Raw genomic sequence first — 72,089 nt, 5'->3', positions numbered from 1 at the left:
GGCAAGGCTATGATGGGGCAAGTAACATGCGTGGAGAATGAAATGGACTCTTAGCATTATTTCTTAAAGGTTCTCCACATGCTTATTATATTCATACTATTTTATCGTTTTAGTTGAGCATCTATTTTTTGTCATTGAAGACAATGTCAAGTTTAGGTGTGGGAGTTTTTGATGTGCTGTGAGAAGTTTGACTTGATTGTGGGATTTTTGATTTTATTTTATTTGATCTTTACTATTCCGATTTAATTTTTCTGCATTTTTTTTTAAAAAAATTTGTTTAAACATTTTAAAAAATTTGTGACGTTGTTAGTTCCAAGCATCTAGTTCATTTGTTATCTCTTTCTTCTGAATCCTGATTGCCTCCGATGCGAATAAAAAAAATGATGTTTTCTTTGCGTGCAAATTGTTTTTGCATTCTCACTTTTGCATTATGAATAAGTTGCTCTTGATGATAGTTAGAGAGGACAAGTGTGTGGGATTTAACACAATTGCTATATTTTTTTCCTTGGTGAGCTTTGAGCCTATGAGCATTCATGATATCTTGCTCCATTTTCTTTGATTGTGTGTTGTCATTGCATTGTTAATTTTTCTAGAACTTGCATTGTTATACATGTCTTTGTCAACATTTTCTGGTGGATTAGGTGCATAGACAAAATGATAAGGGCATTAGGTTTAAACCATTGTCTTTCGCATCATCTGAGCCGTTCTTTGAGCCTACCCTGATTCATAGACCACTAGTGAACCAAATTTGAGCCTCAGCTTTTTCCTTTGAATAAAAATAACCAAATTACAAGCCGTGATAAATCCTTTTTGTTGGTTATCCCCCGTTTTGAACCTTGAATTGGAGAATCATATAAAATTTTCACAAATAGCACCACTCAATCCAAAATAGTGTGAATTGTTGGGATTTAGTCAATCTCGAATCCTTAAAGTCACCATCTACAAAAATAAAAAACAAAACAAAAAAAAAGAAAGAGAAAGAAGAGAAGTAGACGAAGTGAGAAAAAAAAAAAAGAAAAAAAATGCTCTTGATTGTTATAATGAGATATAAGAGTTTTTGGATACACTTTTATTTTTGTGAGAAAAGTTGCATATGGTTTCTCCAATTCCATAGCTCATTGTTTTCTTTTATCCTACCTTAACCCTAGCCACGTTACAACCCATTTGTAGCCCTGTTAGTTTGTGTATTTTAATTCATTCATTTAGTGGAAGGATGTGATATATTTGCAAGCCTATGATAAAAATTTCAATGCATTTGACACGAGAGTTTGTTGATATATATTCTAGACACTAATGAGCGGAATGAGCGAATCTTATGAGGAGTTGTTAAATCCCATGCATTTTAATTTCTACACATTCTGATTCCACTGATTGTTCATGACGTTATTTTGTGGGATGCTCTGAAATTAAAATGTCTTGTTGCATTAAAAATGTTTTGGATAAGTAGCGGGTAAGCGGAAGGAGGACGAAAAATTGAGATAATGAGTTGATCTATTTTATGCTTGAGGACAAGCATCGTTTAGGTGTGGGAGATTTGATAGGCTCGTAATAGTTAATATTTTATTTTCATATTTCCCGTTATTTTAACCTCCGATATGTTTAATTGACACATTTTTGTGTAATTTTATTATAGGAGGAACTTTTACGGTCTTGGAGCAAATTTGAGTAAAAAAAGTGATGTTCATCACATTTGAAGTTTCCAAGATAGAGTTTGAAAGAGAATGGCCAAACCAGAAGAAGTCCTGGAATAAGGCGTGGCCACGCCTTATGACGATACTTCAGCTGCCAAAAAATTGCAAGAAGGGAAAATCTAAATAAAATATTATTTATTATTTTATATTTTATGATTAGGGTTAATTAAGAGGTTAGTGGGCTTTTTAGTAAAAAGAATTTAGACCCAAATGAGCAACTATCCACGTAACAAAGGAAGGAGGCGGCAAGAATGAATTAATTTTCCAATCACAAAAACACAACCATTCCATCCACACGTGAAGGAAGAAAGAAGGCGCAAGACTCCAAATTTTCCTCCAACAAAATCTTTTGCTCCTTTATGCTTTCTTATTTATTTTTCATGAATATTGTAGATCAAACTATGCTAGGCTAATTTTCTTAGACTGATTCAAGGGATAGTCTACTGTTTAATTTTATCACTGTGAGGTTTTTGCACTTTAATTTATTATTCTTGTTTGCCCAAATATTCGTTGATTTATGATTTAATTATATGAATGTTATACGTCAATTAATCTGACAATTTAATTTGATGTATGATTTTATAATGCTAACCATGAATTCAGTGATCCGTAATTTTCATGAATGATTGGTACGTGAGTAGCAATAAGTTAGATGTGTTGTGCTATCATAACATGTGTAGTCTAAATAAATCGACGGAACTAGATCTTCCAATTGCAGCTATCTCAATTGTTAGATTTTAGGATTAACTATTTTCACGAAACTAAAATGCTAACTTTAATTAATATGGAACGCTATCGTGCCCAATTGATTATTGGTAAGTTTTGACTGGATGCTGGGTTCGGTCAATTAATTTAGTAAAACACAAGAATTTTAGCGGCTATCCCTATTATTCTAAAGTTAATTGCTTGGAACAACTTGAATAAATGATTGTTAACCGATGAACAATGAGATAATTAAATAGTAGAATCCCCTTGAATCAGTATTTTCTCATAATAAATTCTTCACTTTATTCTCTTTGATTAATTTTCAATTCTAGATCCAATATTCTTTCTTGCTGGGTAATTTTAATTTAGATTATTTTATTTAGTAATTATCAAAACAAATCCCCCTTTAGTATTTTTATTATCAAAAGAAATAAATCTACTGTTCCCTGTGGATTCGACCCTACTCACCATTACATTCGTTTTTATTTAAAAAGGTAGGAATTAATTTGGTGGTCAACGACAGCACACCACTTTAAAAATAAAAATGACGAATCAGCGTCAACAAGTGATTTAAATGGGTCAAATAACGTATCTCTTTTTATTTCAGAACCAGCGTCAACGAAAAAAACCAAGACTTGAAAATGAGACTCTTAATGAACCACTTCCGAGTATCACTTTGCAATATGTTTATGATCCTGGAATTCGCATCCCAATATTGCAGTATCACATTGAACTACAAGATGATGTAAGAAGAGCATATATTGATAAATGACCGATTAAGCCTATATATGATTATCCTTTTGCTGAATGTGAAGGTCAAAAGCATAGATTCCAATCTTCTTGGTTTCAGAAATATCCATGGCTTGAATTTTCTATTGAGAAGCAAATTGTATTTTGTTTCCTTTGTTATGTCTTTGACACTAATTCAACACAATTTGACACATTCACTTTCAAGGGATTTAAAAATTAGAAAAGAGTTAATTGTAAAAATTGTCCATTCAAGAGACATGAAAGATATGGGAATTCAAGACATAGTTTTGCTATGAGAAAATGGGGAGACTTGAAAAATCTTGATCAACATATTGATAGAAGATTAGAAAAACAATCTTCTAAGAAAATTGAGCGAAATCGTTTTCTCTTAAAGGTGTCCATAAAAAGTGTGATGTTTTTCTGCAATGCAAGGTTGTGGTTTTAGGGGTCATGATGAATCAGTTGACTATAAAAACCGTGGAAATTATATAGAATTGATCAATTTGTTGGGAAGAATGAATCCAAAAATTGGTAGTATTCTAGAAAAAGCAGCTAAAAACGCAAAGTGCACATCAACGGAAATTCAAAGAGAGATTTTGAAAATTATTACTGGTATTGTGAGAGATAAAATTCGTGAAGAAATTGGAGAAACCAAGTTTTGTATCTTAGTTGATGAAGCAATTGATGAGTCAAATAAAGAACAAATGGCCATCAATTTAAGATATGTTGATCGGGATGGGTTCATTAGAGAACGATTTTTTGAAGTTTTCCACATTAAAAATACAAGTGCATTAACTTTGAAAAAAGAGATATGCAATGTATTCAACCAGTACCATTTGTTGATTGAAAATCTAAGGGGGCAAGGCTATGATGGGGCAAGTAACATGCGTGGAGAATGAAATGGACTCTTAGCATTATTTCTTAAAGGTTCTCCACATGCTTATTATATTCATTATTTTGCTCATAGACTACAACTTGCTTTAGTTGCAGTTTCTAAAGAGGTGCATGATGTGTGGCGTTTCTTTTCAACATTAACTTCAGCTATTAATTTTGTTGGTTCATCTACTAAACGTCATTTTCAATTGAAATATATCCAAAAATATGAAATTAATGATTTGATATAATCGGGAGAAATTGACACTGGTACTGAAGCTAATCAAGATTGTTCTTTGATACGAGCTGGAGCTACTCATTGGAGTTCACATTTCAACTCTATTAGGAGATTCATTGGTTTGTTTGGTTAAGTGAGTATACTTCTTCAAGATCTTGTTGACAAAGGTCTCAATAGTAACATTCGAGGAGATGCTAAAGGTTTGTACTTGGATATAAAATCATTTGACTTTGTATTTGTGTTGTTTTTGATGCATGAAGTTTTGGGAATATCAGAAAATTTGTGTCAGACGTTACAGAAGAATGACATAGATATTTTAAATGCTATGAATTTGGTTTCTACGACTAGAATAAATCTTCAACAGATCCGAGATGGTAGATGGGAAGAATTTCTTTGGAGTGTGATTAAGTTTTGTGAAAGTAATGATATTGGGGTACCAGACTTTGATGATTGCTACACGCGAGGTACAAAACGTTCTTGTCAGCTGAAAAATAATATAACAGTCCATGATCACTATCATTTTGAAATATTCCACGCAGTAATAAATTTTCAGTTGATTGAATTGAACGAGAGATTTCCAGAGAGCACAATGGAACTTCTTACTCTTAGTAATGCTGAGTCCCGTTGATGGATTCAGATCATTTTCTCTATGTGACATTTGTTCTCTTGTTGATAAGTACTTTTACTACCATGATTTCAGTCAAGAAGAAAAAGAAGACTTGATGAGAGAATTATATCGTTATAAGTTTGATGTACTGCGTCATGGGCAGTTTCAGAATCTTGATTTTCTGCATCATTTGTGCCAAACATTGGCCAGAACAATGAAGTCGGTTATCTATCCTTTGATTGATAGGTTGGTTCGATTGGTTTTGACTCTTCCAGTTTCTACAGCAACTACAGAAAGAGCTTTTTCAGGGATGAAACTCATTGAGACGCCACTTCGTAATAAAATGGAAAATGACCTTTTGGCCAATACCATGGTTGTTTATATAGAGAGGGATATTGCTCTGGGTATTGATACATAATTTATCATAAAGAAGTTTGATGTATTGAAAAATTGCAAGATTCGGCCTAAATAAGAATTCAGTATGTTCCTTTAACTTCTTTTTTATTTCTATTATATGAAGTTCAAATTAATATTTAAAAATATTCTGCCCACCGAAAAAAATATTTCTGGCTACGCCACTGTATATAGATTATCAAAATTGCAAAGAATCAAAAGTTTAGGACGAAAATGATAGTGTTTATTTTCCAAAATCTAACCTTCACATAATATTTTTTTCACATTTATCACCTTCCTCAAAACAAAAACATTTATGAAAGTCATTTTTTTAAAAAGATTTGGAGCCTATATCCAAAATTTATTTCCCTGACATTTTGAAGTATGTTTACAAGAAAAACACTTTCCTTTTTTATTGAAAATTTATAACAAAAACTTATATTGATACATTTTTTAAACTCATTCCTTTATCTAATGAATCTTAAATAATCTATTCTCAAATGATATTTCCTTTACAAATTAATATTACGTACATTTGAAAATTAAATATTATCTAATTTATTTATTTTCATCTGCCAAATTAATTATGAGTAACAAATAATTAGGAATTAAATAATAACAAACAGTTGCATGTAAATAAATACTTGGTATTTAAGTAATAAGGTGTATTTATGACATTTTAATTTTAATTCTAACTCTAATTAATCAAACAAAAATAGTAAATTATAGGAATACTCAAATAAACATGACAATGTGCCCGATTTATACTCATATTTGACATGGCGTAACGAACAACATGCTCGTCAAATACAAGTTTCACCCCCCTGCCCCGGCGGCCCACGATCCCCAGGAGGGCAGCCTTTTGGTGGCGGGAACGGCTTCGGCGGAAAGGAAGGCGGCCGGGGAGGAAAAGGGAAGGGAAAAGGAGGCAAAGGCTGAGCATAGTTGCATATCCCAAAGAAACAAATCCCTGGAAATGGACACCTATGACTACATCTTCCACAGTGGAAGGGGTTCAAATTTGTGTTAACACATATTCCCCGGCAGCATTGTAGTGAAAACGGACACCTTATCCCACACAACCCACAATTGTTAACGTCGGACGTGACGTCTACGCAACGGTTCCGGCAGCATAGTTGCCTGATTCTAGGGAAATCTTGGTTGCAGATCCACGGACGGAACATGCAGCCGGTGGCCCGCGGATTCGTCATTCTTCTAAGCCAAGGGGAAGCGGTTGTCGAATTCGCAACATTTTGATGAAGTGTGGAGTGTACTAAGACTTTTCCTTGGGTTGTTAACCATTGCAAAGCTATGAGTAACAGAATATTGAATTCAAGGTAAAATTTTTGCATATTTTTCGATGGGTTTGTATTATAATGGTAGAAATTGGAGGGGATATATATTTGGGTCAAGTCGGTTATCTTTTAGAAAGTAATGCGGAGAATTCATGTTTTCCTTACGAGGATGATAACTATTTACGTGATGGAAGAGTATTTTCCATCAATGAAGTATCACACCTTTAAACTAACCTTTTTCTAACCCTTGTGGCTACTTTTGCTTGGATTGCCAATTCTCTTTAGAAAGTAGCTGAAATATATATTACCATGGTGGCTTTATAAGAAATACCATAATCTATACTTATATCTAAAATACCATAATTAATTTCTTCGAAGAAAACTTAAAAAAAAAACATAATTTATGACAAGTGGTGGCAGTTGGCACTATATATAAGAAATAATGTTTTCAGCCCTGTTTTGTTCATGAGACGAAATAATAAGTTATTTATAATATGATAATAACTGAAATATATGGATAATAGTATGATGTATATCTCCAATTATTGTAGAAACTTGAGATATATATTGAATGAATCAAGGATGTATGAACAATCGATGAATTATGTTTCGAAAGAAATGTACGGCGTCTAGTGACATATCCATTAAGAGATCGTTTGAAGTATGTGTGTATACATATAATTGATCTCTTAGAGATCCATTTTGAGCGTCACTGAGCTGAAATCCACGTATTGAATGTAATGAAAACATCAAATATGTTCATGTCACATCAACGGTGCTAACATAAGTTCGGTAATTTTAGACTTGTATTTTAATTAATATGAATTTTTAAACCACCACAAGTTTGACATGAAAATGATTTTGAAAGGTTTTACCACCCATTACCGTTCTAACCATTGTAAATCACTCAAATTATATGTATAAGAAAGTATCTTAATTAGCTTGGTAATCGACAATCAGCGAAAATAATAAGTTATCGAGGTAAGGTTTCTACCGTGAGGTTTACTATCGTTTTTCTTCAATCATGGCCCCTTTTTCATTTAGCCTGAAATCTATAGTAAACTTTCATAAATTATCTATTTGTTCATGTATATTTCATCATGTTGTACATGAAAAATTTTATTGATCATATTATTTTGCATATATGATTTATGATGTTATATGTTCTTGAATAATCACGGATCGACAAATGACTAAACGAATGAATGACTGGAGCTCTAGACAAAGATCTATGTACCGGATTGTCACTCCACTGGACAACACGAATTCGGCCCAAAAAGTAAGTTTAGTGAACGACGAGTTTAAACTTAGCTATATGGTTCATCTGAACAACTTCTTTGGTCCGAGAATGTGATTCACCTTGGCTCGTAAATGATTGATTGTTTGGATCTCGCTTGAGTACGCGGGGAAAAGTGCTACACCAAATGTTGGTGGGAGCCATTTCTTTAGCCCACGATATTCACTGCAGATTCCTGAACAGTCATTGCATTTCACTTGACAAGATATTTTGTGATGATATGTTACTGATATATTTTATCTCATATTTAATCGTTGGACTGATATATTATGATTTTCTTACTATGTCTATATATAAGCCCGGTTATTCCCTCAATAAATTCTCATAAACTTAACTTTTATTTTCCTTCTATTTATTGTAAATATCAGATAAAAGATTATATGACTCCGAATAAGATGAAAATTGAGAAAATGAAATTGGTGGATTAGTATGACAATGACATTATTATTGAATTAGTATTAGTGTTCTCAAATATTCTACATGCTTCCACTACTGTATGTAAAATATAATCATTATATTACAAGTCGAGGATCACATAGTGGTATCAAAGACTCCAGTGTTTATCATGAAACATAAATGGTTATAGAATATATTATAAGAATTTGATGCCTTTGAGTGATAAGATAAATACCAACTTCTTAAGAATTTCATATCTTTGTGTTATAATATAGATAGTACATATATATTAATATCATTCATTTAAGAAATAAAGATTAGTTGGAGTTTAATTCTAAGGGTTAAACGAATATAAGTTATGGAATCAATACGCTTTCAAGCTCGGAATTTTCCTTATTAATATTATCCAATCGATTCCTTATCAAGAAAATCGTGAACACCAGAACCATTAATGGCATCTCTCCAATCTAAGTGGTTTCATTCGAGAATATTGGATCTCCAAGTGCTAATCATGTTCTCAAAATTGAAATTGAACATTTGATAACACTAATACTAATTGAAAAATAATTGAAAAGAAGGTATGACTAATCAAAATTGAAAAGATTTTCTCTGTTCTTCACTACTCGTAGAAAAACGGAATAAAGGAAAAAAATTAGGAAAGAAATATGTCACGCCCCGAAACTCGGAATTTGACACCGGCGTCGTTTAACAATCACACAATTGAAAACAACCAGCCTCGTAGCATAGTATAAACCGAAAACTTGTTTATTAATCATAACTTCTCAAAACTAAGTGTCACGCCCCGAGCCCGAGCCCGGGCCCGCGACTGCGTGACTGCACAATGGGTCCTTATAACAACTACTTTGTATTCGTCCTCGCTTTACGAAAATGATTAACTCAAGTTGCTATAGAATTCCATGGTAAGCCATTATAAACTCATTTTAAATCTTTCATTTTTAAGATGTGGACAAGGGTATCACAATCACCCTTCCTTCAGAACGCGACGTCCTCGTCGCGGCCTGACCCCTCGATCCACCAGCACCGAGAATCTAGAGGTGGCTTCTACAGGTTCAAGATATGGCTCCCGTCATGTAGTACTTTGCCCCGCAGGTTCAAGAGGTGGCTCTCATGCACATAGCACTTTGCCCCGCATAGCACTTATTTCTCGGTGTTCCATGCCCGTGATCGGCTCTGATACCACTTAAATGTCACGCCCCGAAACTCGGGGTTGACACCGGCATCGTTTAACAATCACACAATTGAAAACAACAAGCCTTTGTAGCATAGTTTAAACCGAACCAGTTTATATATATCATAATTCCCACAAAAAAAACATCGTCTTTACCATAAAAAAATCCAACGAAATATTAAATAATGCGGAAGCGTCTTACAATTTATTAAACCATAAATTTCATAATAAAACTTATTACTAATCCGGCAAATCACCAACCCCAAAATTTTTCCGACTCTTCCTCCTCAAGCTGTTCTTCGGACTTATCTGAGAAAGGTTGTAAGGGGGTGAGTATTTTGGAAATACTCAGTAAATGGGGGAACATTGAACACAACATAAAAGTTTTATAACATTTTCGAAACATACATATACATACAGCATGCTTTTCATAATCGTAACGTAAGTTCAATAACATAATAACACTGCGATTTTTCACCTTTAACGGTTTACTGACGTCAGTCCCTAAGTTTTAATCCTCTAAGGGGGCGAGGCCATAAAATAGTTCTATCCCACTGTTAAGGGCCATATGTTGGAATTCCACCCATTTTCAGGGAATTCTCACAGTGTCAAACATAAACGTACCAAAAGTTCGTAACAACGTATAGACGGGAGACAAAGCTCGACCGAATTTTTAAATCAAAAAAACGAAAGTTTTGTATGCATGAAAACCGAAATTATAAGTAATTAAAATAGCTTACTTACAGTATAATTGATGCTAAAAAACATGGAAGCTAGGCTCGGAAATAGGTCGCTCCTCGTTCTTCCCTTCGGCGGCACTTCGGCTCGATTTTTCTTGGACGACTTTGAGCAGATTTCCAGCTTGGGAGAGCTGCTGAATTTCGAATTTATGCAGCAAAGGGAATTCGAATTGCTTGAGTGTGAGAATGAATGGGAGTGGTGGAGTATTTATAGGTGGAGGAAGGGTGTTAAATATGATGCTCAAATCTTGCACAAAATTGGCTTAAATCTCATATTTTTGGCTCAAAAATATCCTTCCATGGCTGCTGATTATCTACCAAATCGGGTTCTCCTCCCTCCTAATCTAATGGTTCGAAATTGAGGTGCAAAGGAGGGGAGGATTTGCTTCCCCTCTTGAGGCTTATTCTAGCATGACATTACATCTTTAGGCAATACAATATTTAGGCAAAATATCTAGTTGATTTTCGAAATTTGCTAACTCCATATATTGATTCCTTTAGCCTTGCATGATATCTCCCCAAATGTTGCAATATATCCTCCCAAATTCGAAAATATGCATGCCTTCATAAGAATATTGTTGACTTGATAAAATATCCAACAAGGAATTTCCAAGGTGCACAACTGATTACATTCCTTATCTCATACACAACATCAATCTTACAAATTTCCTTACAATTACTAATTGTATCTTTTGAAAAACTCGGTTCTCACACTAAGTCTGTACAACCGAAATAAAATAAAATTGTGGAAACGTCTTACATGAAATAAAAGAAATTCGAAAATCTATTTACTAGCAAATCTCGAAATTAATACAATCACCAGCCCCAAAATTGTTCAGATTCCTCTTCGTCCACCTGTTCTTCGGATTTATCTGGGGAAAGATTGTAAGGGGTGAGTGATATGGTCGTCACTCAGCAAGTGGGGGCCATTCGAGTACAATAAAAACAACATGTAATTTTCGAAATATACATCATGCAACATAATTCATACCACGTACGCATCATTAACCCGACAGTGAGATTCATATACTTTCAATGGTTTACTGATATCAGTCCCTAATTTTTGCTCCTCTAAGGGGACGAGGCCGTATAGCGGTTATCTCCCCCACCGCGTCAGGGTACGTATGGTTGGGATTCCCACCCATATCGAGTTGAATTCTCACAGTGTCAAAATATTTACTCATGCCAAAAACATCGTAACCAGAAGGGTGTAGAAGAAGAATTGTACTCGACCGAATTTTTTGGCAAAAAAACCGAAAATACATTCACCGAAATTCAATAATTTAAAACAAACCCACTTACCTTAAATTCTTGATGAAAATAAATGTGAAAGGCTAGGGTTTGCTGCACTGGAATTTTCGAAATTCCTGTTCCGGCGGCTGGATGGCGGCAGCGCTTCGCTGTGCTCGAAAATCCTAAGAACACTAGAGGAGAGTCTCGAAATTTGAGAGAGAATTATTGTGTAATTTTCGAGCTATAGAGCCCTCCTATTTATAGGGGTTGGCTGCTATCTGGATCGAGTGATACCGCGTTGAAATCTGACTCAAATCTTTTATCTCGAATCGTGATCTATCTATCCGTGATTTGGGTGATAACCGATTTCCAAATCTTCCATCCCCTAAATTTCGAATTCACATGGATATATATATATATATATATATATATATATATATATATATATATACACACACACACACACACTAATTAATTCGAATTCTAGTGATTTTATTATCTCATGTTTGATCTTTATCCCGATATCTTAATCTCAACTCAAATCTTAGATCCTTTATCTGCTAATTTTCAAAATTCCTTGATTAATTCGTGGATGGAGATAGATTTATCCCTCCCAAAATTTAAAGTTGCACGGTAAATAATACCATCTAAATTTCGAGCTTCAAAATTTTGCACACGATAAAATTATCTACACGACGATAACCTTGCATCAAATCTTATATTCTAAATGATAATGATAACATTAGTATCCAAGATTACACCATCCTAGTATAATCAAATTATTAATCTGATATGATCACGATTGTACAAAATCCCGGGTTTTACAAAATAGGCCGAAAGAATCGGGATTTCCCACCGCATAGAGAATCTGAAGATCATATTGTTTTTGAAACTTTAAGCTTGACACTTGGCTTTCAAAGCCAAAAACAAGTGTCCAACCATTTTTGCTCAATTTTTCTTATAAATAGGCCCCAATCAGATGTATTTTTCACCAAAAAAGTTATCCATATTAGTGAGGTTAGAGAAAAGAAAAATGGAGAAAAAATTAGAAGAGAAAATAATGAAATATAGAGAAAATAGAAGAAAAATACCAAATCTTTTCCCAAAATCTCCAAACTCTTACGTTTCAAGGTAGAATTTTGGAGTTCCAGTTTTACCATGTTCCAAAAGTTTTCGTGCAAAGGTTTTTCAAAATGTGTTTAGTATACACATATGCATGTCGATATCCAAAACTTTTTCGAAAACACTATTAGACAGCAAAATATAATCAAATCAACATTCAATTTTTTATGAGCGAATCCAGTTTAAAATTTCAAAATGTTTTCTGCACAAAGGTTGTAGATCAATCCAAGATATGTTCATTGTAAAATTTTGGGTGAATTGGTGTTCAGTCCCCTTTTTAAAACAAGTTTTCCCTTTACTCTCGGGAGAGAGAAAACCATTTTCTAACTACCAAAAATACCCTTATCCCCTATTTGAACTTATTGATCATACGCTTTCCAAATGGTATCAGAGCCTAAGGTTAATTTATTTCAAACACAAAATTTATTATTATAAAGAAACGAAATGTGTGAGGAGGAGAATTTCGAAAAAATTATGAATCCGAACTTAGGTACGAGAAAAATAATTTACAAGGATTATTCCAATATTTTGGAATATATCCAAGCACATCTAACTATTGTTAGAAACCAGGAGCAGAAAGGGACGCTTCAGCTCCCTCAGGTAAACTTATAATGATTCACACAAATAAGTTTATGGAGATAGTACAAGATTCCTCTAAGCTCTCTTTAGATCTTAGAGAAATACAGAAGATAGTACAAAATTATGGCAATATGTTATATTTTGTACCGCAACGAGTTGAGAAAATCCTTGAAACCTAGGAAGAAATTCTTGAAATATTAAAGGATATTCAAACAAAAATTCAGAAATTAGAACAACAACCAAGTTCTATTAAAAGAACTTCAGGAGGATGGTTACCACCATCATTTGGTAGCGAAACTTTGTTACATCAACAAGGGAAGGCCAGAGTGGTGTCAAAACCATTGACTGAAGAAGAAAAGATGATCAATCTAATTAAGTATGTCTCAGAAAAGAAATTAATCTGATGACAACTTTAGAAAAGATTGATCCGGAGGATCTATAAGAGCTTGCGGAATCATTCGCAAATCTCAAAGTAGTAGATCTAAAGATGAACACAGCAGTAGGTGAAACATCACCTGCTATAACTTGGTCATCTTCTCAGGAACCACCAAAGGAAAGTATGGATCTCATAATATAAATATGAGAGGATCTCAAACTGATTTCCATACTGGTGGAGGATCACACTCAGCGGGAACCAGGACAAGGAGAAGTCAAATTCCTTTGCACCAAACACCATATAGGAAAACTGTTTTAGAACCTATACATCCTTATGGGGTTATGCTTAACCTTGATGTATTAGATTTCAAAAACGGAGAAGATCTCATAGATGACTGGTCATCTGCTATGAGAATCACAGCAGAAACACTTGATTTCAAAGAAGGATTCATTAAACTTTTAGAAATGAGTCTTATGGGATCAGTGAAAATTGCTTGAGACATGACTTCATTAGATATGAAGGAATCAGTCATAGCTGGTGAATCTCTTAGTGAGATCGCTGGAAAAATTGCTACCCTATTTAAAGCACACTTTATAGGGGTAGACTATTTTAACAGTCAAGATAAAGAGAAAAAGAAGAAATATACTCAAGCTCTGTATAGTCTTGTGATAGGATCAATTAATGTATCAAGAGTGTTTAGAAGGGGGGGTTGAATAAACACTCATACTAAAAACTGATCTTTTCGAATTTTGAGTTCAGTTTGGTGACAAACTGATTCTCGGAATCTTGTTGGTCAATGACAATCAGTTAAACTAAATTAGTTGCGGAAAGTAACTGACTGAAAAATAGAATACAAAAACTGAAATGAAATGCACAAGGATTGTTTCTGGATGTTCGTAGATTTCAATTACTCCTACGTCACCCCTTCTATCTCAATGATAGGATTTCCACTAAAAGACTTTAATCGAATAAAAGGTTTGTACTGACCCACTTCAGTTTGGACTTATCACTGCCAAAAGCTGAAACTATTAGTATTGAAAAATGTTCTCAGTGCGTAACTGATCTTAGCACTATCGAATTTAACGATTATTACAAAGTGCTAGTGAGCTCAAATTGCAGCCTCAACTGCTACGAATAAATCAAGTATTAGTGAGCTAGGATTTTGGCAGAGTAACAGCAAAATTAGAATGGGGTGATCTCTACCCTCTTCAGCTGTTCTTCTGTCATGTTTTATAAACTTCCCTTCCAACGGTAACTTGAGATATATTCGAATATTTGTATCCGTTGATTGCCACTTCATTATTCCTTGGTAATTGTTTGCTTCATTTATTGTAATGCTGTGTCTTAACTACAATGCGTTGTTCTAAGCTGTATTGATTGAAGTGCGGCGTTTCATATTCAGTTCCAGTCTTCTATGTCTCTTTGTCGGTTGAATTTTTGTTTCCCGAGACATGTTTAGTTGAAGGATGCTTAGCTTAAAGACATGCAGCTGAATATATTGTCTGTCAGTTGACGAGGAGAATAACTGAATTGCATTTCAGTTGCGTAGATTAGTTTACTAGATTCAGTTGCTGAGTTCAGTTTACTCGATCAGTTGCTGAGTTCAGTTTACTTGATCAGTTGCTGAGTTCAGTTTACTCGATCAGTTGGTTCGTATTTTCAGTTGGTTTATATTTTGTCAAACGCCGGAATTTAGTTTCCTACATCTTGAATTACATGACATATGTTTGGTGGATGAATATATTATGTTACTAAATATAGATGGAATTCAGGAGTCGAAGAAGATATAGCTATGCAGATTTTCTTCACAAATATGCCAAGCCCTTGGAAAGAAATGCTAATAAGGGAATATGTACCTGAAAATCCAGATACATTGGCAAGAAGAGCCTATTTCCTTAAAGGAAAATTGGCAGAATGGTGCCATTTTGCAGCATTAAAAAAGAACTACAAACTTTTAAGGGGTATCAACAAAAGAACTTTTTGTGTTGTAAGGAAAATGATCTTCCAACAATTATTGAAAGTAAACCACAGAAGCATAAAAGGAAAAGTTTCAGGACTCGTCCTTATGCTCGAAATGGAAGAAGTTTTTGGAAACCAAGAACAGTATGGTCTAGACAGAAAGCCATATCTTACAAATCTGGACAAAGAAGCGGACCATCAAGAAGTAGGATATCATCCCAAGCTTCGAGTTCATCTCGAAGCACAGGAAGAACACCTACGAAGAAAACTTTCAGAAGAGCTCATACTCAGGCTAATGAAAGTTCCAAGATTGTAATTGCTGGACATGTGGAGCAATATGTCATATCTCAACCAACTGTCCAGAAAATGAAAAGAGAGGTATTAAACGCTTCGATCCTACCCCGGATATTGAAGAAGCAGTTTATTACCAAGATCTTATTCAAGTATACCGATTTGAGGACATTGCCTCAGATGAAGTATATATGAAGAAGAAGAAGTCTTAAGTCAGAAAGAATCTGATGGAACAGAATGAGAATCTGACTGAGGACGAGGTGTTTCGACACAAAACACATGAAAATATGTCTGGTTTCTTTAGCCAGACAACAATATCTCATAATATGGTTCAAATAATCATGAGAGAAAATCCAATTCTACAGAGATATCAAGGTTTCTCTGCAGGACAGGTAGAAAAGTTCTTAGGAAGTCTTGGCCTAAGAAACAGAAAGCATCACCTAATCTATAAAGCTTCTAGAAGGGAAATGGCAATCCCGATGGAACTTACAGGAAATAGAATGGAGATGCAGTTAATTCCTTCCGAAGAAATTAAGGAGGAATTACAAAAACTCAAGAGAGAAGTAGCAAGGACTATGTCCCGAACTCATATTGGAGCAATTCAGATTATGATCAAAGCTACTTTCAAGGAAGGGATAGATTCACCAATTGATATTGCTATATGCAACAAAAGAATTGGGAATCTACAAGATTCAGTACTGTGAACAATCTCAGGAAATCTCTGTGCAGGAAAGATTGTAGGAGTAATCTATCCAAGGATAGCCTACAACTTGGCAGATCGAGATTTTAGCCGAGCCTTGACATTGCATCAGAATTTCAAGGAAAAAAGGCTGATGAAAGAAGGTAATAGACCATATTCTATTACCTATCAGATTTCATATGCTCTATCTAATACACATCATTCAGAGTTGTTTATTAGAAATGAGTTTATTGAAGTACCAGAGATATTTGGAAAAGTTTCTCAGGCAATTTATCCAGAAAGAGTTGAGTTTTCTTTAATACAGGAAACAAATATCCAAATACAAGACAAACTAATTCTACAAAAGAATCAAAGTCTTAGATTGGAATCAAGAAGACTATCTTTTCAGAGAGATATAATTACAAGTTACAGGTAGGGAAAAACGTTTGTCATAGAAACCCAACATGAGCTAAAAAGTTTTTCTACAATAGGAAAGCTTAGATGTCCAGAAGAGTGGAAGGAATTATAAATAATATTTGATATTACGAAGCAAAGGAATCAATTTCTTTGTAATACCAATACTATTTGGAACAAGCTACGATAGGAACTTACTAAGGAATTATTAGTATCGGAGAATTGGAAGTCCATATCCAAGGGATTCCAGGGAAAGAATCAGATCGACTGATTCTTAGACTAAAGTTTCTCGAGGAACACAAACCTTGGAAATGTCTAGAGTATGTAATGGAGTTTATGGCAGAAGATAAGATGTGGAAAATCCAATGACCACAAGTCCATTCTCCATATACATTCCAGTAAGAATGTTATATGAACAATATAAGGCAGAATATTTTGCTGCTTATATTGATTCAGGTGCTGGAATCTGTGCAGCAAAACGAGGAGTTTTTCCAAAGAATTTGGAAGAAGAATTACCAAAGATTGCTGGAAGAGATTTTTCCAGAAGAATCTTAATATTATGCAAAGGGATTAAGATGACTGAAATAATGATTGGCGGTGCTGGGCAAACACCTTGGTGCAATGTAAAGACACCACCAATTTATTTTCATGATACAGGAGCTAACATATTGTTGAAATAATTTCCTACAGATGTTCAAGTCATATACTCAAAAAAATGAGACTAGACGATTAGTGTTCACAATACCATGTGATCACAAAATCATAGTCCAGATACTACGAGATGCATTTTACAGAAAATTGCCGATCCAATTTCGCAGCAAGCGTGGTGATGAAGGAAAACTTCTGAACCCAAAAATGAAGGATTCAAGACGGTTTGGAGAAACAATGCTCCAGTTAAGAGCAGATAAAGAACTCTAACTTGAATATATAGAATGCCTTAAAATAACTCTACACAAGAATGAAGTATAGTTTGAATCTAAGATATCACTGGAAGATGTCAAGAAGAGGATCAAAGAAAATTATAATGAATATCCTTGGCATGGTGGGACAGAAATCAACTCAAAGCTTGCCTTAAGATTAAAGAGGGCAAAAGAGTATGAATTTGTCTGTTGTAAGCCTATCAAAATGAATATAATTGATCAAAGGGATATGCAGATTATAATCAAGGAACATTTGGACCTTGGATTAATCAAACAAGTATGTCACCATATAGCAGTCCAGGTTTTATGGTAAGAAATAATGGTGAGATAAAGCGAGGAAAACCCAGATTGGTTATTAATTATCAAGAAATTAATAAGATTATGGAGTTTGATGGGTTTTTTTATACCTAGTAGAGAACACTTGATTAGTTGCATTCGCGATGCCAAGATATTCTCCAAGTTTGACTGTAAGTCCGGATTCTATCAAATTCGGATGCAGGAAGAAAGTAATAAATTCACAACTTTCTCCACACATCAAGGACATTATATCTTGGAAGTATTACCAATGGGATTGACTAATTCACCTCAGATATTTTAAAGAAAGATGGATAATCTTTTTAAAGATTATTTTAAGTTTATGTTTGTTTATCTTGATGATGTTTTAATAGCGTCTAAAAATATGGATGAACATGTTAAGCACTTGGAGATTTTCTCCAATTTCTGTAAAAAAGAAGGTCTGGTTCTATCAGAAAAGAAAACAGCTATTGCTACAAGGAAGATCAAATTTCTAAGAATAGAAATCGATGAATCTGGAATAATTTTGCAAGATCATATAGTAGAAAAAGTGCAAACCTTTCCAAACGAATTAAAAGAAAATAAGCAACTTCAAAGTTTTCTGAGAGTTGTTAATTTTGCTGGGATGTTTATAAAAAATGGACTAAACACTTTCATGTGTTTTGCTGGGATGTTTATAAAAAACCTAGCAAAACATAGGAAAGTGTTTAGTCCATTGTTGAAAAAAGATACAAGATTTATATGGACAAAAAAAACACAGAAGGACTTGTCTATTTGAAAGAGATTTGTAAAAATCTTCCAAAAATGGCTATTCCTCAAAATGAAGATGATTTAATATTGTATACCGATGCCAGTGATCATTGGTGGGCTGCAGTGTTAACAAAGCTCACACCAGATGGAGAACAACCATGCCAGTATTGTAGCGGTTTATTCTCCGATGCAGAAGCAATAGGGGTGGGTACGGTACGGTATACCGTACCGAACTACGATATCGTATACCGTACCGAAAATATCGGTATGAAATTTTTTCATACCGATACCGATACCGAAAATTCGGTATACCGCACATGCGGTATACCGAATTTTCGGTATGAAAAAAACTCATACCGGTATCGTACCGACACCGAAAATTTTGTCGGTATACCGAAAAACCGTCGGTATACCGAAAATATTTTCGGTATACCGACATTTTTTTGGTATACCGAACTTAAATCTAAAAAAAATAATAATAAAAAATTATTTTCGGTATTTCGGTATATACCGAAATACCGAAAAAAAAATTATTTCATACCGATACCGATACCGAAAAGTTCGGTACGGTATGATACCGTACCGAAATTTTCGGTATACCGATTTTTTCGGTAAGTTCGGTATTTTTTTCGGCACGGTTTTTCGGTATTTCGGTATTTCGGTATTTTTTCCCACCCCTAAGAAGCAATAAGATGGCATATCAACGAGAAAGAATTATGTAGTAAAAAGGGCTTTTGAAAAATGGCCATTGTTTTTACTTGCAAAGAAATTCACTTTGAAAGTTGATAACACACAGGAAAGCTTTCTTAAGAAATATAATTGAATCTAAACCTGAGAAGGCTAGATTATTAAGATGGCAAGCACTATGTCAAAATTATATTTTTGATATTGTGATAAAAAAATCTCATGAAAATATTCTTGCAGATTTTTTAACAAGAGATGGACAGCGGTGATATCGATGCCATCATCAAGATGCTGAGGCATTTGAGGGAACACCTTGAAATGCTTCAAAACAAGTTTAACAAGCTGGTCTTAAACAAATAAGTTGCGGAAAGACTACAACAAGCCGATAAGAGAGTTGTCTCTGATCGAATTACAGGACGCTTACAGGCTTATACTTTGTTATGGTCTGTAACACAAAGGCCTATCCTACAAGGCATTGAGAAGCCACTGGTTTCCCAAATGGAGAGTTTTCGAGTACATGACTCTATACTTGGAGCAGGGGATTCAAATAACCCTAGCACAAGTGTTAAGTTGGGATCATCTCCAGATGAGTCGGCTAAAACAAAAATTGAGACTCCTGATCCTTATCTTGAGTCCTCAAGTCAACCCTTCACCTCGGGAATTGAAGAGGGAAAGATCAACCTTAGGTCTCGTACTGACAAGGGCAAAACTAAGGTTGATACTAATGAAGTTACAATTTCTCCATTTCAGGTTTACCAACAGAACTGGGAGAAATTTAAAACAAGAGTTGGCATCAACCCATCAACCAACATGGTTGATGTTTCAGGGAAATATCCTAGGGTATGGATGAAATCTAATTCATATCCCAAGGAGGTCAAAGCCTGGTATGAATTTGGGGCTCTTGCCTCAATTTATACCACATCACCCATGTAGTGACCCGTTCCAGAATCACCTACTAGTTGAGAACTAAGCATGCAATTAACTTAATTAATAAAAAATCAGAGATAACAGCGGAAATATGGTTAACAACAATAGTTTATACAACCCAATCGAAATCCAAAATACTCAACTAACTGAAAGTATCTGCTACAATCATATCAAATCATATGGAAAACACTGAAAACTAAACCAACCAGCTACTCAATGTCCTCCTCCTGCTCCTCCTGAGCCATCCAACCTGAGGCCTGCCCCGTGGGAATGGGGTGTCCAAGAATAAACAAAACCGAGGACGTGAGCGATAAGAACGCCCAGTACAAAAGTATGAGTATACAAACCTATATGAAATGCACATGCTATGATATGATACCAGGGTAGTCAAGAAACAGGAATCACAAAAGATCTCAAAATGCTCAGTCTAGAGGCGCCAAGTGGATAGTGCCGCGCGGTCCTACCTCTGGGTCACTGCATCCACTGCAAGAACAGACGTGGACTTAAAATGTCCCGGACCACCGAAGCCCTCCCGACCCGTCGGCCACTGTGTACTCTCGGTGTCCATGCGTCCACAAGACAAGACAGGGCTGAGCGGCCCCACAAGATATAGCTTATCTCGAAAGAGATACAGCTCAACAGTAAAGGCTATCTCGAAGGAGATACGGCTCAACATGAAATGCAACGTGCAGTAATAAACGTGACATAATAGCATGCATCATATGACATATATCAATGCACCACATAATCATGCAACACATATAAGAATGTATACTCAACCAGGATATCTCGGATAGTACTTTCGTACCTCTATCACAGCAAGCCTAGCCTTACGCAACACCGCTAATCAGGTCTAGCACAAGCCTACGCATCAAAAGCATACTCAATCAATACTACCATGCTCGACTAGCAAAACCAGTACTCCCTAGTACTACCAAAGGTTTAGGGTTTACCTTCGTCCGTCGACAGCCCTTTGATGTCGATTGCCTTGAAACTCAGGCGCCGCTACGCTACTACTCCTGGCAGCTCTTGGCTATCGCTCGACCAACAACTAACCCTAGAAACCTTCCAAATCCTCTCAACTATGAGGCAAAATCATGAATTGGCAAGTCACAAATGAGAAATCCGAGCACTATTTATAGGCCATGTTCGGATCCTCCGAACAACACTTCGGAACGTCCGAACGCTACGTGTCCATTGGCTCTTGACAGCTCATGATCGGATCCTCCGATCATACACTTCGGACCGTCCGAACATGCATGGAAAAATGACGTGTCGATCAACACTTGACACCTATGATCGGATTCACCGAACTACACTTCGGATCGTCCGAACTCTTCGGTGCTTCCGAACCCTCTTCGGTCCGTCCGATCATGACCATAGCCAAAATTACACCTTAAACCTTCTTAATCACCATTACTCCGTTAATTACCCAATTTGGAATTCGGGCTACTACATTCTCCCCCCCTTAAAAGATTTCGTCCTCGAAATCAGGCTTAGAGAATGAACAAAACGAAATAACAACATCATTAATACATCTCAATTGTTGTTGAATACAACTGATACTATGATTACAACTGAAAACACAAACTTATACAAAGCACAACTCAAAAGAGCTCTGGATGCTCCGAACGCATACGACTCTCTAACTCCCAAGTGGCTTCTTCAGTGCCTCGACGCTGCCACTGCACTAAGACAAGAGGAATGATCTTATTCCGCAACACCTTATCTTTGCGATCTAGAATCTGAACTGGTCGCTCCACGTAAGACAAATCCGTATCAAGTTGAACTTCAGATGGATGTAAGATGTGCGACTCATCTGCTACATAACGTCTCAACAAGGATACGTGGAACACATCATGAATACTTGATAGGTACGGCGGCAACGCAAGTCTGTAAGCTAAATCTCCCACACATTCCAGTATCTCGAATGGACCAATAAATCTCGGAGACAGCTTACCCTTGAGACCAAATCTCAAAATCCTGCGAAAAGGCGAAACTCGGAGAAACACCTTCTCACCTGGCTGAAAGTGAAGAGGTCGACGCTTTGTGTTCGCATAACTAGCCTGTCGATCCTGAGCAGTCTTAATCCGCTTCTTGATTACTGCAACCTTATCTATAGCCTGCTGGACTAACTCCGGTCCCTCTACCTGTCGTTCCCCGACTTCATCCCAGAATAATGGAGTACGACAACGTCGCCCGTACAACGCCTCAAATGGTGCCATACCAATACTACGATGATAGCTGTTGTTGTACGCGAACTCAATCAAAGGCAAATGATCCTGCCAAGCGGGTCCGAAATCCATAACACAGGCTCGCAACATATCCTCAAGCGTACGGATAGTCCTCTCTGATTGACCGTCAGTCTCCGGATGATAAGCAGTACTCAGACTCAGTGAAGTGCCCAATGCTGACTGGAAACTACCCCAAAATCGTGAGGTAAAACGAGGATCCCTGTCACTAACAATACTGACTGGCACTCCATGCAAACGTACAATCTCTTGAATGTACAAGCGAGCCATCCGATCGAAAGTGAAGTCACGGTTATAAGGCAGAAAATGAGCAGACTTGGTGAGTCGATCCACCACTACCCAAATAGCATCACTATTCCTCGAAGACAATGGCAAGTGAGTAATGAAATCCATCGTGATATGCTCCCACTTCCATTCAGGAATAGGTAGATTCAACAATAATCCTCCCGGTCGACGGTGCTCTGCCTTAACCTGCTGGCAAACTAGACACTTGGAGACAAACTGATACACGCTGCGCTTCATCCCTTTCCACCAAAACCGCATCCTCAAGTCTCTATACATCTTGTTGCTTCCTGGATGAACACTTAACTTGCTTCGATGAGCCTGAGACAAGATCTCTTCCCTCAAATTATCATCCTCTGGTACTACAACCCGATTAGACAAACATAGAAGACCATTAGACTGATAATGGAAACCGCTATCACCACCCGCTAACCGAGCTAATCTCTGAGTCTTCAGATCAGACATCTGAGCATCTCGAATCCGAGCGAACAAAGCTGGCTCAGATAAAATGGTAGCAACACGAATGCTCTCCATACCTTTCCGATGCTTGAAGTTAAACCCCAACGAGCAACTATCCTGGATGGCACTAGTCATAGCACAAGTCTGAAGTGCAGAGGCTCTCACCTTGCGACTAAGCGCATCAGCTGTGAGATTCGCAGAACCTGGATGGTACTTGATCTCGCAATCATAATCCTTCAGCAAATCCATCCAACGACGTTGCCTCATGTTCAACTCAGCCTGAGTGAACAGATATTTCAGACTCTTATGATCAGTAAAGATTTCAAACTGAACACCGTACAAATAATGACGCCAAATCTTCAGCGCAAACACAATAGCTGCCAATTCCAGATCATGAGTGGGATACTTCTCCTCGTGAGATTTCAGCTGTCTGGAAGCATAAGCAATCACATGACCGTTTTGCGTCAACACACACCCTAAGCCTTGAGTGGAGGCATCGGTGTAAACACTGAAACCATCAGATCCTGACGGTAACGCCAAAACAGGTGCAGAAGTCAGAAGTCGACGAAGCTCTCTGAAACTATCTTCGCACTCGGATGACCACTCAAATGGAACATCCCTCCGAGTAAGTTGCGTCAATGGTCTGGCTATCTGAGAGAAATTCACGATGAAGCGACGATAATACCCTGCCAGACCTAGAAAACTACGGATCTCGGCCACCGTCGTAGGACGTGACCAATTCAGCACTGCTTCAATCTTGCTGGGATCCACAGAAACTCCTTCCTTGGAAATCACATGACCAAGGAATACCACACGATCAATCCAGAACTCGCACTTACTCAGCTTAGCATACAATTGCTTCTCGCGAAGAATCTGCAACACAATCCTCAAGTGTTGGGCATGCTCTTCCACACTGTGGGAATAGATCAAGATATCGTCAATGAAAACCACCACAAACTGATCCAGAAAATCTCGGAAGACTCGGTTCATCAGATCCATGAACACCGCTGGCGCATTCGTCAATCCGAATGGCATAACTAGAAACTCGTAATGCCCATAACGAGTACGAAATGCAGTCTTGGAAATATCATCATCTCTGACTCTCATCTGATGATAACCCGATCGCAAGTCGATCTTGGAGTAAACAGAAGTACCCTGAAGCTGATCGAACAAGTCATCAATACGGGGTAAAGGGTACTTGTTTTTGATCGTCACCCGATTCAGCTGGCGATAATCAATGCACAACCGCATCGATCCATCCTTCTTCTTGACAAACAAGACTGGAGCTCCCCAAGGCGAAACACTCGGGCGAATATAACCTTTATCAAGAAGATCCTGCACTTGCTGCTTCAGTTCCCTCATCTCTGACGGCGCAAGACGATAAGGGGCACGAGAAATCGGTGCAGTCCCTGGCATTAACTCAATGCCAAACTCCACCTCTCTAACCGGAGGAAAACCAGGAATCTCCTCTGGAAAAACATCAGGAAATTCACAAACCACTGGAATATCCTCTATACCAACACTACCTGTGGATGAATCAATCGCATAGATGAGGTAGCCTTCCCCGCCCGACTCTAAAGCACGACAGGCTTTCAGAGCAGATACCACTGGCATCGGAGGTCGCGCTCCCTCACCATAGAAAAACCAACTAGAGCTCTCAGTCGTACGGAACTGAACAAGCTTCTGGTAACAATCCACAGTAGCTCGGTAGGTAGTCAAAATGTCTATACCCAAAATACAATCAAAATCTTCCATCTCTAGGATCATAAGATTCGCAGTCAACTCGTTACCCTCAAAATCTAAGGGACAACCCATCACTAGACGCTTCGCTAACACCGAATGACCCATCGGAGTAGAAACAGAAAGAATGACGTCTAGAGAAACATAGGGTAACCTATGACGCTTAACAAATCGTGCAGAAATGAAGGAATGAGAGGCTCCTGTATCAATAAGAACAAAAGCAGGAATACCGCATAAATGAAAAGTACCTGCTATGACTCTCCCGGTCTCATCTGCAGCCTGATCCTGGTTCAGCGCAAACACCTGACCTTGGGCACGAGGTCGAAGATTCGAACTACCCACTGCCTGACCCTGCCTCCTCTGCTGAACAGTCGTCTGAGATCCAGAACCGGATCCTGCTCCACCTCGCAACTGAGGACAATTCTTCTTAATATGCCCCATCTCTCCGCACTGATAACAAGCTCCTGCGGCTACTCGGCATTGCTCCGATGGATGGTTCTTCCCACAATGCGCACAAGACTCCTTCTTCTTACCAAAGCGGAAAACACCACTAGATCGAGATCCAGATCCAGAAGAAGATGAACCAGATTTCTTGAATGACTGAGATCGAGGCCTCAAAGTACTCGGAGGTCTAGAAGAAGAAAGAATAGCCCTACCACGCTGGAGACTGATCTCTGCCTGGCGACACCGGTTTACTAACCCATCATAAGAAGTAGGATTATCACAGACAGTGACTCGGTCAAAGATCTCCTGGTTAAGGCCCTGGAGAAAATGGTCATACTTGGCCTCAGAACTGCCACTGATATGAGGAGCGAAGGGTAACAACTCGAAGAATTTCTGCTGATACTCATCAACAGACATACTCCCCTGCTTAAGGTTCAGGAGCTCAATCGTCTTGGCCTGGCGAAGGGCTGGAGGAAAGTACAGCTGCATGAACGCTGCACGGAAATCGACCCAAGTCGCTCTACCCTGCGACTGAACTATCGGCGCAGAAGTTGATCGCCACCACCTGCGAGCACGGCCCTCGAGAAGAAAACTAAGGGTCTCCATCTTCTGCTCATCGGTGCACTGGAATGCGCGGAAACAACTCTCCATGCGCTCTAACCAATCCTCAGCATCATCGGGAGTCTCTCCACCGACTAGAGGCTTAGGCCCCATCTGAATAAAACGATGCAAATCAAAACGCCTAGGACCATCCCGACGATGACGATGCTCACGATGACGCCTATGATCATCCTGGTCACCCCATCGACCTACACTCCCCTGACTACTCCCGTCATCAAAGTGGTCAGCCATCGCTACAAGATAGAATAGGGAAAATGGTAAAATGGTCAACGGAAATCCCAAAACAGAATCTATATCCCAAAATCATACGCATGCTCTGATACCATAAATGTAGTGACCCGTTCCAGAATCACCTACTAGTTGAGAACTAAGCATGCAATTAACTTAATTAATAAAAAATCAGAGATAACAGCGGAAATATGGTTAACAACAATAGTTTATACAACCCAATCGAAATCCAAAATACTCAACTAACTGAAAGTATCTGCTACAATCATATCAAATCATATGGAAAACACTGAAAACTAAACCAACCAGCTACTCAATGTCCTCCTCCTGCTCCTCCTGAGCCATCCAACCTGAGGCCTGCCCCGTGGGAATGGGGTGTCCAAGAATAAACAAAACCGAGGACGTGAGCGATAAGAACGCCCAGTACAAAAGTATGAGTATACAAACCTATATGAAATGCACATGCTATGATATGATACCAGGGTAGTCAAGAAACAGGAATCACAAAAGATCTCAAAATGCTCAGTCTAGAGGCGTCAAGTGGATAGTGCCGCGCGGTCCTACCTCTGGGTCACTGCATCCACTGCAAGAACAGACGTGGACTTAAAATGTCCCGGACCACCGAAGCCCTCCCGACCCGTCGGCCACTGTGTACTCTCGGTGTCCATGCGTCCACAAGACAAGACAGGGCTGAGCGGCCCCACAAGATATAGCTTATCTCGAAAGAGATACAGCTCAACAGTAAAGGCTATCTCGAAGGAGATACGGCTCAACATGAAATGCAACGTGCAGTAATAAACGTGACATAATAGCATGCATCATATGACATATATCAATGCACCACATAATCATGCAACACATATAAGAATGTATACTCAACCAGGATATCTCGGATAGTACTTTCGTACCTCTATCACAGCAAGCCTAGCCTTACGCAACACCGCTAATCAGGTCTAGCACAAGCCTACGCATCAAAAGCATACTCAATCAATACTACCATGCTCGACTAGCAAAACCAGTACTCCCTAGTACTACCAAAGGTTTAGGGTTTACCTTCGTCCGTCGACAGCCCTTTGATGTCGATTGCCTTGAAACTCAGGTGCCGCTACGCTACTACTCCTGGCAGCTCTTGGCTATCGCTCGACCAACAACTAACCCTAGAAACCTTCCAAATCCTCTCAACTATGAGGCAAAATCATGAATTGGCAAGTCACAAATGAGAAATCCGAGCACTATTTATAGGCCATGTTCGGATCCTCCGAACAACACTTCGGAACGTCCGAACGCTACGTGTCCATTGGCTCTTGACAGCTCATGATCGGATCCTCCGATCATACACTTCAGACCGTCCGAACATGCATGGAAAAATGACGTGTCGATCAACACTTGACACCTATGATCGGATTCACCGAACTACACTTCGGATCGTCCGAACTCTTCGGTGCTTCCGAACCCTCTTCGGTCCGTCCGATCATGACCATAGCCAAAATTACACCTTAAACCTTCTTAATCACCATTACTCCGTTAATTACCCAATTTGGAATTCGGGCTACTACAACCCATCTTTCCAGAAATTTCAGGACTACCTAAATGGATTCAGGAAGCTGTTCATGAAACCTGGGCGAATAATGATTATTTGACCAGAGGAGATGTTTCGGAGCTATACTTTTTCAATGCAGCACCAGAACCAACAGAGAAAGGCTCACAAGAAGCCTTTCATTTTATCAAATTAAGGAGGCCATATACAAATATCCAAAAATTCATCGAGGATCCTCCGACAGAAGAAACACCTCTTGTTGCTTCAATAACCGAAGACGACATTTTAACCAGAAGAGCATGGGGTTTATGGGTATGTCTCACTGAAATGGACAAAGTCAAGTTTCCATTTAAGTTTTATCAAAATTCGTTAAATGCATCATTCATGTTAAACATCATGACAGGAAAAACAACAAGTTTTGCAGAAGAAATATTCAAAAAGAAAAGAAGTCTTCTGTGGAACAGCAAGCTACTGGCAAGAAAAAAGACTCGTCGAAAGTTCTGCAATATGGTGCATGTAGGAAGATGGTCAGAAAACATCTGTCCTGAATGCCATAATAAAAAAGAACCGGAGTTCGGTAAAGGTTTCAAACCGAGATCTGATCGGAAACATTTTACCGAAACAAGGACAAGTGGGGAAGGACCACAAGAACATTTTCCTCGAGGATACAAAAAGCCAAAGATTACTCGACAAAGCTAAAAGGAACATGTGATCATCCCACTGAGAAAAAGAAGGACCACCATGTGATTGGAATTCAAGGACCACTAATAATGGGTGGTAAATGACACAAGGACCACTAATAATGAGTGGTAAAAGATGAAAGAACGTTGGATACTTTAATTGAAAAAGGAATCCAATAAAGTTAACAAAACAACTGGACCCAAACTTTATACTATAAATAAGGGTAAATGGAACCAGTTAAACACACTAGAACGAAACTTGAGAAAAATGATGTATTTTACAATGCTAAAAGTTTCGAAGAAAAGAATCAAGAAATACAGAGATCAGCTGGAACCTCTAAAATGGCTCGTCCAACATTTTAAAGAAAAAGGAGACGAGATTACAGCAGATCTGCTACAAACTCATTTCTACTGGCATTGCCAGCAGAAGAAAGAAGAAGAACAAGCTATTGCTAGATTTACAATCTAGAAGAAGACAAGATGATGGACCACTCAACCACTATATGGTCCCAAGGCAAGCTGTAAAGGATTATCAAGATTTGGAATCCGAGTTTCAAATCCGAAAAAGCTTTTTATAAATAAAGAAGGAAGGAAGAAATGAAGATCATCGAACATTTTCCTCATTTCTTTCAAAATAAGTTGTAATATTTTCTCTTTCTAGTTTATGTGTTTTCCAAGTTCGGCTACTTAGCTAAACAAGTTTCCCCTCCTCTACAGCAGGTTTCAGTGTAATAATAAATGTTTGTATGTATTATTTTCAAAATTTTATCTTTTATTGTACACCCTAAGGTAGGAAACGAATTATGGTTGTGCCAAGTGCCGCTGAAAGAATCTGCATCGGTAACCATCGGTTGCGATCGTGTGGTTGGACTGTGAGGAGCAGTTCGTAAAATACGGTGGATATAACCCGGGGGCACTCCGGTCAAAGAGGTAAAAGATTTAATTTATATTTCGAAAGCATGATGGGCCATTAAATTTAAAAGAAAAATCAATAATTAAATTATAAGGTTGAGGGGTATTTTGGGTAAATGGGGAGTAGAATGAAAGCTGGAAAGATTCGGGTACTGAATCGAAAGTCTCCCTAAAATTTTCGTCCGTACATGACGTTCGTAGCTCCGCAACGCGCCAATGAAGTGCGTGTGCGGTACATGTGCCGTCAAGTTTCTTGATTCTTTTGATTTCAGAACATTTCTGTAATTTTTAGACATTTTTTTGAAAAGTTGATTGAATTTTTACATGTCTTTTAATTAATATGAATTTTTAAATCAGTAAACAAAATTAACCGACAAGAGATTGACATGAAAATGATTTTAAAAGGTTTTATCGCGCACCACCGATTATAAAAATATAAAATCAATCACATTATATCAGCTTGAATTTTGACAATCAAGGACAAATAGTAAGTTATTGAGGTATTTTTTTACTATGAGATTTACCATCTATTTTCTTCAATTATTGCCCCTTGGTATTTTCTGGAATTTGTGGAAAAATTTCATAAATAAATTAACTAATTTTTCATTTATATTGCATTATATTTTACATGCCACATTTTATTGATCATAATTTTTTGCTTGTCTGATTTCTGAAATGTTATTTGTTCGTGACTGATTATCGATTACTGACTGAACAAATGAACGACCGGATCAACCAACTACCTTCTATGTATCGGATTGCTAGTCTACTGGACAACACAGCTTCATCCTGAAAAATGAGTCATACAAACAACGAGTTTAAACTCAGGTATATGGTTCATCTGAACAACGTGACCTTAGTTCGAAAATTTGATTAACCTTGACTTGAAAATGATCGATTATACGGATACTAATTGAGTACATGAGAAAAAATGCTACACGAAATGTTTGTGGGATTCATCTCTTTAGCCCACGATATTCATTTGAAAGTCTTTAACGATAATTGCATTTGACTTGACAAGATATTCCGCGACAATATGTTACTAATGATACATATCATCTCATATTTAAATAATGCAATAATATTTTACATCTAACTAGGTAAGATTGTTCTTTTACTAAGTCCCCAACGCTATGTTTGGTAGGAGTGATTACATTTATGAAGATAAAATGATAAGTAATTGTTATTCAAAGGACATACATTAAATGAGATAATTTTGCTTCTTGTTTGGTACATTTTTTTCAGACGTGGATAAATAGTGGGTAAGTTTTTATTTTACTAAAATACCCTTCCACCTTCAAATATGGGCTACAAATTTGACCCACAATCTTTTCTTCCTTAACCCAAATCCTAAACCTCACGTCCTCTGTTTGTGGAACAATCTCTTTCCGATTTTTGATTTCATCATCGTGGCTTTGCACAAGTAGATCGACGGACGACGACTGATAAGGTGAATGTCTTGCGCACAAATTTCTAAAATGTTTTGTGCATACCTCAATTTCATGTTTCTTCCACAAATTACAGTTGTCATACTATTTCAAGTGATTTTTTGTTCTAATACAGAATCGTTGTTTTGCATCGTATTGTTTAGGTTTGTTCAACGGTGATTCGAATGTTGTCACCGCATTGACCGGTTTTCATACTGACGTCCGTGAAGATTACCAGCTACTTGTATAACCTAGTTAATTGAAGAGATGATGATGTCTTCTCAGTCTCTATTCTTGGACATTTTTTATTAAATCTTTTTGATTTGCAGATTGCCAGTTGAGACATTTTTTTGTTATATTTTCACTCTTGTTTGTTTATTATCTTTGGTATGTTAATCTGACCATATTCCCAATCTCGGACAGGTCGGATTCCATTCAAATCCATTCGTCATGTTTTTCATGAATGTAAAATGAGCACTAACTTTCTGTCCACTACGTGTGTAATCATGCCCAGCTAACCGATTCTTTTTACGATGCGCCAATATAGACAAGAACATGGCCACTTTCTCTTCGACTCTTACATATCTTGAATCAGCTAACCCTCCTAAGTTTGTTACCAAATAACAGAGTCGTGCAAACGCGCTTCGATTCATCCTTAAGTTAGTCACACATTGGATATCTCCGACTTCAATAATCCTATGCAAATTGCTCAATTGAGCATTTACTCTTTTGATCATGCTGTACGAAGCAACTTTTCTTCGACGGACACGACATGTAATGGAGACCATTCATCTATGCTCTCGTATTAGGAGACATAACATCAAAAAGATAGACACAACATGTGGTTGACCAGCAGAAGGATTGCAATTTTTCTACGTTGCTCCATGTTGTCAATAAACTCAACAGAAAACTGAAAATTTATGTGTGATTACCAAAAACAAGACAGGAACATTGTAAACTAACATATGTGATTTAATGGATACACGATTAATGGAAATGGATGTTAACCAAAACGCACAATGCAAAATTGTATTTCAATTTTAAGTTATCAATAATACCAATAATTTTCTGTTATGAAATATATATTTTGAAATTAAATTGTAATAAGAAAAAATTTAGACTAATGCACTATCACTTACGTAGAGATTGCTAAAGAAAAGAAACAAAATTACTTTCTTTCGCTGTCATAAACAAAATGCAGAAAATGTTGGTTCAAAAATTTTGGGGGAACTTCACAACTAACCCAACCCGACTTTGTTAGCATAGAACACCTTCCATAGGCTCGCAATTAGACAAAAAAATGAAACGACAAATCAGCAGAAAGCGACAAAAAATACACATTTCAAGAACTACAACATTTACCTCCACAAACGGATGCTTCCAACACAGCTACAGACGGCAGAAAAGGACTTTCAACAATATCGACACATGAGAAATACGAGAGCAAGCCATTGAAAAGAGATGATAAGAGGTTGGTATTTTATGTTGGTGGGATAAAGGGTAAATTGGGGAGGAGAAGCATAAATATGTACTACTGTTCAATTCATGATTGGGTATACCACCAAAAATTATGGAATGTTTTTTCTTCTTTTCATGGCCCTACATTGTAAAAATCACCAGCCGAAGGTTATCACTTGTCACCTAAAATACCAGTCAAACAGCAAATAATACATTATTTCTTCGTTAATCCTCAAATAATCAATCCTACCAAACATAGCCCAAAGATATGACCTTTATTTTTCTTATTAACCCATCTCTATTTTGGAGGAAATCTCCAAAATAGAGTATGGGTTGGTGCTCCAACCCAACTCCAAATGCAATCTCCATTTTAGAGACTGCAACAGCGATCCTCTATTTTTGGAGGATCACTATTCATTTGAAGATCAATATAGAGATTCCACCAAATTACTGAAATATCATAATAACAATTGCAATATAGTCCTTTTGAAAAAAAAATTTAAGAAAGTATCACTGTTCTCAATCGACTGGTGACTTGAAGAAGAAAAGATCGACCAACATACAAACTTGGTCGACTCACACACCCACACTTAGGTCGATCAAAGCACCAACCAAAACATGGACTTTGGTCGCTTTGGTCGACCAAAGCACATGTGCTTTGGTCGACGTGCTTTGGTCGACCGACCAAAGCACATCACATGTGTGCTTTGGTCGACCAAAGCATGTCTTCACATGCTTTGGTCGACCAAAGCACACATGTGTTGTGCTTTGGTTGGTCTTCGACCAACCAAAGCACAACTCGACCAAAGCATGTGCTTTGGTCGACCAAAGCAAGATACAAAAGTATTTTGCTTTCGTCGACCAAGATAAAGCTTGGAAGTGGGTCGGTTTTTTTGATCAAACGTTGTTTTAAATTTTTAATGAATTAATTATAATTTATTATTTATAATAGTTATCAAATGGAACTAGTGAACAATTTAATGACAAAGAAATACATAACACAATTTATTACAAACACTTATTATCGACTTAATTTAAATTGATAAACATGTGATATTTTTAGACATAAAAACGTAGACAATACTAAAAGTGACGTATCACCAACAATAAAAAAACACACACACACAACAACAATAAAGATAAAAATATTTTTAGTTCATTGCAATCATGAGAGTAAATTAGTACGGTGGAGGGTCGGACTCGAATGGTGAAGTTCCTCCGAGGAAGTCCCCAAACGGTGTAGAATTCCCGTCAGGGCCATCCGTCGTCTCCATTCTTTTCTGCCAAATTTTTTGTTGTTCTTTTATCAAGTATGCACGGACTGATTCATCAACGCACATAGGGTTCATCCTTAGTATTTTATTTTCTTCTTTAAAAGCCATTATCGCATTCTTTTGTTTCTCAATATAAATGAGCTGTTGTCGATGTACCTCAGCATTCTCCATCACAGCCACCATTTTCTCAGTACATTTGGCCATGGTGGAGATGTCCTTCAAGTGTTCTTCAGTAGCTTTTCTTTTGGCTTTGGCCTTTTTTATGCCAATTGGACGCTGAGAACTCCCTCCTGACAGATTATCTTCATCTAGGTTTATAGCAAACCCAGATGGCCCTGGAGAATCGGGTGTTGGTGATTCGGTGTTGGGAGAATAGTCAGGCTGGGATGAGTCGATACTCCCGTGGTTTGGTATGAAATTAGGTAAAATAGCGTTTGATGACCTAAACTTCTCTTGGTCCTTAAGCAAAGACCATACATGATCCAACCGCCAAGTCGACCCAGCTGATTGCTTAAATAAGACTTTTGCTTGATCCAACTATAATAATGTATGAATTGTATCTTAGTCACATAAAGTAAAAAAATATAGTTTCACAGAAATATGATAAAAAAAATTAATTACTCACAATGTCTTTCTCAGAAGCACCACTTGGACGGCTAAGTTCCACCTGGCTAACACATGAACTAAAGTTTTGGACAATCTTGTGTATGTTGAACCAGCGACATTGGAGGGCCTTAGTACTTCGAGACTCTGTTGAGTTACCAGCGAGTTGTTCGTTGTATGTAGCTGCCACTCGTGACCATAACCTATCACGTGATTGGTTTATACCAATTATTGGATTTTGGGAGACATCAAGATAAGCCATCACAAGTAGTTTGTCATCCTCGATTGAAAAGGCAGCACCACGTTTAGATGAAGTCATATGATTGTAAATAATTATTCAATTTGTAGGAGTGGTCTCAATGCTTCGTATGATGCTTTAATTTATAGCCAAAACATTTTGATAAGAAATCTGGATCAACAGTCTCAATTAAAATTAAATCTGATCTAACGGTAGAAATTTAAATTAATTAGATTGATTTGTTTGGGGATACGAAATTTGATCTAAAGGTGTGTATTGAAAGAACTTTATTTTAAATGTACAATGTATCTCTGACATATTATAGAGTTTCTTTATTAGTGGGTGAAAACTCGTGCCAGATGACTTTTCTTTGCTAACAAATACACAACCCGTGACAACTACAAAAAATATAGACAAGAGTTGACAAATGAGTTGTCTCTGATTGTGACTAGACAACACGTGATTGATGACTGCAACTAGACAACCCATCACATGGCTTTTATTTTAAATGCACAACCCGTGACAGCTAGTACATAAACAAGAGTGGGCTATTGAGTTGTCTCTGATTGTGACTAGACACCACGTGACAGCTGACTGCAACTAGACAACTCCTCAGTTGGCTTTCAGTGGAAATGCATAGCCCGTGACAACATGCATTATATAAATTAGACAACCCCCTTTGTCAGTTGGCTTTATTGAAATACACAACCCGTGACAAAAAAAAATGAGTTGGCTTTTATTCCATATAATATTAAAAATAAATTAAAATATCTAACATAAATAAACTCATAAGTGTCACCACTTATTTAAAGACCAGTGACTTCTTGATAATTTACTCAACTTGCTCAAAAATGAATTTTCATGAAGGAGGTCCTTCAAGTTTTTCTTTCTATGCGTCCTCGTCGTCATTTGACGACGAAGATCAACCTATAGTGCCAACATACAGAATGAGTTGAATCGCATTGACGAACAACAAACGGTTTTAAGCCAGCTCATAAACAGTGCTACCGTTGTCTCCAATTACTTCCAAGAAAGTGATAATTTGCACCGACAAGGCTCGATCACTGGCCATGTTGTGATTAATCGAGACAGATTAGCTGCCGAACAACGCTTGTACAATGACTATTTTTCTAAGTCTCCAATGTACAATGAATCAATGTTCAAGAGACGTTTTCGAATGTCCCGTCGGCTATTCTTGAGAATTATGGAATCCGTTCAACAACATGACAATTACTTCGTACAGAAAGTAGATGCGTTGGGGAGGCCCAGGTTGTCCCCATACCAGAAGATAACAGCTGCAATGCGTATCTTAGCATACGGTATGGCGACAGATTCAACGGATGAGTATATTAAAATCGGGGAGTCTACTGCGATTGAAAGTTTAAAAAGATTTTGTCGGGCTGTGGTGGAGGTTTTTGGTGACTGGTATCTTCGGTCTCCAAATGCTGAGGACATTGAAAGGATTCTCCTTATTGGAAAACAACGTGGATTCCCGGGGATGCTAGGAAGCCTAGATTGTATGCATTGGAAGTGGAAAAACTGTCCAACAGGTTGGGCTGGACAATATGCTGGTCGTAACGGAAAACCAACCATCATTTTGGAGGCCGTAGCAGATTACGAGTTGTGGATATGGCATGCATATTTCGTTTGCCAGGTTCAAACAATGACATTAATGTGTTATCAAAATCTCATCTTTTTGTTAATTTGGCCAATGGTGTAGCTCCCCCTGCTAACTATGTCATACAAGGAAAAGAATATACCATGGGATACTACCTAGCAGATGGTATATATCCAAAGTAGGCTACTCTAGTGCAAACAATCCACAATCCACAAGGTCCAAAGAAGAAATATTTTGCAGCACGGCAAGAAAGTTGTAGAAAAGATGTTGAACGAGCATTTGGAGTATTGCAATCAAAGTGGGCGATAATCACTGGACCTGCACGAGTTTGGAGCAAACAAGTGCTGCATGATATCATGACAACATGCGTTATAATGCATAATATGATTATTGAAGACGAAAGGGAATTGAATGTGCCAGTCACAGATTATCGCGAGGCACCCATCCTAGATGTTGAAATGGCACGTGATGAGCATGTCCGATTTCAAGAGTTTCTTGCACGCCATCGTAAAATAAAAGATAAATCGGCTCACTATGCACTCCGAGATGCTCTTATTGACCATTTGTGGGAGGAGTACAGTAATTCGGAATATTAGTATTTTTAATGATCAATTTGTATGTTGTTCTTTAAATCATGTGTCGTTTATGTTTGTCTTCATTTATATTTTATGTCTGTTTGATGAATGTTGTCTTTTGTTTGCAATTTGATGACAAAATAAATGTATTGTTTTAAATAAACGAGTCTAATACACATGTAGTTGTTTTATGTTTAGCGAATTAATTAAGTTTAGTTAAATAATACATTATGAAATTAATTAATTATATATATATATATGTGTATTTGAAAATTAAATAAATTAGAGAAATGAAATATTTGGTAATATTTAAAAGATATGCGTTGAAAATGAAATAAATTAAAGAAATAGAGTATTTCTTAATATTTAAAGGAAATGAGTTGAAAATAAAATAAATTAAAAAAATAGAGTATTTGGTAATATTTAGAATATATGAGTTGGAGAATATTTAAAAAAATAGAGATAATGAATCTCTATTTTACAAGAGGAAACGGTTGGACATGGCCTAAACCTCGATGCCTAACCTGGTTTTTGAACCAAAATTTTGATTTTTTGAGCGATTTGGTGAAATTTGAAGAATGAATAATCTGGAGGCAATAACATTACAAAAACGAGATTGATAAGGAATAATCTTCAATTGGATTCAGTGGATGGGAATGAACTGTGTCACTTAATAGATTGCAGCAACTTTCTAGACGACGTGCCGGCGGATCTTTTTTCGAATTCTCAGCCGCAGTTTCATAGGTGTTTGGCTGAATTTTGTATTTGTCAAAAGTAATTTTGTACATTAGATTTGATGTTAATTGCTGCTCGTGCGCTGTGGTTTTGTTATTCGTTTAGGAATATAGCCATTTTTATGTTGACATTTACTTATTTAGGATGAAAGAGTTCTACACGACGTAGCGATTTGATGTGATGATGTACATTTTGTTATTATTCTAGGGAATTCAGTTCTTTACGTATGGACGTTGATGTTTTGAAGGATAAAAAAAAAGTGATGGTATTTTTTGTCTTCTTTATTTCTGGGTTGATGTTCAGTTTTGACTTCAGTGTTGCGGTGTAAGGAAGCTTTAAAAATTGAATAGATGGAGATTGGAGAAATATGGTTGTTAAATGATGTGCTTTATTCACGCTCTTGTGATCGAAATCGAATTTTTGTTTTCTCCGTGAGTCAAGTACTGAGAAAGTTTTAACTTTATGAATACATAAAATCTTTCTTTTTGTTCACCCTTTTCTGGGTTTTTAATAGGATGTAATTTAACAGCAAGCAGAAGATTATTTGCAAAATGTTTTAAAATGATGGTATTTTTAATGTAGATATTGTTTTACTGCAGTGCTGGTGTGTCAGCTGATACATCAGGTTGTGGAACTTCATCTCAAATTAGTGAAATTCCAGGAGAGAATTCATGAAAAAGAGGTAATGGTAAACATCTCCCTATTTTAGGCAAATCTCACACTTCTCTGTTTGGTTTGATCGAATAGTGTAGCTTTTACCAACATAAAGGTGGTATTGGATTTTATTTTGGGGTGTTCATGGAAAATATTTTTTGAAAATGTGTTTCCAGAAAATGGATACGGTTGAAACTGGTACTAACAATATGAAAGTCATTTGATTGTTAAGTTCACAGGACTTGGATATCATGGAAAATGAATGGTTCAACATATTTGAAACTTCGTGAGCACAACACATGTGACACCTCTGCGGATTAAATAAAATTTGTTTCTATCCGTAAATCGTTATTAATACTTGATTTTGAAGAATTTGAACATATTTAACTTTGTTTCTACAAGCTTCCACTGTCTTCAGGATCAAGCACAGAGCGAATAAATTTTTACTAGGGAAAGCATGTAATTGCATTATTTAAATATAATAATAGATCATGACTAATTTGAGTTTATATTACAACAGTCATGAAAATGTAATAGAAATTCGAAGCAATTCAGTTTTATGAAAATTAATCAAGAAGGAGAATTTTCTATTAGTTGTTTCTATGCTTCCGTATAGGGGCCGCAGAGATCCATGCACCGGTGGAGGAAGTAAAGCATGCCGCTACAAATTCAGAGGAGACTCCTTGAATAGCAGGTGGCTGTACTATTTATTAGAATCTCGTTTTTGTAATGTTATTTCCTCCGGATGTCCCCAAAGACTTCACTTGTATTATGGAAGTGTTGATTTGTGTGTAACCCTGTTCAGTTCCTTATTCAAACATGTCTCTGGTGGCCCTGTCCATTAACTTTATTGGAGTTGTTTAAAAAATGGGGCAATATTAATGCTTTGGATGTCCAGAAGTTTCTGTGCGCTGACTTTTATAAAGCTACCACGGCCATGAATACTGAAAATTTTCCAGTGATGAATCTTTGTTTGTCCTTCACTCCTCGTTACAGATTTGCAGAATTGTCGGCAATGTCAGAACCTGGGAAACCTGCTAAACCTATGTAGCACGTATGCTTTTAAATTTTTTTTTCCTGAAGTATCGGATACAGATACGAAGCGGACGCGTGTCGGATAAAGCAAAATCCGCGTCATTGACTTTTTGTAGGTTTTTGTCGGATACGGATTGGATACGACTACGATATGCTATGGACACAACGGATATACGTTTCTAGATGCGTTTCGTTAAAAAAAATTGAAGCTTGTTCTTTTTATATGATTGCTCCGAAACTGTACATTGTGTATATTTACATAAATATGTATATATATTTCTACAATATATTTATATAAATATATATATCTCTATATTTTTTAATACGGGTTATGATACGACAATTTAAAATAAATTTATATATAGCCGTATTATATCTTATATTTTAAAAATTTGCCGTATCGTCGTATCTGTAATGTATTCGATATAACCCATATCCGTGCAACATAGGTTAAAACTGACAAATTAGCCATTCTTGGTGAAGCACTCAGAGTGCTAGAGCAGTTGAAAACGAAACCCAAGAGTAAAATGAGATTGATGAAAAGCTTTTGGAGGAAATCAGAACTGTGAAGGTTACACCGGGATTTTGTGCTGATTTCTTAAGAATTTCTGTATAAAGTTGGGATTGTCTCTCAGTAGGATAAGTGAATATTCTCAGTGAAACTTGTGGTCCGTGGAGACTTGTCTTCGCTTTTGGTGGTTTTGGTTTTTGTTAGGGCCGGAACAGTAGCGGTACAGTCTAGTGACATAGAATACAGATATACATCTTTGATGAATTTTCCTTGTGGTCAGTGTAGAACGCATTTTGAATCAGGAACTGTTCAGTAATTTTCTTCAACCCATTATATCGCAGGATTTAAAAATAATTAATATAATCATGACCCACGGCTTGTATTTCTGTTTTGTACAACTATATGTGCTTTTCAGGTTCTGTGACCTCACTTCGTTTACTGATAGGATGAGAAAAATGAACTCCGTGAAGAGAAACTAGTGCTTAAGGAAAGGATTAAGCAGAAGTTGAAAAGCATTACTGTTCAACCTATCGGGGTCATTCCAGCATATCCGCCTGCATATCAGGCTGGAGCAAACAAGATGTCAGTGTTTCCGAGCTACAGTTTTATCCCAGTGTGGCAGTATCTGTCATCCTCTACCTGTGACAAATCTCAAGATCATGCATTGAGGCCTCCTGCTGCTTGATAAACACGGCTTTGTAGGAGCTTTAAATTGCAACTGGGGACGTACTTCCCCTCATGCTTGTAAATATCCTATTCTAGCTTATTAATATTTATTCTTTTTTAGTTCAATCAATCTGTTGTTTGCTACTTCTTTAGGATTTTGATTATTTGATTTGGGAGGAAATGGATTACTTTATTAATGTCCCGCCTTCAAATCTTTTGATTATGGTGCAGAGTACTAATTAGTTTTCTTTAGAGGCTTGCTAAGATGTTAGTGGGCCTAGTTTGAGCTTTCCTTTCTTGATTCAATTCTAAGTCCATATTTCTGGTGCATGAATTGGGTTTTCAGTTCACTAAAAAAAACAAGAAGACCGACAATCTGTAAACACTGACAAAGTTTTAGGCTGTCACCTAGTTTCCTGATTTTGAAAACATTATCATTTCGAAGTGTTATACGAATTCCAGTAGATGTTCGAAAAGGTAGATTTGGATATTTCTGATATCAGGATCAAGAACTAAAAATGCCATCGGATTATGGGGTAAGAGTCCAATTCTTTGCTACCCATAATAATGAAACTTGTAAGGATGCTGGAAATGTGATTGAAGGCTCTTTGTTTTCAATACACAGAACTGTCACACACAATTTCTAACCAGAATAGTTTCAATTTTCTTTCTTAAGATGCAGCGAAATCTACTATTAAATTGAGAGCCATTTATCATATTGTCAACGACCTTGCAAGATGTAATTGAACTTTTTTCATCCTTCTTCTTTCTTCTGGCTTTAGCTTTTTGAAGAGGTTGCCCTTCTGTTGTTTTTCGACTTACTCTTTCTTTCCACCGAGTCTGATATTCATGCTATTTTCTGTCTTACAAATGCTACGGACGGCTAAGACTCTTCTTTATAATTATTTTCCTTAGAAGGGAATATTTGTATCTTTGGTTCTTCAGGATCTTTCAGCTTCATTTGTGTCCCATCACGTTCTTTTCCCCACAAGAGCATGTAGAGTCCCATGATTACAATAACTCCCCCCAGTATACTGCAAATTACAGAAAACCAGTTGTCAGAGAGACAATACTTTTAGTTGTGCTGCGGACTAACTGAGAGTAACATGTTTAGTCTACCTCCCAACATGTAGCTTTTCACCGAGTACGAAATATTGCAATATTGCTACTAATATCGATGAAAGTGGATTAAAAATTGTGACAAAAACAGGGCCTTTTGCTTCTGTGCACCACAGTTGAATGAAGGTCACTATGCCAGATATGACGATTCCCTGTTTCAATTTAGCAATGAAGTTAGTGCTGATTTATTGATTTTGATTTCCTTAATTCTCATATTGTTTAACCTTACACCGTATAAGGTGGACCATAGATCGACATTAAAACCAATAGTCCAGGCACGTTGCTCGTGTTGTACAATAATTGTGAACACAGCTGACTGTGCAGCTCCGACAAAATTCATCCATGTTGTCAGTGAAAGTTGTGCTGGATACCGGTTCAACGTGTATGCCTGCAACAGAATCTTGCTGGTAAGTAATGTTATATTGTATCAAAAATAAAATTCGAGTCTGTTTTATCTGGTAATCCTTCATTATTAACATGATCGACATTATGTTTATGTTTCGGAGCATGAAAGATACCTTGTTTTAGAGTTTTACTGTTTCTCCAAATATAATAAACCTTCATCGGTATATTTTGCGAACTCGCGTTCTTGCCAAAACAGGTGAACAGGTTATGGAAGAAAATAAGTTTCTTTATCCTTCACTTTTTATCATTATCATGCTTATTTTGGTTATTGCTATTTATCACTATATCGTGACAGCTTATTTTAAAATAAGATGTGACAGTTCATAAGCTCCCAAAGCGGTATATTGTTTCTGAGTCGTTATGGTACTTTTAGTTCCAAAGGTATATTTACCTGTTAAATTTCTTAAAAAAATATATACATATATATACAAAAACAAGTAACTAAAAGCATAATTGCTCCCAAAGGGACTCTCAAACATTATCATTATCAAGTAGGAAAAATAGAAGTATCTATGAAGATTTTGTGATAAGAACCTGCATAATGTACCACATAGACCATGTGATGCAGCTGGCTACAGCAAGAAGAGAGCCCCTCAACCAGTTCTCTTGAATAACTGTTGTGCTTCCTCTTATATGAATGAGTGCATGCCCTACATTTTTCAAGGTGGATCCCTTGTACAATGTCATGGTCATGACACCTACCAGAGACATGCCAGTTCCTAGAACTTTTGCAATCCCTTGAGTACTGTGAATTTCTACAACCTCCATCCTATAATGAAAAACATGTCTGAGTCTCCAACTCAGAGGTTTCGGGCAGGTAAATTTAGCGAAACTTTTATGTTCAAAGTCTTTTTTATAGTGTACCTTAGTATAACTGCTAGAATAAATGTCAAAGGAGCTATAGTATTGACCATGCATGCCAGTAATGTTGGAGATGTGTACTTCAAGCTTGTGAAATACATGTTCAATGTCAAGCTCACCCTGCAACAATTGAAGGTCATTGAAAATCCTTCTGTTTTGAAGTTTTGCTATCTACAAATGTAACTTCTATCCTGACTTACCCGAGAAGAGAGAGAACGAAAATCTCTAGGAGTAGAGTAAGCGTTAGTTTTGGCCTTGCTTCTCTGCATTTAGTCAAAAAAATGTTATTGTATGTCTCAATCTAGCTTCCCTTGCATATTAGTAATGAGCTAATAGTTTCATCAGTCCCTTAGTTGAATTAACATTTTTCAGTGTAGACATCGTTCTGTGAAGAGAAAAGTGCATGTTTATAAATGTTGGCAAGTGTGTAATTGTGAAATCTTACACTAATTCTCATAATGATACCCTTGTATATCTTGATTTACCTTTCAATAAAATAGGCAAAAGGCAGCAATGCTGCGCCAGCAACTATATGTCGATAAGTAACATAAACAAAGGGATTCATTCCATGGTTGAAGGATGCTTCAGTTATGATATACATGAACGTATACCCAATCTGTGCTGAAACCATAAGAACATGAGGCTTGAAACGTGCACAAGTTCTAAACCGAACCTCCTTCATTTTCATCGATTTATGTTTTACTTTTATTGTGATGCAAGCTGCATTTCTTGACATATGCGTCTCTTTATATGTGTGTGGAGAGAGAGGCTGAAGTCGAATAGAGGGTTCGATTCTTCATCCATGTTGTGGTATCATGTTCTTTGCTATATTCCATGCAATAGATGAGTCCGTATCGTTTCTCAACATCCCAGTGTTATATGCAAGCTGATGTAATTTACTTGCAACTTTTGTAGAAAAGGATGTCAATAACACTTGACCCTGGCATGTTCCAATATGCCTTTCCTGTCACAATTTCTACTTGGATGAAATCTGGAACCATATCCGAGAATATAATGCGATGATATCAGCTATATTTGAGGGAATTACCTTTCTTGTCACTACATTAAAAAAAAAAAAAAATTGTATGAGATTTAGGAAAAACTGTATTTTTATAGTCTTTCATATTGTAAAATTTCAATCATAATCTGTTATTTTTTTTTTTGAAAATTTTAGTCATATTTCCGACGTGGCGTTGATTTAACATTACATCTGCACTCTTAATTAAAAAAAACATTAAAATTGCTAAAATTCGGAAGATACGGACAAAAATTGCTGACAAAAAAATGCAATTCATAAGTAGAATGTAATGGAAAAGGGCATATGCTCTGCACGTGCCCAAGTTTCTCCAAAAATTGGGTACTAATTCTAGAGGATGATTCCATTCGAGACCCGAAACCATTTTCAATAACTATTATTGGCTATTAAAAAAAATTTCGATAACTAATGTGTATTTTAAAAAAACAATTGAGTTACAGGTCGAATATCAGGGATGTTTAATTGAAACTAACCGATCTAAACTAGATAAATGAATCATATAGTTCGATTTGGATTGGTTTTAGTAAATCGTTGCTTGGATTGGTTTTTAATTCAAAACTAAAAAATTAAATTGTTTGGTTCATGGTTTAGAAGATAAAGTTTTTAATCAAAGAGAATCAAATCAATTATTGATATTAGCTCATGTGTGCACGTGTTGCATGTAAGTCCAGTCGATTTTTTATTTATTTTTTAATAAGTACTCTTGTAAAAGAAATTGAACTTTGAAAATTTGTTATGGCTCAAATAATATATATTGCTAGGATTAGCTATGATGTTTAGAGAGGAGTAGATAAACACTTTACAAAATTTTCTTGTTAGAATTTCGGTGTTCTAAATTGTTGTTAGTAGTGAAGATTTCATCTCGACCTTCTGAGTGCAGCAGACACCTTATGCGAAATAAAGTGCGAAAATAGTATAACTGAACTCAGTGAACCAAAATAATTAGAAAAATCATTGAACCAAAATCAGTGGAGAGCAACTTAGTGTGTAAAAATATAATAACACAAAGACTTGTTTATAAAAGTTCGAAGGACAAATAGCTTCTATGTCTCAATTATTCTGTTTCTACAAAGTATGACTAGAAGACTTTAATTGTTACAACACTTGCCAAGCTCATTTCAGCAGGTCTCATTCTTCTGTATGTAGGCTACAAAATTTTCGAGATTTTCCAGGAACAAAACTCGAGTTTAATTATGACAACACTTGCCAAGCTCATTTCAGCATGTCTCATTCTTCTGTCCGTAGGCTACAAAATTTTCGAGATTTTCCAGCAACAAAACTCGAGAAAATCCAGAAACAATCCGAGCACCAAGAATTCGGACTTCTCCAGCAATATTTTCGAGCAATTGTTCATGTTTTTGTACATGAAACTAGTAAATGGTTTTAATTACACACACACATATATATATATTCTGATAAAAGTTTTGCTCACTTGTTTTCTTTAAGTAGATGATTATTTTAAAAGATTGAATAAACATAAGATCACTTCTGTTCTATGAGACATTTCGAAAATTCGATTGTGCATGCTTCCTTCGACTCAAGAGCATGCCTCTTTCGACTCAACAGTATGTTTCTTCATTTCAAGTTTATGTTTCCTTAGTTTCAATTCCTTTGTTCATGTCATATTGATGCTTTGATTTGATTTGGGAAAGATTTCCAAACTATGATAAGATATAACTCTAACACGATAGAATTATAAGTGTTATGTGGTCTCCTCTTTTAGATGAGTAAAAATAGAAGACTGATATTAGTAAGGATTTCTTAACTATGATATGTCCCCTAAATGGTAGGATTATAATTATTATATATCACCGCCTTTTTAGAGGAGTAAAAATGAGGGACTAATATTATTAAGGATTTCTGAATTTAAATAAGATATGACCCCTGCACTGTGAGATTATAATTGTGTCACGACCTCTCCCCTTAAAGGATTAAATCTATGGACTAATATCACTAAACAAAGGAAATAATATGAAATTTCAATGTTTCTTGTTCACGATATGTTTATGATGCGCTCTATTTTCATTTAAAAATGTTCATTGTATTCTTATGATATGTTCTGTTCTACAATAAGATATGTTCATGTTTCAAATATTTCATATGTATTTGTTATACCTACTCGATTCGACTCTCACTTGTTGAGTATTTCACAAAATAATCACATATTACACTATCTCCCCAAATAAGAATGAAGAACAAATAAACAATGAAGAAATATAAATATTTTTGGGATCATATATTTTGTTACATTAAATTATAATTGCTTCCGCACTTTATGTCTTTCTCATTTATTTCATTGTAACGACAATGCTTATTTATGAAAAGACTGGTTTGGTTGTATATTGTACTACGATGTATATTGTTTTAAGATTGTGTGATTTTTAAACAACCCGGATGTCGACACACCTCTGTCTGGGGGCGCGACATTTAAATTTAATTAGAGCTGTCAAGTTCATAATCCAGCTGGGAAATTGCTATATAAATTGGACAGTGTCAGATTTTGGAAAAACCTAATTCATTTCTATCCAAAACGGTTGTTGGGGAAAATTTTTATCGGGCATAACAATTAACACACCAGCATTTGGTTTTTGCTATTTTTGGAAATTTTCGTAGGACTCATAACTTCGTGCTGGAAACTCAAATTTGATTCCACCAAATATTTCGAAAACCTTATGACCCAGGCTTTCATCGTTATCAAATTCTCCAAACTTTCCATTTTTGAGACTTTTCGAAAATTCTTACATCCGACCCATTCATTGTAATGTGCCAAAATAATTGAGGCTTCCTGATTTTTGTTGATTCATCTTGAAATATTCTAAACCATTTTATATGAGATGGCCGCATGTACCCATGTACTCACCTTGTAACGTCCGAAAAATCAGTACACGTAAACAACATACATGCAAATGGTTTATATTGCATATTTATTTTATTTAATTGATTTTAAATGCTTAAAAGATATATTTTACATGCTTAAATGTTTCGAGTGCATGATTTCATGAAATTGAAGGATTTTACCTGAATATTCGACAATAGGTTGAAGAAAAGAGACCAGGGACGACCAAGACAAAATAAATATTTATAAGGCTTCTTAATATGATTAAAAATGATTAATTTTTTTTAAAAATGATAGAGTTCAAATTATTTTACGAGAAGAGCTCGATTTTATCTGGGAAACTGCTTTTGGGCGAACGAGAGATTTTTAAAATATCAAATGCATTATTTTGGAAACTACTTTTAAAAATATGTATTATTGGGTCTGATTTATCTAGGATGAGTAGGCCAAATTTCCTCTAGACTTGAAAGCCCAAAACCCAAGCCCATCATCGTGCAAATTAAAAACTGTAAAATAGAAAATTAGGTCTTCTAGCACACATACCAACCAAAAGTTACACACACCGCACACACATATTTTCGAAATTTCTAAGCGAAAGAAACTAGGAGTCTTCGTCGCCCGTTCGATTTTCTTCGCGCCAAACGCCGACGATCGCATATTCCAACGTTCTAAAACGCAAAGCCTATAAACTCCCTTGACTCATCATTCAATCCATAATCTTCATGTTTTGTTTATTTTTTCATGAAAAATATTGGAGTTCAAATTGCTTAATGTTTTGAGGATTATTTTTAAAGTTTTGAAAGTTTTTATGTATATATGAACGTGTTATGATTACCAACGAGTACGTTGCCAACATAGGATGTTTAATTAGTGGAACATGGACAAAGTAAGTTTGAAACGAGGGTTGGAGTCTAGTTTGGCTAGTGGTGGAAGAATCCTAGGGTTCCTAGGGTTTTCACTCGAGAAAGGCTACGGGAAGGGGTGGAACTCACATGCGGCTGGGCTGGGGCTTGGTCAGGGGCCTGTGCTTGACGTGGTTCAGAGTGGGGAAGAGTCCTAATATGGCTAGGACGTGAGGGCTACCGAAGGGAAGAGTCCACAACCGCATGGACTCTTCCCATGCGCGCATAGGTTCATCTAGGTGGTGAGGGTTCGTGGTTTGGTTAGGGTGGTCTAGGATGTTCCAGTAGGGTTTATGGAGGATTTCCTGGGGTCAGGGCTCAGTCTGGTGCAGCAGGGTTCGTTGTGGCTCTGTTTGATGGAGGGCCGCAACTTTGGAAGAATAAAGGAATAGGTGCCCGCTCGTGGCCAGGAGCTTGGGATGGTTCGTGATGGTCTAGGCTAGGTCGGTTAGGGTCCAGGAGGGGCTGTGAAGGGTCTGGTCCATGATGACTCGGTGTTGGCTCGAGGGATTTGAGCCGTGGCTCAATATGGTTAGGCTAGGGTTCGGTCTAAGCTAGGAAAAGGAAAAAGGGTTCGAAACATGTTCCACGGGGTCGGTTCATGGTTCATGAGGATAGTTTAGGTATGAATAGTTCATGATAAAAGTTTTGGATTAAAATATTAAACTTTGAATTAATCCGAGAATTAAAAACTTTACGAATTAGTAAATAGGAAATTAAATCGAAAGCCTCAAATTTAAGAAAAATAAAATATTAAATATTTAATCTAATTTTAAATAATTATTTAGGATGGTCTAGAGTCAATGAAAGTAAGAAATATTGCAATAGAATTCCCAATATGTAAGGTCTATGTATAAGTCCTCTAAAAAAAACAGTGTAATAAAGTATCAATACTATTGATCATCCATAATTAACTAAATATTAAACGAATCAGAAGAAAGAAATCAAGAGCTTTGAGCTAATAAAGACTAAGAAGGTTGACTCAAAAGTCACAATCGAGAAATTTTACGTTCAGGAGCAAAACTGCCATTTACACCTAGGTAGTACGAAAAGGGTTGGCAACGCCCCGAAGGGTCATAACGCATGTTAAATGATATATTATGATGATTTTGATGAAAATATGATATTTTATGGTTTATGATAAAGTTGTGCAATTTTATTGTTAAAATGGTATTTTTGAAAAGTCATTATATTTTATAAATTAAAAGGAAAAGAAAAATATTTTGAAGGATGTGAATTGACCGTGACAAAGAGGATATGATATATGATTTTTGATAATATCGTGAGGGAAGAGGCCCAAAGAAAGCCTGTTTACGGGAAAAAGCCCCAGAGAGAGCCCGACGATCATATTTTCATTTTTACGTCGTTGCTTAGTGCCCATCCCCATGCACAATGGTGAGCTAAGACTGATCAGTCGACCAGAGGATAAAATCCTAGTTACTTTCAAGGATCAAAATTCACCCAAAATGATAAATGATTGATATCTTTACGATTTATGATTTACGATTTATGATTTAATTATGATTAAAATATTATTTTAAATAAAAGTATGATTTTAATGCATGTGCTTGTATATGTATTATTTGTTACTCCTGTTTAGAACGTGCTGAGTCATTAGACTCACTAGGTTTGAATGCTGCAGGTGATGGTGATATTGAGAGAGGCGCTGACGCTTGAGTGGGTCGAGTTCGGCTGTACACTCTCGAGGGACATTTATTTCCGCATTAGCTTGATAGTTAAAGGATTTGAAAGATTTTTGTTAATGATTTATTAGATATATTATTTTATGCTTTATTTTGATGTTAGTTGATCTTGTTAAAAGTCGGCGTAGGATTTTTCGGTTAATTGACGATTTAGGGATTTTTATGCATTTGAGATTTTAATGTTAAGTTAAATTTTGGGATTTTGGAAATGTTCAGTTATTTTAAATTAGTGATTTTTGAAATAATGGGTATTAAAAAAAATTTAGTAGAATTTTAAAGTTAAAAAGTAGATGGAGTTTCAGTTGGTATCAGAGCGAAGGATCCCGAACTGATTGTTGTTAGAACATTTCATGTTCTCAATCTTGATTTTCATGGTAACAAAACTAGTTATTTAGTTACTAATAATTCTACCTAAGTGTGCAGGAAGCTGGAACTAATCAGACGTCGAACTGATAAATTATCGAGCCAAAACTGAAGCTATCAAGACGCAAACTGAAAACGCCAACTGATTGTCCAAACTAAATCAGTTCAACTGATATATCAAAGACCAGTTCAACTGATTGTCCGGCTAATAGGCAGTTCAGTAGAAGACCTTCAGAAGCCCGGCCAGCTGATGAAGTGTTCAACTGTTGAAGAGTTCAGCTGACCAGCTCAACTGAAGCAACAAAATCAGTTCAGCTGAGAGCCAACTGATTTCAACGAACCAGTTCAAGATCAGTTCAACTGACCAGTTCAGAACATCAGTTAGGAATCAATCAGTTTACAGAACACGACAAGTTTATTTAATGGAATCCAGCTGTGTGCACTGAGGAAAAGTTATTGTACGATCAAAGGTACAATAATGGACGTTGTAGCAAAGCTTAAAGACAAAATGTTCCAGCATAGATTTCGGAAAATTCGAGACATGAATCTCAAGGAACACAGCTCTCAAGAAGCAATTAGCCTAGAGGGAACACTTCATCGTGTTAGCAGCTTAGACTAGAAGCGAAATTCCCTCAGTGTGTGAGAACACTTTCGTGTTGTACTCAGAAATCAATTCTCACACAAACACACACACACCCCACCACTCAAATATATTCTTGCACAAAGAAAATAAACTTGTGTATGTAGTCTTTGACACACAGACATTAAAAAGGTGTTGGCTAGAAGGTAATGTCTTTAGTCTAGACTATGAGTTAATATTAGGCAGTGGTTAAGTCCTAAGCTGGGTGGATTTGTACAAATCTTTGTACAGATCAAAGTATTCTAGTGGATCCCACCCGAGGTGGTAGAAGTGGTGACGTAGGAGTAGTTGAAGTCTCCGAACATCCATAAACATATCTTATGTATTTATTTCTGTTTAACTGCTTGTTTTTGTTCTTAACTGATTTGATCAATTAGGCTGATATCAGTTCAGTTATGTCCATAAGTGAACTGATATAAGCTAGGACTAAACCCCGGTATTTTCAGTTATTCAGTTACACATGATATAACATATATCACTCTTTCTTAATGAATGATTATTTTGAGAGTGTTTCCGCTTGGCTTAATACGAAACTCGATCTAATTCATCGGTGTTTGCATTCTTTGAACACAAGCTATTGCAGCTCTTAGACAATATTCTGTTTGAAGCACCTCAAGGTGACCAGTACACAATCCTTCAATTGATATCAGAGCTAGTTGTTGTAAGAAGTACATTTGAAAAATGACTAAAATTATTTTACTTTAAAATAGTTTTAAAAGCTAATTAAAAGTACTTTATATTATTTTCAAAACTATTTGAAAATGTTTATCTAACGCTCATTGCGAAGAGCATAGAGGATTGGCGCTGCGACTAACATTGTAGCCACTTATCTCGACTCCGAGCTTTGGGGCTTTAATCAGCCTATAGGGGCATGAGTCCTACCTGTTGGCTATTCAGAAAAACTGATCGGAAGACAAGGTTTCAGCTGCCAAATTTCCAGTTGAAGTTGTTCTACAGACGAAGCCCAGCTATGTCGAGATGTTGGATGATTAAATTGGAGCTTAATCATCAGCAACATGCCGCCACTTAACTGCCATATCAGATCAAGTAGATGATCAATGTTGTTCAACATCAAACGTAGAGCCCAAAATCAGTACACTTAAAACTCATGCATTTATTTATCATAAGCAGTTGGACTAGTTGGATTGTAATTCAATTTCAGTTCTGCAGTCAGTTCAGCTAGTCTTTCCATCCTCATTAAATCAAAAAAAATATTCTCTTTGTTCCAAGGCTTGTGCGATGGTTACAGCCTTGATTGTCTTCAGCACTGTAGTCTCCAGAGTAATAAATTCCTTCAAAATGGATTTTTTCCTCAGTCGTCTGGCAAAGACTATAATTCGAAAATTTACCCATTGTTACGCCTTAAACGCATACAAATCTCGAGGATGAGATTAATGTTTTTAATGCTGTAACATATCCCAAAGTTTTTGTTTTGATGATACCAAAACTTGGCTTAAAAATGTACTAATGTTTTATATTGAGGCATGCAGGAAATTAAGATCAAGGTTACGTTCGGAAGCTCCGAAATTTGGTTCGGACGTTCCGAAATTGTGCCAATCAGAAGCAAAATAGAAGCTGTTCGGAAGCTGCGAGGAGCAAGTTCGGACGTTCCGAAGAATGGATCGGACGTTCCGAAGAATGGATCGGACGTTCCGAACACAAACAATCAAATCGCTTCAATCCGGAGATAATTTGATCTGACTGTTGATTGAGTAGATTTCGGACGCTACGATGGACATGATCGGAAGCTACGAAGTGTTGAAGATTTCAAATCTCCGGAACGCGGGAATGTTCGGACGATACGAACTGGAGTTCGGACCTTCCGAAGTTGTTCATACACTGTCTGAAAGAATTGTTCGGGAGAAACGAAGTTTGATCGGTCCCTCCGAAGCATATGTTCGGACCCTACGAAGTCAAGAACGGAAGATCCGAAGTCATTCCAGAAATTACGCAAATCGATCGGAAGTTCCGAAGCATAAACAGAAGATCCGAACCTTGGCGTCCAAGACTAGTATAAATAGGCCTTTGAGGATGCATTCTCAATCATCCCACTCCATTCTCTCTTGTCTCTTACAAAGCTTTCTACTATCTCTTGTGTGCGTTGATTAAAAGAGTTGTAATATCAAAAGAGTTGTAGAAAAAGAGTGAAATTAATACTCTCGAGTGGGTTGTAAAGTTCGTGGCTATCCTTGGAGCCCTCAAGGCCAAGTAGACGCATCGAGGCGTGGTTGTAAAAGCTAGCTTGGAGCTCCTAAAGCCAAGTCGTTATAGTGATACCTCGATCCTCATCGAGAAGGGGAGACGTAGACGATTCTTCGTCGAACTTCCATAAACATCTCTATCCCTCTTTACTTTACGCATTTACTTTATTGCATTTAAATTACGCATTTATTTTACGCACTTACTTTACGCATTCATTTATCGTATTTATTTGTGATTGTCCCTCAAGTCTTCCGCTTGCAATTTTTGCAAACTCGTTTTAAAAACGCTAAAGGGCCTTAAAGAACCTATTCACCCCCCCCCCCCCCCCCTTAGGTTCTTCAAGTGATATCAGAGCCAAGTTTTTCAAAATCTTTTAAAAATGGCCAATCTAGCAAGCGAGTATGCCCAAGGACAATCCACAAATCGTCCCCCTCTTTTCAGTAGACCGAAAATTTACTATTGTAATAATGCAGCAGACTGGTTCTAACCAGTAGTTCAAAATGCAGAAGACTGGGTCAGTAGACTCAGAATGCAGCAGACTGGTTCTAACAGTGCAGGAAAGCAGTAGACTGATTGCAGTAGCATCAGAATTGCAGTAGACCGCGAATTCTAGCAAGCACATGCAATAGACTTTGCGAATGGCATGGAAGTTGAGGTGTTTTTCGCGCAAACTTCAAACGGTCATAACTTTTGATTCAGAAGGAATTTTTACTATTAAAAGTATGCGTTGGAAAGCCCTCGACGAGGAGAACCTAACCTAGAATGATTCAATCGTTCGTTAAGATATTGATATCATCATTTCCGTTAAAATCCTTCGTTGGAAAGCACCGCCAACGAACCTCAAAATCCTTCGTTAAGATAGTGATATCATCATTTCCGTAAAAATTTCCAATTTTTCGAAACTTTTAGGAATTTTCATTTGCAAACGGCTTAGTAATTTTCCACCAAATTTCGTACAATTCATGTTCTTGATGTGAAGGATTTTTAGTAAAACTTTCACGCAATTCTGAGACTGAAAAATTTTGAGTTATTTTCTGCTATTGAATGTTATAGGCTTACTGATTCTGTTCATTCTAGTACATGTCTATACTAGATCTATATTCTTGAGATCACTTCTGAACCTTGACTCTCATGTTTTGGATGTAGGATATGACGAATCAGAATAGCTACATTAATAGCTTAGAGAGGAAGCTAGAAAAACTCGAGTAACATAACTATTGCTTAGAGCTGGACAGAGACGAATTACAGCGTAGAACATAACACTTGAGAAGTGATGTTCAACGTTATGCTCACTATCTTCATGAAGCAGAAGAGAGGAATAGGAAGACTCGAGAAGAGTTTGAAACCTCCCAAGAGACCGTTGCAGAGTTCATCGAGTTACGTGATACATTAGTTGAGAAGATCCAAATACTTAAGGATCAAAATCACCAACTCGTGCACCAGCATAATCAGCATAGTGAGCATACTGATGCTCAGATTCTTGAGTTGCATAGCACTGTTGAAGTTCTTAGCGACCAGAATGCAGTTCTGCATAGTCATACACTTGCAAGCAGTGATAGCCAACCATGAAGTCGAACCCGAGGAGGATCTAGAAGAAATCGAAGAGGACCCTATGGATTTGGGATTAGGAGAAGTGATAGATTAGACTAGCAGTAGTCATTCTTTGTAATATCACTTGTTCCAATTGCATTTCTGTTTTCAATTTCGATGTTTTGTTGTAATTGCATTTTCATGGGAAATCAATAAAATTTCTTTCTATCAATTGGTTTTATATTTAAATTCTCGAGTAATTACTCAATCATTTTGTTTCTTTTATTTAGTCCATATTCCTCCACAACTTTAAAACTTTCGTATTGTAAGAAATGGACGAAATACCAGTAAGAAACAACCGCAAACCCCGTTATGGAAACCGCAATAATCGCAACAACAACCACAATGATGAAGATGCACAACAACCACCACCAGCAGTTTGCCTCAGTCAGGTGGACTTGATGGCTATAGCCACGATTGTGGCGACCACGTTACAAGGGTTAGTGAACCCTAATGCTAATCAGCCACCACCTCCAGCTCAGAATGGGACTAAGCAACACTATGAGTCTCTCAGAAGAGCAAGAGTTCCAAATTTCGATGGAAGCTCTGATCCTGAGGTCGGGCAGAATTGGATGAAGGAGGTGGAGAATCATCAGAGACTACTTGAGGTTCCACAAGCAATCAAGGTAGATGTGATTACACCTTTCCTTGTGGAAAGAGCAGCCAAATGGTGGGAAGGAGTCTCACCAGCTATGCGAAGAACGGGACCTATCACTTGGCAAAGGTTCCGAGAGGCATTTCTGAAGCAGTATTTCCCGACAGCAGTTCGAGTACAGAGGTTGTCAGAATTTGAAAGCTTGGTTCAAGAACCAAACATGTCAGTGGTGGAGAATTCATCCAAGTTTCATTCATTGGGAACTTACTCCCCAACCATCATGGGAGACGAGGCCTTGAAGATACATCGCTTCAAGAAAGGATTGAACAGCCGCATTCAATCTGCCCTTGCCATTATCCAGCCCAATAGTTTTGATGAATTGATGGGAGCCGCCATCAAGGCTGAAAATGACATTAAGAGGCGTGAAGTTGAGAACAAACTCAAACGTCCTCAATCAAGTCAGTTCCAACAGGGCCAACAATTCAAGAGGCCTAGGTTTTCAAGCAACCAATTCACCAGTGATCCAGCCAAAGGAACCACTTCTTCTACATCAAGCAAAGAAGGAGTCAATTGTCAAAATTGTGGATTCACTCACACTGACGAATACCGTAAGAATTCAAGAGCTTGTTTCTGTTGTGGAAATATGGGCCACCATATTGCTCAATGCTCTTTTCCAGACCCAAGGAATGGTCCAGCAGGTGGGACAACTCCAAACAAGCCTAAGGAGAACAAGCCAAATGCTGGAGTCTATGCTATCACTCAAGAAGAGGCTGACAACTCGAATGATGTCGTAGTGGGTACGATTCTAATCAATAATATACCTGCTTATGTCTTATTTGATTGTGGTGCTACACATTCATTCATGTCTAAGAGATTTGCCAAGAAGTTAGGAGCTAAACCTGATAATTTAGAAGAACCATATAGAGTAGCAACTCCTGCAAATCGAATTTTATAAACTTCGCACGCTATATCGGGATATTAGTGTTCTCATAGAAGATCATAATTTCAAGGCAAACCTGATTCAAATAAACATGGTGGAATTCGATGTAATTCTAGGAATGGATTGGTTAGCCAAGAATCATGCTTTAGTAGATTGTCATGGAAATACGGTAACCATCCAAGCTCCACACCAAGAGAAACTTTTATTTCATGGTAAGACAAAAGAACGAAAGACTCTTCTTTCTTCTTCTCAAACTTGGAAAGCCATGAAAAGTGAAGAAGAAGTTTACCTAGCTATGTTAAGCGAGGTAAAGAAAGAAACCACACTTACACTAGAAGAGATTCCGGTAGTACGAGACTTTTCGGATGTCTTTCCTGAAGAACTCCCTGGAGAACTTCCCGATCGCGAAGTGAAATTTGAGATTAATTTAGTGCTCAATGCTACACCAATCTCAAAAGCACCATACCAAATGGCTCCAGCAGAGTTGAAAGAACTCAAAGAGTAACTTCAAGAGTTGTTGGATAAGAAGCAGATGCGACCAAGCGCATCTCCGTGGGGAGCCCCTGTCATATTTTTTAAAAAGAAGGACAGAAGCATGAGATTGTGTATAGATTACAGAGAATTGAATTAGATCACAATCAAGAATAAATACCCACTTCCAAGGATATATGACTTGTTTGACCAACTCAAGGGAGCTACGGTCTTTTCCAAGCTCCACTTAAGGTCAGGCTACCACCAACTCAAGCTCAAGATGGACAATATTCCGAAGACAGCCTTCTGAACAAGGTATGGACATTATGAGTTCATGGTGATGCCGTTCGGATTAACAAATTCTCCGGCAGTATTCATGGATCTCATGAATAGAGTGTTTAAAACGCTTCTTGACAAGTTTGTTGTAGTAATCATCGACGACATTCTAGTGAATTCTTCAAATGAGGAAGACCACAAAGAACATCTACGTCTCACCCTCCAGAAACTAAGAGAAAAGGAACTGTACGCCAATTTCAAGAAATGTGAATTTTGGCTAGAGAGCGTCACATTCTTGGGCCACATAATATCAGCAACAGGAGTATCTGTGGACCCTAAGAAGGTAGAAGCAATCGTGGATTGGCCTAGACCAAAGACTGTGACAGAAATTAGAAGTTTCTTGGGACTAGCAGGCTATTTACGAAAATTTGTTGAAGGGTTTTCTTCAATAGCCATACCCATAACCAAGCTCACACAAAAGAACTCCAAGTTTCAATGGAGTGAAGAATGTGAGAAAAGCTTCGAGACTTTAAAAAGAAGCTTACCTCTACGCCGGTGTTGGTATTACCTGTGGAAGGCAAAGATTTCACCATCTGCAGTGATGCATCTAAAGGAGGTTTAGGATGTGTACTCATGCAAGAGGGAAGGGTGATTGCATACGCATCGAGGCAGTTGAAGCCGTATGAACAGAATTACCCAACACATAACCTCGAGCTAGCAGCCGTGGTATTTGCACTAAAAATTTGGAGGCATTATCTTTATGGAGCCAAGTGTGAGATTTGCACTGATCATAAAAGTCTTAAATATTTGTTCACTCAAAAGGAACTAAATATGAGACAAAGACGGCGGATTGAACTCTGAAGGATTACGACTTGACAATAAACTACCACCCAGGTAAAACCAACAAGGTAACAAACGCTTTGAGTCGGAAGGATATGAGCAAAGTAATCCTGGCGTCACTTTCAACACAACCTTGTCTTCGAGAGACAATCAAGATAAGTCAAGATAGAGATTCCGCTTTGGTGAAACTGAAAGAGCAAGCCAAAGAAGGGAAATCACCAGATTTCGAAACGGACAACAAAAGAATCTTGTGGATGAAAGGAAGATTGTGTGTACCAGACATCGATAACCTTCGACAAGAAGTAATTTCTGAAGCACATAAGTCAAAATTTTCAGTTTATTCTGGCAGTACCAAGATGTACAAAGATTTGAAGAAAAACTTCTGGTAGAGTGGAATGAAGAAAGACGTGGCAACATTTGTTTCTAAGTGCCACGTTTGCCAGCAAGTCAAGGCAGAGCACCAAAGACCTGGAGGACTTCTTCAACCATTAGAAATCCCGGAATGGAAAGGGTAACATATTTCCATGGATTTTGTAGTTGGTTTAGCCAAGTCGAGACAAGGTCATGATGGAATATCGGTAATCGTAGATAGACTCACAAAATCTGCGCATTTCTTACCTGTCCGCATGAACTATAATTTGGAAAAGCTAGCCACATTGTACATGAATGAGATCGTACGATTACATGGAGTTCCCGCCAGCATATTGTCAGATAGAGACCCGAGGTTTATATCTCGTTTCTGGAAGAGTTTTCAACAAGCTATGGAACTAAGGTCACTCTCAGTACAGCTTATCATACTCAGACTGATGGCCAAACAGAGAGGACAATTCAAACTCTAGAAGATATGCTGAGAGCATGTGCTCTAGACTGCAGATGGTAATTGGAGCGAACATTTGCCCTTAATCGAGTTTGATTACAATAATAGTTACCGCAGTAATATTGGAATGGCACCATACGAAGCTTTGTATGGACGAAAGTGTCGATCACCACTAATTTGGGATGAAGTAGGGGAAAAAGCCATTGTTGGACCCGAACTGATCCAAGAAACAACAGATAAAGTTGCTATGATCAAAGAGCGACTAAAAGCTGCACAAGATCAACAGAAAAGCTGGGCTGACATGAAAAGAAGGCCCGTGGAATTTGAAGTTGGAGAGAAGGCATATTTAAGGGAAGCGTTGGAGCTATACTAGTTAAATAAAAGGAAGACGCGAAAATCTCATAACAATCAGATAGGCGGGATCATGCATTTTTCGGCCAGGCTGGTGGTTTCGGGATCCCGTAGAAAATGCTTCTTTTATGCCTCGGGTATTAGCCACAGCTTGTATTCATTCAGTAATTAACCTGAAAGTGTCACCCATGAAGGGTGTAATCCGATTCAATAAGGCTGGGAAACTGAATCTCAGATACGTCGGACCATTTGAAATTCTTGAGGAAGTGTGAACACTTGCTTATAGATTAACACTTCCACCCGACATGTCAAGAATTCACAATGTATTCCACGTCTCACATCTGAGGAGATATATTTCTGATCCAAGTCACATTCTGGAAGTTGGACCACTTCTGGTTGAGAGCAATCTAAATGAAGAGCTGAAGTATGAAGAAATTCCGATTCGAATTGTGGATTTCCAAGACCAAGTACTGAGGCGACGAACTACTACATATGTCAAAGTACAATGGTCCAACCACACCGAAAGAGAAGCTACTTGGGAGTTGGAAGAAAATATGTAAGGCCCTGTAATTTATTATCCGGTAATTTTTGGCATAATTAGAATAATTATTGAGTTGTAAATTAAAATAATTATTTATGCCAAATAAATTCAAGAAGTGTATTAAAAATATGTATTTGAGAATATCGGAGAATTTAACGATATAAAATACATATAGAGTTTAAATAACACACGAGAACAAATAAATGCAAAACCGGGATTTTTGGGCATGTGTTACTATTTTTTTTTAGTAACTAAATATACATATACATACACACAATTTGTCTTTTGGAGAGAGAAAGGAAATAATCAGCAACCCAATCCCCAATCCCGTAACTTTCTTTCCCATTTCTCCATTTTCGTCACTTTCTACACCTTCAAATTGGAGAGGTCATAACTTTCCCCTCCGGCGTCGAAATCACGAACGGTTTGAAGAGTTGTCTTCCTTACTTCAGTAGCTTCGTTTTGAACCATGAATCGCCACTTTTGAGGCTCGTTTCAGCTCAGATCGAGGCATGTTCCTAGCTGCTGCTGTTGGTTCGATTTAGGTGAGATTTAGGTTTTGGTTCCTTGGAATTTTGTTGTATGTTGGAGTGGGTTTTAAGCCTTGTGATTTCCCTTTAAATTCCAGCTAGTTTCCGGTGGGTAGTCGCCTCGAGACCGCTAGCGACTAGAGTAAACTTTGACCTTGTGAGTTCTAGTCCGAAATTTCAGCTTCTAAACTTGATAGTAGGCTGCCGAAATTTGGATTTTTACCCATTTCGATTTAAATTGTTTTCGTCGTTCGAATAGCGTTTTATTGATATATTTATTGGTTAATTATTGTAGGTTCGGTCATTGGAAATCTTCGAAGTATATTTTGGCTAGCCTATTAATTATGTCGAATTGTTGTGTTATAAAGATGTTATAGTATGGTTGTTATCATTGGAATTAATCTAAGGATTATCGAGTTGATAATGGTTGGGATGTAAATAATGATGAGTTGTGGAATTATTCGGCTTATTTTATTATTTTTAGGCTAAGAGAATTCAGTGGATCATTCTTGAAGATCATTTTCGTTGTATAGGTATGTTACAGCTCGGTAACATACGACGGTAAAACATAAATTATGTTTAATTGTCATTCTGTGTTTTATGGATCGTGTGTATGACTTGTTGACTGTTGTAAATTGTTAAATGCCTTCGTTGTGATATATGTTTGTGTTTATGACATATTATTGGCATTTAGCATTGAGCATACAGTTATGACATTCATGTTGAGCCTATCGTTCTTGTTAGCCATTGTTGATATCCGTTGTTATCTGGCACTGTTGTTTATCTCGGGATCATTGTGTGGCTGATAGGCCTATACACATGATACTATAGATGTGATTGAACAATCCCATGGTTAGTGCAGCCTTTTGAGGTGAGCGCTGGGATTGTGTCATCTAGTTCGTTCTGTTGTGCCATCCTGTTATATCGTATCAGCTGTATGGAGGCCGAGTCAGGGGTGTTATTCAACACAGCTTGTCATACCTCGCATACTTGGCAGGGCGGTTTAGCTGCATGACGATGTAGCTCCACTGTGTTGTTGCTCGAGCATTATTCCAGTTGTTATCGTACCGTTTGTTGGCTCCTATTATTCCGGTTTTCGTTGAGCCTTTCATGCATTGCATATTACATTTCATTATATGATTATGCATGATTTATGTTATTGTTGGACTGTTTCATACCAGAATCCTAACCTCAGTTGTTTACTGGGAGGGCTTCTGTGATTGCTTTTTGGGCACCATGGTAGATCTCCCGAGTCGTTTTGCAGCATCAGGCCGAGGTTCCGCCAGTGGAGCTCGGGATTGAGGTTGGATTGCTTGGTTCTGTTCAGTGGAGTTCCCAGTTAGTTTATATATATATGTCTTGAGTTTGTTTCAGGCTTGTATTTTATTTTATTTGCCGGGGAGATGCCCTGTGTATCTGTAGTAATATTTGGTTGTTCTTGTTATGTTCTGAGTCGACTCTGTGATATTCTTGATCTGGTGAGTATTTGGTAAGTTTTAAATTCTGTTTAGTCATGGCCAGTGCGGCTATAGGTTGTTGACTCTAGTTGGAGTATATTTTAATATAAACTGCTGTTTGAGTTTTCGGGATGTCCTATTTACGGGGAGGTCATGCCGAAATTTTTCTAGGCCCTGAGGTCTGTTTTAAAGTATTTTAAACCTTTTTCCGCTGCAGTTTTAAATCAAACCATTATTGTTTGATCATTAATTGTCGTTAGAGTAAATGGGCCTCACAAAATATGTGAGCACCATACCCTTATCTCTTTGAAGATCATGTATAGCCAAGTTTCGAGGACGAAACTTCTCATAAGGAGGGAGAGATGTGAGAACCTGAAATTCCAGCAGTAGCAGCAGCTAGCAAATTTCAGCAGAAGCTAACAATTCCAGCAGCAACTCATATTTCAGAAGATGGTATTTTCCAGCAGAAAAAATCAAAAGATAGTATTTTCCACCAGACAAAATCCAGCAGACAGAATCCAGCAGCAGAAGAGTTCAGTAGCGAGATTCCAGCATATAGCTACTGATTCTGCTCAGGACTTGTAACTGAAACATTTAACATGTAATAAAGGATGTTAATGACAGATTATGGTCATTAATTGGAAGGCGAACAATCAGATTTTGGCCTATAAATAGCACCATCAATCTCTGAAATTGTTGTTATCAGAATCTTGAGTTATCAGTTGAAATTAGAGCTAAGAGTGCATATTTCGAAGCTGTAAAATCCAGTAGCGAGGCAAGCAGATTTCCAGTCAACCGAAATTCTTTAAGAAAATTATTGTAAGTGGGCTTATGTATATAAATATCTTGAAACCAGATTGATGATTTCTGTTTTAAATCAAAGTATAAGTATTCTTGATTTCTGATATCTGATTTTTGAAGTACTGAAACTTAGTGAATTAATGGTAGGAATATATATTCTAAACATTACTGATTACTGACCTCACCTCTTAGAGGAGAGAACATATATGGGACTGATATCAGTTTAGCCATGAAATTCACGAACGTGCTCAGTGCTTTCTTGTTAAATTTATGATTACTGAATACTGAATACTGAATATTGAATACCGATTTCTGTTCTGGAAATAAGAATTTCTGTATATTATTCGTATTACTGTGTCTGTTAAAAATGGTTTTGAAAACTGAGAGTTATTCCCACCCCCGCTTACTGAGTTACAACCATATCACTCACCCACAAAAATATCTCAGATAAGAACGATGAAGAAATGTTAGAAGAAGAGGAGCAGAATCAGTTTTGTGGATGGGTGAAGAAGAAGATTGGTATTTTCAGTTTTAGATTATGTTTTTCCGCTGCATCTGTAGAAGCAATGTTATTGTTTTTTACATTTCTGCTGTAAAACATTAGTGATTCGAGTTTGTATCAGACAATAAATTATTTCGTATTATGAATAAAAAGACTGGTATCTGAATTTTGTAATTCTAAGGCTGTTGTTTTCGAATGTAAATTTGAGAGCAACGCCGGTGTCAACCAACCCCCGTCTTGGAGCGTGACAGTTTGCTTCTTGCTGAACCAGGAAATCAGTCTATTTACCAGAAACTAACATGATCCACTAGTGCTTTTTCTATCAAGTTTACATCCTACATAATTTGCATTTGAATAGCCAACTAGATTGAAAGATGAGTCCTTAGCATACCATAAGCTCACATTTTGTGTGCCTTTAAGATATTTCCATATACGTTTGACAACTGAAAAATGTGATTGTTTAGGATTTGCTTGAAATCTAGTACACATGCAGACAACAAACACAATATCAGGACACCTAGCAGTTAGGTAAAGTAAAGAACTGTAAGGATCGGGAAAGAGTTAAGAGGGGGGGGTGAATGAACTCTTTCAAATTTTCTTATTTAAAAATATATTTTCAACCGTTTTCAGGCGGTTCGAAAAATTCTTTCTCAAACGGTCGAAAGAGGTGAACTACTGAAGTGTGCGGAAAACAGTTCAAATTTTTCGACAGATATTTCTAGAGGTATGATGAACTAAACAACAAGAATATGAATAACACATGAAAGTTTGCACGAAGTAAGAGACACGGAATTTTTATGGATGTTCGGAGATTTAATACTCTTACGTCACCCCTTCTTCCTTTGTTAGGAAGGATTCCACTAAAAGACTTTGACTTTACAAATTGTTTGTAACAGCCCAATCCAACCAGGACTTATTTCACTGCCTGTTTTGGAACTCCTAGTGATCACTTTACACTTCTGGAATTTGAGAACCCTTAGTTCACTAGAATTCCAAACTTTAATCAAATAACCACAGGTTATTGATAGAAGAATAGATTGTTTTGGTAGCACGAAAAGATCCTTGAATGATCAAATTTGTGTCTGTGGAGCTGCGTGCAAATTAGCGATGATATAAATGTAGACTATGAAAGCGCTCTAAGATCTCTGTGAAGGCAAGATGAGAAACTTTTTCAATAGATGTATGAGTTGTGTGGCTTGCTTGTGATTAATTTGCATTCCTCCCAGATGATATAGCCGAATGATTTAACGGTCAGAAAGTACAGTTAACGTAAACCTGAGCTTCTGAATCAGATAAGTCACTTTCTCATTTATGAGCAATAAATGTTCGCATTTAATCTTCCTTTTGCTTATCATAAATTTGAAGCTCTTTACTTGAGGTTTACTCCTTTAGGCGACTGTGCATATAGCATCAAGTCATGAAAACTGTCTCTGAACGTCCTTTCTGGGAAGGAGAGATAAATGCACATCTTCCTTGGAATTGATGTGAGATCGTTGACTTCGAGAATTTGAATCCATTCAACCGGTCAGAGAATGTCGTTTAGCCATAAGTGAGTCTCTTAAATGAACCGGTTCACTCTTGCTATAATCTAAAGAATAAGCGGTTAAATATCAGCGGTTGAGAATTTCCAGCCGCGGTTGATTACAACTTTGTCATATACCAAAATTTCATTTCTTAACAATTTCCCCCTTTTTGGTGATGATAAAACTGTGCTGAAATTCTGTTAATCAGAACAAAGATAAGATTACTTTTTCTTAAGTTCTGATCCTTTGGCTTCCTTTTTCTTTAGAGCGGCCAATTCCTTTTGAATATTCTTTTCTTGCTCTCTTTCCCCCTTTTTGACATCACCATGAACCAGGAAGTCCATAATTTCTGTTAATTGGGCACCTTGGGCATCCATTCGTTGTGCAATGCGAGTGATTTGTGACAAAAGACCAAGGCACAGATTGACATTAATCGACTGATTGTTGGAAACTTTTGTAGTGATGGCAGCAAAGTCCTTAGATATAGTACTTTTGATAGTCTGTAGATCCTCTTTTAGATCAAATTGTTTGCGGTTAAGAGCGAGGATAGACTGATCCATATTGGCAAGTCGGCTCAGAAGATCCTGATGGAAGTTTGCTTCGACAATTTCTTCTTCTTCAGGTGCTTCGGGATCAGCAAGTAGTTTGGCCTTGAAAGCAGTTAATGCAGAGGAGGTTGCTTTGGCAGATGATGGCGAAGGATTAATGTCAAGAGGTTCTTCCGTGATGCTCTCAATAAATTTATCAATGTCATCAGTTGAGACAAAGGTTGCTGAGCCAATGAGCTTGGATTCCTCTGGTTTGTCGATTAGATCATTGGGAGATGAGGGCTTTGAGGAGATGGGTATCTCTGCTTGTGGTAACTCTGTCGAAGAAGATGAAGGCTGCGTTTGAGATTCCATCAGAGTAGCACCCTGAAGAGGATCTTGTGAAGATATAAGCGACTCTTGATATGGTTGAGCAGCATCAAAGTCAGAAAGAAACTGTTCTGCATCATTGACTGAAAGAACTGAAGCTTTGTTTGACTCAACAGGAGGCTGTGAAACAAGGATGCCAGTATCAGAATGCGGTGAAGAAACACTTGGGACAACCGAAATATCTAGACCGCATTGTTGTTCGGCATAGGAATAGTCTTCTTTCAGAAGTTTTTCAGAGGGTGTGGAAGCGGTTTCTTCATGAGTTGGTGGATGGGTTTCAACAAGAGCTTTGGGTGATGCAGATTTATCATGTGTACCAGATAAAGTATCTTGACCAGTGGGAGAGGCTAGTAGTTGGTCTGACCGCTGAGTGTCCTGAAGAAGATTTAGCTCAAGCTGAGCTGTTGTCGTAACATTTGGTGAGGTGGGTTTAGCGCTAGTGCAGGGATTAGACGAAGAAGCCTTCTGAGAGGCAATGGGTGGCACTGGTTCTTTGCCAAAGTCATCATGAACATCCATCAAAGAGTCAAACTTACTCGGTTCTGCAATAGCTGGAAGATGGAGCGTATTTCGCATGTGAGCGACTGACGTAGCAAGAGACAGAGCGTCCATTTCAAGTTGAGATATGACAGCAGAGTCATCTTGAGCTGTAGGACAAGAGGGATCAAAATTTTGCCTTTTTAACTGAATGATGATTCGAAAAGTGCTTTCTTTCATTTGAATTTCTATAAAATCGCGTCTTTGAAGAGCGATTTGAATGTCTTATGTTTCTGCCCATTCCAAAATGGACCGTTCAAGCTTTGCAGCAGCTTTTATTTTCCCCGTCTCGAGGAGTGAATCAAAAGATACAGCAGTGCCATATTTGACCCATTTATCAAACATCTTGATTTTTGATTCAACCGATTCATTAACACGCTGACTTGTGAGGATGATTGCCGTATGAACTGCATGGTTTTTAGGTGGAATGGTACTCATAACATGTTTGCCTTTGTCTGAGGAGAGAATAATCGGAACTCCTGAATAAGATGATTGGATATCTGTATCTGTAATTTGAACACCTATTAACTTGGTAACCGATACTGATGGGATAGGTGCAGGAATAAGTGGTGCAGAAATATGCTTGATTAGCTTAATCTTAGTTGCTTTAGAAGGAACGGTTCGTTTCTTTTTGAACACTAGTGAAACCGGAATGTCATCCTTAGATTCTTCGTCAGAACTGGATTTCAGAACCAGCTTCTTTTTTGTTTCCTTGGGAGTGGAGACAATCGCTTTCTTCAGTTTCACAAATTCAGCCCCAGTTTCTGTTTTGACCTGGACGAATTCTTCATCCGTAGGTTTGTTTTTCTTAATGAATTTGTCAACCGATACCCATAAGAACAGCTTGGTCTTACCAACTTCAATCATATCAACTGGTTGAGCACCGGCAGAAATTAGCATGTGGCAAATTGGAACTGCAAAGCCTTGAGATTGGTTGTCTTTCTTCACCATGGCTACCAGAATGTTGAAAAGGATATCAAACCAGTTGATTCCTAGTTTAGATGAGATGGTTGCCATAACAAGGAATTTTTCCAGAGTGATTTTATCATAAGCACCGGCTTTAGCAAGAATTCCTTTAGCCACAATATCAGCCAACAATCGATATTCGATCTTTAGATCTCGCTTCTGGCATATTGGTGAGAGATAGGAGAGGCAGTGAGTGAGAAGGTTTGACGCCAGATATCAGTATTACCATCTGGTAGTGTAGAGAAGTCAGTTACTCCAGCCGTAGGTAACTTGAACAATTCAGCAAACACCTTCTGGGTGAAGTAAAGTGTTGATTCTGAACACAACAAAGAATTTCTCTATTTTGCATGTGAGCAGTTTCAAAGAACTCTTTCAGTAATATGTCGGAGTATGAGTATCGACAGCCCAGAAAAGTTCGAAGCCCAGATTCTTCAATTGTACGAAACATGGCCTTCATTGGTTTGTTGGGCATAGAGAAGACAGATGGAAAGTTGATAGCCACTGTATTCTGTGTAATGGAGGCAGCCATTTGATGATTCAAAAAGAAATTCTGTGAGCTGGTTCCTGTGTAGTGAGCTGCGATAAAGTAGCAAGGAGAACAATGAGGTGAGTGAGGGTATGTATGTCCGGTTCAAGAACGTACTAACAAGTCCACGTGGAGGACTGTTAGTGGAGAATTTTTTTTTAAATATTTGAAAATTTTGGACGGCGGCAAAATGAGTGTTTTTTTTTATTTCAAGGAGAAAACCGTCACTTCATATAGGGGCAGTCGAAAAAGTTTTGGGTGTGTTTTTCGAAAATGACGTGGATGAATTACGTCCACAAAATATGAACCGGATCATTGATGTTATCAGGTGGAACCGGTTAAAGAAAATGATAATCATTCTGAACCATGTTCCCCCTAAACACGTGCATGAATGACATTGAACCGTCGGTAGCGTATGATAAAACTCTTCACATTTCCCACCGCAGTCATGATGACATAAGCCCTTGACGCTTGACTTTCATCTATAAATACCAGCCAAGAGTTATCAATACACTCTAGTTTAGAAATATGGATAAAGATGGTAGTCCAGACTTGGCTGAGGAGTTCCTGAAAGATGCGGTGGCTTCGAGGAAGAAGGCTATCATGGATATAGTGATGAAGAAGCCGCGGGCCATTTGGGCAAAAGTTCAAAAACTCCAGTCCGTTCTTGAGAGCGGAGAGGCTCCTTCTTCCAGAGATATGGCGGCATTAGAGAGGTATAGGCGACATCTTCGCGTGGCTGATAATGCTGGAATCTTTTCTGATGACGGCGTTTATCTTCTTATGCTGCTAAGGGAGAGGAGAGCTCTGAGAAGGGTAGCCATCTCAGAGGAGTTTGCACGTATTTCTGTCGGAGGGATGACCAGCTGGTTAGCCCTTTGGAGGTTGTACGTAGATAGGGAGATTAGGAGTGTCCGCCTCCGCCTTTGTTGATGTACTACTCTCCCCTTTCTTATGATGTACTATTCTCCCCTGCTTATAAAGATAATTATTTTATTTTACTTACTGGTGCTTGTCTTCTTCTTTTGTTTTCTGCAAAATTAACCTTAACAAGCACAAGAAATAAACACATCATGATAAGTCAATCAAACCAAGCATATTGCGAAAATGGGAGAACTTAGCCTCGGGTAGTGGTTTTGTAAAAATATCGGCTGTTTGTTGATCAGTGTGAACATATTCAAGCCGTATTTCTTTCTTCATCACATGCTCTCGAATGAAATGGTGTCGGATATCGATATGCTTTGTCCGAGAGTGCATGACAGGGTTGTATGTTATAGCTATTGCACTTGTGTTGTCGCAAAATATGGGAGATTCAGCCGCTTGGTTTCCATAGTCTTTTAACTGTTGCTGAATCCATAACATTTGAGCACAACAGCTTCCAGCTGCTAAATATTCTACTTCAGCGGTTGATGTGGCGATAGACGTTTGCTTCTTGCTGGCCCATGAAATAAGTCTTTCCCCTAAAAATTGGCATGAACCGCTTGTGCTTTTTCGATCGATTTTGCATCCTGCATAATCTGCATCTGAGTAACCTACAAGGTTAAAACTTGAATCTTTGGGATACCAAAGACCCACATTTGCGGTTCCTTTCAAATATTTGAGTATGCGTTTAGAGGCAATAAAGTGAGATTGCATGGGTTTAGCTTGAAACCGTGCACATAGGCATACAGCAAACATAATGTCCGGTCGACTTGCGGTTAGATATAGTAAAGACCCAATTAGTCCTCTATACATTTTTGTATCCACCGAAATTCCCCCTTCGTCTTTATCCAGTTTGATTGATGAACTCATTGGAGTGCTGGCCGGAGAGCAATTTTCCATGCCGAATTTCTTTAACATATCTCGAGTATATTTGGCTTGATTAATGAAGATACCATTTTCAGACTGCTTGACTTGTAGTCCTAAAAAATAGTTTAATTCGCCCATCATGCTCATTTCAAATTGTTCATGCATCATCTTAGAAAATCTTTCACACAGCTTAGTATTAGTTGATCCAAAAATAATATCATCTACATATATCTGAACAAAAAGTAAATGATCATTCTTGGAGAATGTAAATAAGGTTTTATCGATTGTACCAATAGAAAATCCATGGTCGAGCAGAAATTTGGTTAGTGTGTCATACCATGCTCTTGGGGCTTGTTTTAGTCCGTATAAAGCTTTATCCAATTTGTAAACATAATCAGGAAAGATATGGTTAACAAAACCGAGTGGTTGTTCTACAAAAACATCCTCATTTAATAGACCATTCAGAAAGGCAGATTTAACATCCATTTGATATACTTTGAAGTCCTTAAATGCTGCAAACGCTAGAAATATTCTAATGGCTTCTAATCTAGCAACAGGGGCAAAAGATTCATCAAAGTCTATTCCTTCCTCCTGTCTATATCCTTGAGCCACTAGACGAGCCTTATTTCTTATGATTAAACCACTTTCATTCATTTTGTTTCTATAAACCCATCTAGTTCCAATTATATTAGCATCATTAGGTCGAGATACTAAGTGCCATACACTGTTTCTTTCAAACTGATTAAGTTCTTCTTGCATGGCCTCTATCCAATTTGTATCTAGAAGAGCATCATCAATTTTCTTGGGTTCAATTTGAGAAACGAAAGCAGCCTGCATAAATTCACTTATCATTTGATTTCTAGTTCTAAGAGGAGCAGTAGGGTTACCAATGACCAGCTCGAGTGGGTGATCCTTTTTCCACCGGAGACATGGTCCATATTGATCTTCCTCGGTTGGTTGAATGATGTCATTCTCCTGTTCTGTTGCTTCTTCCACCAGTGGTGTGTTCTGCGGTTGATAGTTGTTTTCTGGATCATTCGGTTGTTGACAGTTTTCTTGACCGGTTGGATTTTCTTTAGAAATAGTTTCACCTGTTCTTCGTATGTCTATCTCATCATCATCATTGCTAGCTTCAAGGTTAGCAGCTTCAAAATTATTTATCAGATCATGCATGTTGCTATTGCTATTGTCATGACATATAGATGATTCATCAAATACAACATGTATGGATTCTTCGACAGTGAGAGTTTTTTGATTATAGACTCTATATGCTTTACTTACTGCTGAGTATCCCAAAAAGATGCCGTTTTCAGCCTTTACATCAAATGCAGTGAGATGTATTTTGCCATTTATGTGAATAAAACACTTACAGCCAAAGATGCGAAAATACCCCACTTCTGGCACTTTGCCGGTCCATATTTCATATGGAGTCTTTTCATGACTTTTATTAATCGTAGATCGATTCTGAGTGTAACAAGCTGTGTTGATTGCTTCAGCCGAAAATCTTTGCGAGATACCGGATTCAGCCAGCATGGTTCTAGCTGCATCTTTCAGTGTGCGGTTTCTTCTTTCTGCTACTCCATTTTTTTGAGGCGATCTTGCAGCTGATAGCTCGTGTTTAATCCCATGATCTTCAAGGTAGGATGCCAGATATTTGTTCAGAAATTCAGTTCCTCTATCACTTCTGATTCTGTTGATGTTTTCCCTTTTCTCATTGTGAAGTCTCTTGAGCAGCTTGATTAGATGGTCGGCAGTTTGATCTTTGGAACCAAGGAATAGTACCCATGTAAATCTAGAAAAGTCATCAATAACGACCAGAGTGTATTTCTTTCCCCCTAAGCTCATCACCGGGATTGGTCCAAATATATCCATGTGAAGAAGTTCTAGACATCTTGCTGAAGAGTTTCTTCCCTTGCTTTTGAAAGTTGATCGAACCTGTTTTCCAAGCTGACAAGCATTGCATACTTTATCTTTGGCAAATTCAACGTTAGGCAGTCCAGATACTAGCTTAAGCTTACTAATAGTAGCAATGGATTTGAAATTTAGATGATTTAGCCTTTTATGCCATAGCCAATTTTTATTTCCATTTAGAGCAACGAAACAAGTAGATGCATTTAAATATTGATCATTCCATTCTACTCTATAGGTGTTTTGACTTCGATAACCAGTCAACACAGTAGAACCTGTATTAGTTTTAACCATGCATTTTTCTTTATGAAATTCAACCGTGTACCCATTGTCACACAGTTGACTTATACTGATCAGATTGTAACATAAATTTTCTACTAGAAGAACATCCTTGATGATGATTTTGCCATGGGTAATCTTACCCTTACCCATAGCTTTACCTTTAGAGTTGTCACCGAAAGTGATTGTTGGTCCTTTGAGATTTACAACTTCTGACAAGAGATCTTTATTTCCTGTCATATGTCTTGAGCATCCGCTGTCTAAGAACCATGATGATTTTTCTAAGTTTTTCTTCTTTAGTTCCTGAAAATGAAAAATTGGTACCCCTTTTTATTTGGGTCCAGGGTTAATTAGACCATTAGGAATCCACACTTGAATTATCCTTGCGGATTTTTTGTGATGTGTTCCAGGGTGATCATGATCGAAAACATACTCTGGTGATGAATGCAGTATATGTTGTTTGGGCCTTTGATTATCATCATTCAATCTATACCTCTTTTGAACTGGTCGGCAATTGTAGTAATTGCTGGGTCTGATCTTTGAGTGATATCTAGTTGATCCTCTGTATCCGGTTGGATTTGGCCTGGGTTTGCGTCAATATTGTTTGGATTTATCATTCTGAACATAACCCAAACCACATCGCCTTCCATTATTCTCAAGATTCATATTTTGAATGCCTCGATCTTTAGGCTCATCATGTTCATATACCGAGCTAGATCTGACAAATTTAATTGATCTTAAACTATCTCTTTCTAGCAACGGTTGAGTTGAAGCTTCTGAGGTATTGCAATCATTTATGCCGTAACCCAGCCCAGTTCTGTCTCCGGCTGGTTTCTGCATTTCATGCATCCTATCAAGGGAAGCAGAGGACTTGTTCCACTTGTTGATGGTACTCAATAACCGTTTGTTTTCTTTTAATGTAGCATGGAACACTCTTCGTAAATCATCATTCTCAGCTGCTATCAGACTTAGCTTGACTTTCAAACTTTCAACCTCTTTGTGCTGCGAACAGCTAGAGAGAGTTAATTTGTTTTTTAAGTCTTTCTTTTCTGCATCAGCTTCATTGAATTTCATAGATAGTCCTTTGAACTCATTTACCATATCGTGAAGTGCTGTAACAAGATCTTCTCGTGTAAATTCTTTAGAGTTAAAATCAAATACCCTTTCATCCGTGGCTTCTTGATCTTCCTTGGCCATAAGACACTCGACTTTTTCGTCTTCACTTTCACTCGAAGATTCTTCAGAAGAAGACTTTTCTGACTCTGTTTCAGCCCATTTGCCTTTGTCTTCTTCTGCAACTAGAACTCTCTGATTCTTTTTCTTGATGAATTTCTTGTCGTTTTTGAACCGTCTTCTATTCTCCTGTTTCTTTTCATCCTTCTTTGGCTTATTGCATTCTGCAATAAAGTGTCCATTCTTTCCACAGTTAAAACAATCTTGACCATCCTCAGTATGGTCCTTTTTAAAATAAGGTTTATTTATTTGAGATTGATTTTTGCGTATAAATTTGCCAAAT

The 72,089-nt window shown here is 37.4% G+C and overlaps 6 protein-coding genes and 1 pseudogene across 21 annotated transcripts in view; 5 read left to right on the top strand and 2 right to left on the bottom strand.

The window, feature by feature from the left end:
* Positions 1-41, top strand: part of LOC140831366 (uncharacterized) — a 474-nt gene extending 433 nt beyond the window's left edge. The window contains exon 1 of the mRNA XM_073195116.1: positions 1-41. This exon is cut by the window's left edge and continues 433 nt beyond it. Coding sequence (XP_073051217.1) covers positions 1-41 — 41 coding nt within the window.
* A 3,530-nt stretch (positions 42-3,571) lies between these two features.
* On the top strand, positions 3,572-5,282 carry LOC140831363 (uncharacterized). The gene is made up of 3 exons (XM_073195115.1): positions 3,572-4,025; positions 4,410-4,721; positions 4,867-5,282. Exons 1-3 carry the CDS (start codon positions 3,572-3,574, stop codon positions 5,280-5,282), a joined length of 1,182 nt encoding a protein of 393 aa, XP_073051216.1.
* A 28,338-nt stretch (positions 5,283-33,620) lies between these two features.
* Positions 33,621-34,638, bottom strand: LOC140831362 (glutathione S-transferase T3-like). The gene is made up of 2 exons (XM_073195114.1): positions 34,342-34,638; positions 33,621-34,253 (listed from the first exon to the last, which is right to left on the bottom strand). The coding sequence occupies exons 1-2, from the start codon at positions 34,636-34,638 to the stop codon at positions 33,621-33,623; spliced, it is 930 nt and encodes a 309-aa protein (XP_073051215.1).
* Positions 34,639-35,507: 869 nt separating this feature from the next.
* On the top strand, positions 35,508-36,872 carry LOC140831747 (protein ANTAGONIST OF LIKE HETEROCHROMATIN PROTEIN 1-like; annotated as a pseudogene).
* A 367-nt stretch (positions 36,873-37,239) lies between these two features.
* LOC140832991 (transcription factor bHLH104-like) lies at positions 37,240-40,552 on the top strand. 14 transcript variants are annotated; one of them, XR_012118216.1, is made up of 4 exons: positions 37,240-37,494; positions 38,085-38,167; positions 38,756-38,833; positions 40,131-40,552. XR_012118216.1 is itself a non-coding variant. In XM_073197346.1 (3 exons), coding segments are annotated over exons 1-3 (324 nt in total). In that variant the 5' UTR covers positions 37,240-37,523; the 3' UTR covers positions 40,371-40,552. The 14 variants fall into 14 exon arrangements, 1 of the variants encoding a protein (XP_073053447.1); XR_012118214.1 differs by having other exon boundaries at positions 37,240-37,524; XR_012118210.1 differs by having other exon boundaries at positions 37,240-37,524; positions 39,136-40,552.
* Positions 40,294-43,472, bottom strand: LOC140832990 (WAT1-related protein At4g08300-like). Of its 3 annotated transcripts, none has more exons than XM_073197343.1 (7): positions 43,222-43,472; positions 42,937-42,999; positions 42,740-42,856; positions 42,410-42,644; positions 41,700-41,858; positions 41,471-41,622; positions 40,946-41,385 (listed from the first exon to the last, which is right to left on the bottom strand). In XM_073197343.1, the coding sequence occupies exons 1-7, from the start codon at positions 43,470-43,472 to the stop codon at positions 41,235-41,237; spliced, it is 1,128 nt and encodes a 375-aa protein (XP_073053444.1). In that variant the 3' UTR covers positions 40,946-41,234. The 3 variants fall into 3 exon arrangements, with proteins under 3 accessions (XP_073053446.1, XP_073053444.1, XP_073053445.1); XM_073197344.1 differs by having other exon boundaries at positions 43,348-43,472; XM_073197345.1 differs by lacking the exons at positions 40,946-41,385; positions 41,471-41,622 and adding an exon at positions 40,294-40,420.
* Positions 43,473-54,280: 10,808 nt separating this feature from the next.
* Positions 54,281-56,912, top strand: LOC140831361 (uncharacterized). The gene is made up of 2 exons (XM_073195113.1): positions 54,281-55,400; positions 56,386-56,912. Exons 1-2 carry the CDS (start codon positions 54,281-54,283, stop codon positions 56,910-56,912), a joined length of 1,647 nt encoding a protein of 548 aa, XP_073051214.1.
* Positions 56,913-72,089: the final 15,177 nt, after the last annotated feature.

This window comes from Primulina eburnea, chromosome 5 (assembly GCF_022965805.1).
Source record: "Primulina eburnea isolate SZY01 chromosome 5, ASM2296580v1, whole genome shotgun sequence".
NCBI classification, from domain to species: Eukaryota; Viridiplantae; Streptophyta; class Magnoliopsida; order Lamiales; family Gesneriaceae; genus Primulina; species Primulina eburnea.
This window is presented reverse-complemented; position numbering and strand designations above follow the sequence as displayed.

Bases quoted from the DNA above. Each gene is read 5' to 3' on its own strand.
- LOC140831363 (XM_073195115.1), top strand. From the start codon at position 3,572: ATGCAAGGTTGTGGTTTTAGGGGTCATGATGAATCAGTTGACTATAAA. The intron at 4,026-4,409 runs GTAACATGCGTG...TACTTCTTCAAG, and splicing joins GCAAGGCTATGATGGGGCAA to ATCTTGTTGACAAAGGTCTC. The intron at 4,722-4,866 runs GTACAAAACGTT...TCTTACTCTTAG, and splicing joins TGATGATTGCTACACGCGAG to TAATGCTGAGTCCCGTTGAT.
- LOC140831362 (XM_073195114.1), bottom strand. From the start codon at position 34,638: ATGACTTCATCTAAACGTGGTGCTGCCTTTTCAATCGAGGATGACAAA. The intron at 34,254-34,341 runs GTGAGTAATTAA...ACATTATTATAG, and splicing joins GTGCTTCTGAGAAAGACATT to TTGGATCAAGCAAAAGTCTT.
- LOC140832991 (XM_073197346.1), top strand. The intron at 38,168-40,130 runs GTAATGGTAAAC...GTTTACTGATAG, and splicing joins AGAGAATTCATGAAAAAGAG to GATGAGAAAAATGAACTCCG.
- LOC140832990 (XM_073197343.1), bottom strand. From the start codon at position 43,472: ATGTCAAGAAATGCAGCTTGCATCACAATAAAAGTAAAACATAAATCG. The intron at 41,859-42,409 runs GTTCTTATCACA...ATTCTGTTGCAG, and splicing joins CTATGTGGTACATTATGCAG to GCATACACGTTGAACCGGTA. The intron at 41,386-41,470 runs GTAGACTAAACA...TGTAATTTGCAG, and splicing joins GAAAAGCTACATGTTGGGAG to TATACTGGGGGGAGTTATTG.
- LOC140831361 (XM_073195113.1), top strand. From the start codon at position 54,281: ATGGACGAAATACCAGTAAGAAACAACCGCAAACCCCGTTATGGAAAC. The intron at 55,401-56,385 runs GTACGATTCTAA...ATTCTCCGGCAG, and splicing joins CTCGAATGATGTCGTAGTGG to TATTCATGGATCTCATGAAT.